General features: G+C 48.1%; 2 protein-coding genes and 1 long non-coding RNA gene across 6 annotated transcripts; all 3 read left to right on the forward strand.

Moving 5' to 3' along the window:
- Window positions 1–2,812: 2,812 nt before the first annotated feature.
- Window positions 2,813–13,018, forward strand: LOC149330911 (uncharacterized). 4 transcript variants are annotated; one of them, XM_089561628.1, is made up of 7 exons: window positions 2,834–4,228; window positions 4,312–4,353; window positions 6,477–6,563; window positions 8,265–8,512; window positions 11,666–11,825; window positions 12,375–12,402; window positions 12,536–12,730. In XM_089561628.1, the coding sequence occupies exons 1-7, from the start codon at window positions 4,003–4,005 to the stop codon at window positions 12,708–12,710; spliced, it is 966 nt and encodes a 321-aa protein (XP_089417754.1). In that variant the 5' UTR covers window positions 2,834–4,002; the 3' UTR covers window positions 12,711–12,730. The 4 variants fall into 4 exon arrangements, with proteins under 4 accessions (XP_089417751.1, XP_089417753.1, XP_089417754.1 ...); XM_089561629.1 differs by having other exon boundaries at window positions 2,842–4,228; window positions 11,666–11,780; XM_089561625.1 differs by having other exon boundaries at window positions 2,813–4,228; window positions 12,375–13,018.
- Window positions 13,019–28,455: 15,437 nt separating this feature from the next.
- Window positions 28,456–30,717, forward strand: LOC149330912 (uncharacterized). Its single transcript, XM_089559511.1, has one exon. The coding sequence runs from the start codon at window positions 28,456–28,458 to the stop codon at window positions 30,715–30,717; it is 2,262 nt and encodes a 753-aa protein (XP_089415637.1).
- A 14,238-nt stretch (window positions 30,718–44,955) lies between these two features.
- On the forward strand, window positions 44,956–50,976 carry LOC149330913 (uncharacterized). The gene is made up of 3 exons (XR_016285525.1): window positions 44,956–45,083; window positions 49,229–49,429; window positions 50,404–50,976. It is a non-coding gene; the product is annotated as an uncharacterized LOC149330913 (long non-coding RNA).
- The last annotated feature ends 12,718 nt before the right edge of the window (window positions 50,977–63,694 follow it).

Below are 63,694 nucleotides of genomic sequence, written 5' to 3' on the forward strand. Positions count from 1 at the left end.
CGCACAAAGGGACAGCAGACAGGCAGTACGACTAACACCTCCACACCACAAAAGAAAAACAAGCGCGAGCACTCGCGGCATGACTCGCGGGCAGGGTTGCCGTTGGGAACATTTTAAAAGGAGCCAAAACTTGAGCTGAAAGTAGTCAAAAGTAGCCATGCCATTCCATCTTAGCTGTCGCGTAAAATACGATGTTTTGCTCATTAATAAATTGAAGTGTAAAAAAATTGATAAAAATTATTCTTGGCGGTGTTGTCAACACTAAGCTTCAAAGAAATTTTCCGAAACTAAACGTGTGTTTATCCACCGCTTTACGCATAAACGTAGGCATCCGCTCACGCTCCCACGTGCGTTCCAAGCCAATCCCAATCCATAGCTTGTGGTCATTTCGTTTGGACGTTTGGCAGCATAGCGCTCGCTTGTGAATTTTTATTTCTTCAAGCTTTTTGAAGTTTGGTGGCGGCACGCGTGAGTCACCGAGGGGAACCAGGGGGCACTGCTTGCGTAAGTATACATTCTGTCCTTTTTTCCCTTTCATGTTAGTTGTCAGCTAATATTTACTTGTGAACTTGTCAAGAGTGAGGACAATGAGCACGCCTCGTGTGTCGCCCCTTTATCTAACTTGTCTGTAGGCATCTGTCAGCAGTTGTCTTTTGATTAACTCAGCGGCGCATTGCAAGGTGTAACTGCGTGTAAGGGTTGGGGTAATATGAAGTAACACACACGTACACGAAGGGAAGCGCTTCTAAATGTCGTGTGTGTTTGTGTGTTCCTTCATCAGGGTGAACGCACTATCCCGGCAAATCTTGTTGGCGCATTGCTTCTGAGAGGGTTTGTTTCTCACGGCACATCGTACATTTATGTACGTGTATAGATATTATGATCATGATCGCAATGACAGTCGTCACGTGGTTACGGCGCTCGGCTGCTGACTCGAAATAGGCGGGTTCGATCCCGGCTGCGGCGGTCGAATTTCGATGGAGGCGAAATTCTAGAGGCCCGTGTACTGTGCGCGATATCGGTGCACTCTAAAGAACCCCAGGTGGTCGAAATTTCCGGAGCCGTTCTCTGCGGCGCCCCCCATGACCAACCAGTTGCCACGTGCGATGCAGTTGAGTGTTTTTCATCGCCAATTTTTGCTTTTGTGAGGCTAATCGCTTGGTTCAGGCATGCATGTCAGACGTCATAGAGTCGCAGCCTGCATGCCTTGTGCTTGATTGACAAATGCTTCCATGGCAGTGTTGACATTGTTGCGTTGCGAGTCTCCGTGCGATGAGAGAAATGTGACAAGAACAGGATGAATGAACACAATTCTTCTGTACTGCCAGAAGTAATGCTGCTCCTGCCAGTGATCGGTTACAGAAAAAAAATTGAGAGTACTTTTTATTTATGTGTGTCCCTTCCCGCTACTGAGAGCCTTGTATTACAAAGTCTAGATCAGTGTGACTCTACATATAGCGAGTGCTAGTTTCGAGCTCGCTAATTGAACGCGCTTGTTTTCTCTCTTCCTCATTTGGTCAATCTTGCGTTTTACTGGTTTCTTTTTTCATCACTATGCTCCTGGTAGACTGCACTCAGTTTGATGTTCAATGCAGTGAAGTTGCACGCCACTATTGCTGGCTGTTATTTGGTTCACATGACAGCAGGCACAGAAATATTGTTTAAATAAGTCCCAAATTGCAGGCGCTCGTGACACTTGTAACTCTCAACTCATGAAAGTTCAGAAGTGCGTTGCGAAGTAGAACGAGATGGTTGTAAGAGTACCTGTCAGTTGTCATGGTAGTGTGAAGTTTTCGGCACCCAAACAGGCAAGTGCCAGTAGAGTATGGCACAGACAGTGTCTGGTAAAAATCTTTGTTTCCCCATTAATCTTTTGTCGTGTTTCCTCTGTGCAGCATGTCAAAACCATTCGCTGTGGTGAAGTTTCCTCTTGAGGACGACTGCCTTGCAGTCATTCCTGTCGGATGGCTCACAGAGACAAAAGAAGAGTGCTACTGGCCTGTGGCCAGGAGCTCGGAGGTGACGCGGCTCGCAAAAGCTGAGGCCGAGCCAGCTCTCGGAGGGGAGTGGATGCGTTGCCCAGTGGTCGTCGTTACCACTTGCCATAAGTAGTCTTATTGCAGACATATTGATGGTAGCTTCATCAGCGATTGTAAAGGCCTCTTTGCTAGATTCTGTGAGTCTGCACCTCTGCATGGCTAAATTACGACTAAGAAGTCATGTTGATAGCCACCGCTTAGCCAGCTGTCAAAAAGAGGAGCCGAATGAACTGTTAGCTATTGCACTTGTAAGCTGATGAACTACTTCTGAAACTCATTAGTGCCTTGTTTTTGAAGACCTGTAGTTCCCAGAATTAGTGCTGCACTCAGTATGCTTAATAATATTTAGTACAGAAAGGTTTAGTATGGTAATTTTTTTTTTTGCATTATGAAACATTTTTTGGCACACAAAAAGCACAGACAAGGAAAGAGCACACAATACAAATGCCAGACATCAATTGATGCTTTGCGTTGTGTGCTCTTTCCTCATCCATGTTTGTTGTGCACTGAGACAGTGTTTCATAATGCAAATTCAGAACCAACTCATCCAGCTGTTTACATTTAGTTCAGTTTGAATTGTTAGCCTGTCGCAGTGGCTGAGTGGTCCATGCTGCTGAGCCGAGGGCCCAGGTTACATCCTGTCTGTGGTGAAATGGAGCAGTGCAGAATGCGCTTGTGCTGTGTAATATCAGTGCATGTTAAACAACCCCATGAGGTCTAAATTAATCTGGAGTCTTCCGCTACGTCATTCTTCATAGCTTAAAGCTGTTAAATCCTAGAAACCAGAATCACACTTTTAATTGTAAATAAAACAATGCCTTTGCCACATGAGTGTTTCACAGGCTTTCAAACTGATAGTCTGTTGGCCTGAGTGTTGCTATACAGGCAGCTGAACGGGCATCAAGTCAGCAAAGCAGCCCTCGGACATATTTTGTAGTGACAATTCTGTTAAGTATGGATACGTGTTTAATTATGAGGAATTATGTGAGTTAGTTTTTGAAACCCATAGTTTGTACGAGATTTTGGTGCATGGTATTGAGGGTGCCTAAGACTGTATGCTGTTTGGGCAATTAAATATGTGCTCTCGAAAGTCTGCCAGTTTCCTTTCATAAGGTTTCTGATATAAACAGCAAGCTTCTTGTGGTAAGCGGCCGTGATGGTTAGCAGTCTATGGTTGAGGAAGGAAGGACCCGTGCTCTCACTGTAATGTAAGTTATCAATCGCTCGTACAGCTCTTTTTTGTAAAGTAAGTACTTTCACAAAATTGGTTGAGGTAGTCGTTCCCCAGATCAACAAACAATATTGTACATGCGAAAAGACTAGAGAGAAATAAATTTGTAGTTTGAATTTTCGAGGCAGTATTGTGCGAAATTTATTTAGGATACCAACAGAGCGAGCCATTTTAGTGCAAATGTAGTTTACACGATCTGTCCAGAGTAAATGTTCTTCAAAAATGACTCCAAGGAACATTGTAGAGCTGACACGAGTTATAGGAGCTTGCTCGAAGTGAATTTGGAAGTTGTTCGGAACTTCCTTATTTTTGGCTCTAAACAGTATGTACTTTGTTTTCCTGACATTAAGTTCTAACCTATTTGATTTTAACCAAACAGACAATTGGGATAACCAACTATTGGAGGCTGCTTGCAAAATATTACTATCTTGCCCTGAAAAAAATACGTTAGTATCGTCTGCATAGATTATAATGTTGTCTGCTGGATGAAGGTTGACGATATCATTAATATATAATAAGAACAACGTTGGTCCTAGAACGGAGCCCTGTGGCACACCAGACACAATCTGACCGATCCCAGATGAAATACCGTTAATGATAGTTGTTTGAGATCGGTTGTCAAGGTAGCTAGCAAATAAGGTTAAAGGAACGCCGCGTATTCCATAACACTGCATTTTTTCAAGCAATATCTTATGGTTAACCGAGTCAAACGCTTTCCTCATATCAAGGAATATGCCAACTGTTAGCAGTTTATTTTCTATGTTTTCAATTAGCTTTTCTTTGATTTCCAGTAAGGCGGCCTCAGTTGTTTTGTTTTTTTTTAAATCCGTACTGTTGCTTGGAGATGACATGGTTTTTGTCGAGATATTGAGAATGTTTGCAGGATCCTACAAGAGCGCCGAAAAAAAGGTGCGGCGCTACGAGTTCACTTCAGCCCTAGAAAGCTCGGCAGTTTCTGGTAATTGAAATTCTCATATTTCTTTATTGATGAGAAATTATTTTGCATACTCAACAAGACGTTCATGTGCAATTCTTTTTTAGGAAATGAGGGCCACAACGATGTTGTACAGCTGCCGTCACCACGTAAGACATGAATTCTCATTTGTTAAGCCGCCGCGGTGGCTCAGTGGTTACGGCGCTCGGCTGCTGACCCGAAAGACGCGGGTTCGATCCCGGCCAAGGCGGTCGAATTTTGATGGAGGCGAAATTCTAGAGGCCCGTGTGCTGTGCGATGTCAGTGCACGTTGAAGAACCCCAGGTGGTCGAAATTTCCGGAGCCCTTCACTACGGCGTCCCTCATAGCCTGAGTCGCCTTTGGATGTTAACCGCCTTAAAACTAAAACACCATTTCTCATTTCTATTTAATGTAAGGTCGACATTGTGTTAGTTTTGATTGGGGATTTATGGTAGTATGCTTGCAAAATCTGGGAAAAAAACTCCACCGTAGCTAATTGCACTTGCAGAGAAATGGAACGTGCTCAGACTTGGCATCAGCTTTTTACATTTGCCATGCTCTCAGATCAGCAGTGAATCTGCCAGTAACCATTTCGTGGCAAACTCTCTTACCCACGTTAACAGTACTGCGAACAGGTTTCTATTCACATGACATATATTCCGCTCTCTGTTTTTGGTTTCGCCATGACAGTTTCTTTTGTGTCCTTAAATGAACCGCATTTTCCAGTGTATAAGACGCACCCGCCATATATGCAGGCTGTAATTGAAAAAGTTGCTATATAAGACGCACCCTTATATAAGACGCACCCCAGTTTTCCCAGTTGGGCTAGTGAGGATCAATTAAACACGCTTGCGCGACCATCACGAAATTCACCGTACTTGTGAGAAATTCTTAAGCAACGCTAAGTGGTCGAAAAAGGCAACACTCACGTCATTCCTGCCCACGTTTTGGAAAAAAAGAAAGAAAAACGAAAAAACTCTCCCACATGTCCATAAGAACATTTTATTTCTACTTAAAACCTTCGAAGTCTTCACCTTCGGATGCGCTATCAAAAAGTTCGCCCATTTCTGGTGGCAACGCGACTGAAATATTCTCTTCGCACTACGTACATGGAGCAAACAAAGTGGCAAAGGGTGGCTGAAAAAAGAACGCCGGCTTGTCCTGGCTTGTCTTGACAATGGCGAGAAGCGTGATTGTCGTCATCTTTTGGCATTTCACATTACTTTTGCTTGGGGCCTCCGAAACGGTGGTGTGTTTGTGATCCTGGAAGTCGTCATCCCCGTCGTTTCATGATAAAGTTCACCTAAAAAAAGTTGCGCACGGTGGTCCCCGTATTGAGGTATTAACCGTGTTACAACCGCTTCATTGCTAGTGATATTTTTTCGGTAAAAAAGGCTTGAACATGAACCTGAGTAATTTCTGAACTCTCTAAAAAAAAACGAAAAATTCGCATATAAGACGCACCCTTGTATAGGACGCACCAGCAAGATTTTTTAAAAAAGCCGCGTCTTATACACCGGAAAATACGGTACCAATGCACCATGCTGGTGCATGAGAAATGTAATTATTGAAGTACTATAGACACATATTTAAAAAATTGAAAACTGATTTTTCAGGAAAGAAAGTGGTGCAGTAATTCTCTCGCATTTCGGTGGACATTCATAAGAGAAGGGATAAAGGAGGGAGTGTGAGAAGGAAGGAAGAAGGAGGTGCCATAGCGCCCTGGGATAATTTCAGCCGACTGGGGATCTTCAACGTGCACTGACATCGCACAGCACACGGGCACCTCTTGCGTTTCGCCTCCATCGAAACGCGCCGCCGCAGTCGGATCACAACGTTCTTTTATGTGTCATAGGTATCTGCATGATGTGACATTGTTTGTCACGTCAACTACTTGTCATGGAGGTGTCGGTTTTGATGGGTTTTGAATTATGAAGTCTTTGTACAGCCTGTGATTGAAACCAAATTAAAATATCTTTTCGGCCAAAGGAAGTGTTACTATTGCCTGGGGGGCATCTCTATATAACCAGGAATTTGTTTCTGAACTTCGTAATTTTGTGTCTATTGTGTTTTAAAAAGATCACCTGTATGCAAAACAGCCTGGCCATGCAACTGTTCTGTCCCTTCTCCAAAAATATCCTGAAGTAGCATTTCTGCATTCAATTAGGATAGAAATGTGACATTGTGGTTGTACACAGTAGTGTGTTCTGTACTTCCTGGATTGCCATCAATGACGCATGTTCATCTCCAGCCCCACTGAATCACGCTGGGGAGAGCGTGAACGAAAACAGTGCGCCACCCAGCAAGCTGGAGGGGTCGACAGCTGGGACTGTTGATGGTGAGATTTTCACTTTGTTTACTTTTGTGCAAAAAGAGAAATGCAAGCCAAACATGGGGACACAGTGAGAGGACAGAACAAATGCTGCTTGTCCCGTCTTTTCACTGTGTTCCTTTCTTTTAATTACACTCCTATTTTGTCTAGTATCAAGTGACACAACAAAATATAGAAGCTAGATCTGCTTTGCCTTAAAGAAAAACAGCAAATTTTAAATTTCTCATTGTACCTGCTGCTGCCGAGCAGCAGTCAACGGGCCCAGAAAGACCTAGAGAATATACTTATTCAGGAAGATATTTGCACGGAGTTCTCCTCAGTGGCTCTTGAAACGGTGCTAGGAGCACATTTCTAGTTTCAAACTATGTGCTTTGAAAGGGGTCACTCTAAAAATCATCACATGTATTTCTCAAAAACGATTGTATTGAACTGAAGTGGTACTGGAATTTACAACCTAGTACTTCCATTGCTTTCTCCTCTTGTGATTCATAGTGGAGTGGTTGTTGTGTGCCCTTCCCAAGAGCTGTATGTTGTGCTTTTGTTGGGTTCTTTTGGATCCTGGCATTTCTGTTGCCTCTCTCGGCCTACATCACCACCAGGAAGCCACTCCTACGAATTGCACTCTACACAGTAGTCCCATGTTCTGTGCATTTGTTTCCTTACCAGCATAATTTGGTCGCTTGGTCGCGGTTGGTCAGCAAGGCCCATATTGTAATTTTTCATTGTCTTTCAAAGTATTTTAAAAGTTTACTGGTTGGAAGTCAATGCAGTGCCTTGGATGCAGCGAAATGTGCTGAAAAAAAATTAATTGCGCTATCACAAAGCTCCCATAAAGGGTGCTGAAGGAGATAAGCAGCCAATAATAGTGGCATGCTCTGAAGGAGGACCTCTTGCTTAGGAAAGAACTGAACAGCCTAACTGCCTTGTGGAGCACATCAGCTGGCTCCTAGTCTTGTCTTGCCTGCAGCAAAATGGATGCGTGGTAAGAGATAAATGTGACCTTGTTTTATGTCTCAACGGTTTGGCACCTCCTGTGCCTAGCAAGAAACATTTGGTCCATCTCTTTGTTGCATTTCGCCTGTCAGCTAAGGGCTATAATTCCATAAGGGCTATCTTTGTTGCAGTTTTAATGCATTGATCCCTGCCAGCACTTGCAGTTAGAACAGATGTCTACCTCCAGCATTTTGGCCAATGTGGGTTTTGCCGTGAGCAATACTTTCCAAATGGTGCAATGCTATATTAAGGGCACAGGCCTGCTCTGCTTTCTCGCTTCTATTAGCACATGCTTCTCATGACACTGGAAGAATCCATTTGCGACTAACTGCTGCCATCTCTGCCATGGTGCAATAGCAGTGGAAATGCCCATGAAGCAATGTAAAAATTGGCGGAGCTCATAGACTGAGAAGTCCTTTACACAACAAGGCTGCAGGTTCTGTGCTAGCTATCACACATAGAGCAGCTCCATTTCACCTAGGGGTTTGTCAGTGCATGGTGACATTTATGGCATTTAAATTAGGCTAGCAAGGAATAGAACATGAATTAGAAGTGTCCTGGAGGATAAAAACTGGTGGAAGTTTAGGAGCATAGTACAGAGTGTGTTGCTGCCTACTGTTAGCCTCATACTGTTCTTTATTGTACCTCAGTGCGCAAATGATATTATTGCGCCCAGGTTAACCCTGCTCTCACTGAAATTGTTGATTGCTTCAGTTTCAGCTACCCTGCTGAAGCTGATGTGCCTGGTGCTGGAGGTCCGACAGCAGCAGCGCGACTTAATGCAGCGGTTACAAAGGCTGGAGGATCATGTGCTGCTGCGGTCGGACCGGCAGCTGGAGCAGAGGACTCGGCCAGTGTCCCCCTCGCCACCGCCTCCCACCCTTGCACTGCCCGCATTCTCCCCCGAGGAGTTGGACACTGTGGAAGCTGCCGTCCAGGACGACAGCGTGGCTGCTGGACTGGTGATTTAATGTTTCTGATAATTCGTGTCTGGAAAAAATGAATGCCTACTAACGATTTGCATGCATAATGTAATTGCGAGGTTTGTGAAGAAATCTTGAGCTCCAAGAGTGTTTGCATGCCGTGCTCTGTGAATAACATGCTCTTCATAGATATAATTCCTACTGTTGTGCTGGAGTGTGCTGTCACAGTGTGTTTTGTTAATGTAAATGTCTTGTTCATGAAAGTTGCTTGCTGATATACACACTGGCTGTTTCAGTGAACATTTTCAGGAATTCCTAAGAATAGGGAGTTCAAAATAGAAGAAATATTTGCAGGTACACACGCACAGTTATGTAGTAAATTATGTCCACCACTGCTGAGAGATCGTTCCTCCAAAAAAAAAAATTGTTTTCCCATATCGAACTTGCGCTTCTTTAGGAATTTTTGAGAGTGTTCACTGGACCGCCCTGTCGATTCCTTGTGTGGTGAGATTTACTGTTGGAAGCAAAAGTGGTACGCAATGCCCAGCCGGTAGCAGAGCTTGCAAAAACTGCATCACGTGTCGGGACAGCTGTTAGGGGACTCTCTTTATCTGCTCTTTGGCTCCTATCAATTTGTTGGGCTCAGTAGCAGTGCTGAACATGTGGCGCTCGCATTATTGCTTACGGCAAGTGCCAGTTGTCACATCATGTTTCAGCCACGCAATGCAAAGAAAATGCCACCTGCGAGACTGCTGTCGCATCAGAGCGTTTAGGCGAGAAGGAGCGCTAAACAGCAAACCAAGCTACTGATGCTGGTTCTGTGCGAAGCATTGCACCTGTCACATCTTGTAGTAGCTTGGTATTTGGCGGTGCAGTCACAGGCTTTTTTGGGGCAGTTGCTCTCAGATGGTGTCACTCAATGTCATTCGATGTAGTTTTCCAGAGCTCTGCCAGTGGCCGGTCGTTGCATAACAGACTTGGTTCCAACAAATTTTTTTTCTCAGTCAAATATTTCTGTGATTACATTATTGTTTTACATCGATCAACAGCAAAAAAAAATCCCCTATGCTTTTGTTGCCTGTGGCTGCCTTTCTTCGTAGGTGTCTCATAACGAGCCCCTCATTTTCCTTACATTTGTCATTTATTGTTGTGCTGTTTTAATTTAGTTCAGCAGTGGACTTTGTAGCTAACATTAAGGATGTTGTAAGGTCTGTTTTACAGGAAGCTGAGCTTTCGGTTAATATACTGTTGCATGAACTGCTGTGAACACAGCTGGAAGTTGGTCCTCTCTCAGCGCGTCTTTAATTTCGGCTAGGTTTCCCAAATAATGGGGCAGCTTTAACCCACCTCTTCCCTGTCTTTTGCTCACATTATGCACATTTCATTACTTAATCTGCTGCCAAAAACAAGCAACATCGTTTAATTAAATGTGGTTGCTAAGCACGCAGCTTTACTCAGGTGCTTGGGGATTTAAATAAGCGCCCTTTGTATAGCATTAATTAGACTGCTCAATTTCAGGGTAGTGAGCCCCGCCATGGTGGCTCAGTGGTTAGGGCACTCGACTGCTGAACCCAAAGACTCAGGTTCAAACCCAGCCGTGATGGCCAGTTTTCCATGGAGGCGAAAAGCAAGGCGCCCGTGTGCAGTGTGATGTCAGTGGCGCATGTTAAAGACCCCACGTGGTCGAAACTTCCGGAGCCCTCCACTATGGTGTCCCTCATCATAGCCTGAGTCACTTTGGAACTTTAAGTTCTACAAACCAAATCAATTTTAGCGTAACGGCTGTGCAGAGAAAACACATCCAGTACATAGATATCTGCAAAAAGCATTATAGTTATAATATAATAATGTCCAAGATGCAAAGCATAATGGGTAGGAGTTGGCCACCTTTGCTTAATCGCTAAAGTTTCCCTGCTCTTAGTAAACTGGGAAAAAAAAGAATGTCCATATTGGTGGTGGTGCTTTCTGCTGGTAGCAACTAGTCAAGCTATTGTATCATACAGAAATTACCGTATTTACTCGCGTAATAGGCGCACTCGCATAATAGGCGCACCCCTAGTTAGGGCGCGAAAAATCAGATTTTTTTATTTCCGCGCATAATAGGCGCACCCCGAACTTGGCACTGTGATCAATACTGTATTTACACGATTGCAAGCCGACGCCTCGCCACCCCCCGCTTCCCAATCTTTATTTTAACAAAGTTTTTGCTGAACTGACTACTAGTCCCTACTAGTGCTTCTGCCGTCGCAGCTGCTGCGGACCCACAGCACATACAACGACATCGCGTAGAACAGCCGCACACAGTTTTCAGGGATGCTCACTTTAAACGTCTGTTTGGAAAGCTTCATTTCCAGTCGGAAACGTTCCCGACTTAGGCCCGCGAAAACCTCGGCGCTTGGAGTCGCGTACGAAAATTTAGGGACGCCGCATTCGCAACTGCCGCACTTCTCGGCCACGTCGTATTTTCCGACCTGCCGCACGCTTGCCGCGTTCGAGAGCAAACTCCCAGCCGTGTAGCTGTTAAGGTGCTTGCCCGTCGAGCTAAAACATCAACGCTCTGCGGCAAAGCCATAAACCACGATAACTATCGCGCTACCGCAAATCCCGGCACTTGACAACAACAACAACAAAAAAAAACGAGCTGGAGATGCTGATGGCGATTAGATAGCGAAAGCTCGCGGCGGAGGAAAACGATGATGATGATGAGATTGGCCTTGGGCGCCCTCCATGGGCGGCGTCTGGAAGCTCCTGTGCGCGTGTGTGGCCTCCGCGATCAAGCGCACGTTGCGCGCAGCCGGAGCCGATCGCGGAGGCCTCGGCGCGTGCATTCGGAAAGTTTCGGTGCGGCCCTTACACGGACTTTTTTTTTTTTTAACATTTTCTTCGCGAAAATGGGGTGCGGCCCGTACACGAGTGCGTTTACGCGGTGTGTTCAATTCTGCGAGTCGAAAAATTTTCCGGAAATTTTACCCCGCGTAATAGGCGCACCCCGAACTTTGAGCCGGATTTTCTGGAAAAAAAGTGCGCCTATTATGCGAGTAAATACGGTATGCATTATGATTGTAGGTACTCGCATGGGCTGTTGACAGGTAGTCACACAATTGTCTTAGCTATTCGATTCTGCTAAACTAAATGAAATTATAATTGATGTTTGTGCCTAATAGCTTGTGCACCTGTGGTGTTTCTTTTCAGCGAAAGCAGCTGGTCCGCCTGGGGGGCAAGGGCCTGAGGGAGGTGGGCTCCAACATAATGACCGCCATCATAGGGGTGGCTGTACAGAGGATGTACAGCCTCCATGGCCGCAAGGGCAAGTGGTCATTTATTGCCCTGAAGTTATGCAAGGTGGCAACAGGTATGTTGTTGCAGTAGCTTTTAACTGAATTTTAAAAGATGAGTGGAAGAACATGCACCAGGTTCTGCTGCGCTTTGTTTTCTTTTCTTCTTTTCAGTTGATACTTTACTAGTTTTCTTTTTCATTACAGGTGAATATTTTGTTACTGTTTTTATGGGGGTAGTCATCTGCAGTTTTCTTCCATGTGCATCTGAAGATATATGAGTCAGCAGATGCCTTTCAAAGAAAGCCCTCCCACCAGTCACATCCATCTCTTGTCATGGATCGTAGTCGTGCCTTGTATCTGCCAGCCATTTGTGCTCCCATATGTTAGTAGTGCAAAGTGGTCGTCTGTGATGTCGCAGCAGCTTTATACAGTTGGTTAGAAGAGCTTTCAGGTGGATTTTCTCAAGTTGTATTTGGATACTGTAGGCCTTTCATTTTGGCACGCACTTTGAGTTAACATGTACTTGTGGCCTTTTCTGTTTTCTCTGTTGCTGAAATAATCTTGATTTCTGTTAACGAGCAAAGTTTTTCTGCTGGCCTAAAATGAACGCTTATCTTATGCAGATGCCATCTGTGAGAAGACGGGCGCGGATGTGGTGGAAGCGCAGGGGTTTATTAGGAAGTGGTTGCCAGGTTCGGTGGACCGTGGCGGCGGACGCAAAAGGCGTTTTGCCGAAGCGTTTCTGCCAAGTACCGCTGCCGGCCTGGCAACCACTGCGAGCCCCTGTGCTTCAGCCCCCAGCACAGTGCCCTCCCTTCCCCAAGCGGCCCCCACCTCCCAGAAATCCTCCTCCCGCGCGGCCCTGGCTCCTTCCCAAGGTCCCGCCTCCTGCGCGGCCCTCGCTGCCTCGCAGGACTCGCGCAACCGCGCGTCCCCAGCCACGGTGCCTAATTATTTAATAAATTGTTTCTCAGTTGGATTCTTTCGTTGCCTCATTTTGTTGTGCATGTGTATAGAAGAGATGATTGCAGCTTTGCAATGCCAAAACCCATGGCTTTCCCAATGCGAACATTAACTGGAATGTGAATATTCGCTGAACTGGAAATGCAATGGCATAAACTTCGGGCAAGCGTTAGCAGAAAGGCTGAACAGTGGCCTAATTGTGGTATGTCAAGCCGGTGTTGGTAGAGCGGCTGAAAGTGGGTACAATAGCGGCATGAATGTCGGTTCAGTGTTGGTAGAGCGGCTGAACAGTGGTCTGATAGTGGCATGAATGTCGGCTCAGTGTTGGTAGAGTGGCTGAAAGTGGGTACAATAGCGGCGTGAATGTCGGTTCAGTGTTGGTAGAGCGGCTGAACAGTGGTCTGAGAGTGGCATGAATGTCGGTTCAGTGTTGGTAGAGCGGCTGAACAGTGGTCTGAGAGTGGCATGAATGTCGGTTCAGTGTTGGTAGAGCGGCTGAACAGTGGTCTGATAGTGGCATGAATGTCGGTTCAGTGTTGGTCCGAACATCAGGCCAAGGTTGGAAAAAGTAACTTTTTGCCCCAATGCCGACGTCGGTACGACTTTCGAGCCGGTTTTGACCAGCATTATGCCAGCGTCGGTCCATTGTTGGTGTGCTGCTTGGGTATTTGGCCAACAAACCTGCATGCACCTAACTGCTCAGCCACCCAACGAAATTAAGCATCTTGCGAAGACGCCCGCGCCAAAAAAAAAGATGGTATTTACCTCGAATTCCACGTCTTAAATGACCTCGTCATTTACGATACACATTTCGCCGTTACGGTACCGGCTTTTTCGTCAACAATCTGCTTCACGTAGTGGGCCTGATCCACTAGCAGTTCATTTTTCAAGTTTGCGCAGCGAAAAAAAAAATCACTGTCCACTATTTCTTTTAACCTACATCTCAGAGCGTACTGCCGCGACAGAAAGAAATGCGAACAGCGCAGTGCCTAGGCGCTCCGCTGTTGGAATTTATTTTCGTCACGCTTATACTTGGCTCGCAACACAAATACGCTAGAGACATCCGTGATACAATAATGTACCACTCTAGCGTCTTTGTTACTACCGAGATAAACACGTATTGAAGATAAATTCCGACTGCGCAGCGCGTGGGCGCCGTGCTGTCCGCATTTTTTTCTAGCGCCCCTGTACATTTTGCTAATCCTCTGAAACTCGTCAGCGTTCAAGCACGAGGGAAAAAGCTCGCGACTGCACAAAGAGATTTGCAGGCTGGCCAACACGTGCAAAGTACGTGCAGAACTGGCTTTTTTTTTTTCAGGAGAAAGCGCGCTGCTCGCGCAGCTACTCAATGGGAGGGAGACCGGTTTGCCCGGACAAAAGTGCGGAGTCGGCCGGAGAGGGCGCTTTTCAGTGGCGCCCGCAGCGCCCCCCTGCGAAGCTGCGGTCCCCTCACCGAACACCAGCCAGCCGCACTGTGGCTAACTGAGGTTCACTCCACGCACAGAGAAATACAGAAAACGGCACGCCGGGTCAACACACTCGTTCACATTTAGCCTGGGAGGTTGAAACGGTGAGGAACATGTGGCTCAACAGTTCAGAGGTGAGCCATAAGGTAGAAAAAACCTTGAAAAAAAAAAAAACACGGCCCGTGGGCCATGACGAACAGAGGGAGTTCGGGAGGGTAACGAAGTGGGGGACGAAAACTGTTGCCAGGTTTAAAGCGAAGTGAAGGGGATGGCTGATGCAAAGGGGAACCATCCAGGTGAAGAAAGGAGAAAAGGGCGAGAGAGGTTACTGCGCAGATAACGAAACGAGCAGAAAAAAACAAAATTCTGTTCACCCGTTGCTAGCTCTTGAGGCCTCATGGTTTTTATTAGCCGTTTAAATTCTTTTGCTAGCTTAATCTCTCAAGCCATTGATAAGAGTTCATTACCACCCTACATATGTTCAATTTCGTGCATATCGGCCTCAATATTGTGAGTGCAGCACTCATTTTTGCAGCGGCTTTAAAAGTAGCTTGCTATACTCATATATATTTGTTTTGTTGCTGTACGCGTGGTGTTTCGTTGCAAAAACGGGAGTTGCGTAGAGTTAATAAACTAACTTCAAGCTTTTTCCACCGCTTGCGAGATCGCATCGTTTTTTTTTTTCTCCGATAAGAGCCCAGTGAACCAAAGCGCAAGCAGACGACTGACGACTTTCACCGCTACTTCGGCATGTCCTACGGACACCACCGAGCAGCGTTTTTTTTTTCGCGCGGAACAAAGAAAAAGACACTGACGTAGAGTCACGTGGGAACAGCGAGCGCCCGCCCAAACTGGTTTGCCGGTGTCCGGCGCCTCTTTCGATTAGAACACAAATCCGTTCGTTGCGGCCGCGGTTCCCGGCTCCGTCGCCGCCGCGCCGGAGAGGAGACCGGCTGTGAGAATCAGGCCTTACTGGTTAGAATCCTAGTTCCGCCACTGTGAGTCAACGCTCTTTCTGTATGAGTATTTAAATACCTCAGCTGCCCACCTGTTATCGTCCAATTTCCTCAGGCGTTCTTCATAAAGTATTTTACTTTGAGCTTCCCGTGCTTGGAACGATGCCCAGCCCATATCGCCCCACACCATAAACACATATGTTTGAGGCGCCCCTCCTCCTTCCTGGGGTCGCTGTACAATACCCCCTCAGTGGGATAACAAAGCAGACCACTGTCAAGATGGGAGCGATTGGCCCCCTCCGCCGCGTGAACTTGGCGAGAAGAGCTTCCCGCCTGACTTGATGTGGTGCATGGAAACAGTGCCGGTAGGGCTCCACGAGATACCCTAAGATCCACGATGCGTCACTGTGGTATTCATGTAAACGCGGCTCCTCATGAGACTTTGGTCCGAGGGTCACTGTCTTTCCTCTAGAATAATTATCCCGCACTGGAATTTCTGGCGCATGTAAAACAATTTAGAGTGAAATTGCAACGAGTAAAAACGCGGTCGACAGAAGTGATTAAATTTGTCTTTTGAACAATAAGAAGTAGACGAGATAGGTGTCTTCTTTCTTGTTTGTTTTAGGATGACATGGCTCCTTGCTCAACCAACAGATAACGCATGGTGGGCCGTAGTGTGCTTGTCACTACAGAAACAAGCAAAAAAAGGAGGGGAGAGACTACAGAATAATCAGTTTGCAGAGCTGGTCCGCGCATGCGCCTGCAGCGGTTATATCAGTGCACGCTATCACGTGATGGGGTCAAGGGGGGACCGACTCTCCATGGCCGGATCATCTGTCGGGCAACTATATTGTATTCACAGTGACGCTACCTGTGAAGCGAACAAGTCTGCATTCTGTAAGCGTCCCTTGAAAACACTGCGAAAAGACCGAGTATGACGCAATTCGTACGCTAAGCCTCGCTGCCGTTACGTTGTTTGTCGATACTTGCAGTTCCTATCTTTCTTTCTTTCTCGATTCGTAAGTTTACCACACCTTCGAAGGCATTTTGAACTTTCGTGCGGCACAAAGTGGTCGCGTGATCAGCTACGGCTCGTGTGCGCGGAAATCCGGCACCCCGGGCTGCGCTGCCCCGCATTTTTCTTTTTCCGAGCTGCAGAAAATGTTGGCCTTTTGAAGGGGTGGGGGTCAAAGTCAGTCTATCACAAAAGGCAACTGTAGTGTCCTTCCTTCGAGGAGTGTGAGGCTAAACGTGTGGGGGAGAGAACGAGCTACAACAAATTTCCACGGCAACCTCCGCTTTGACGTCATCAGAGCCACGGAAGAGGGAAAGAGCGGAGACACTGCGGAGACACCCTGCCTTTTCTCTTCTGTGAGGGGGCTGTCTTCCATGGCAGGTTTCACCCTTGTCAAAGCCATGCGAATGGAATGCGACGACATTGGTTCCGAGCGCGCATTCCCAAAACCCTCAAGTTCTGCAGAGGGTGTTGGCCTTCCCCTGCGAGCCCTCCCCCCAAGTTTACCCACGGGCTTTTCCTTCTCTCCTTCTTGTTACTTTGATCTTCGGGGGTCTATCGGCATATCTGACTTCAGCGGTCAGTCTCTCCTAGTGTCGCGAAGACGTCGCTCTAGCCTAGCAAGCAGATCGGCGACAGCGGACGAGCGCGTACCACAGCGAGGTCCGTCTTCGTCCTACCTTCCAGGCCTTCACGGTAAGTAAAAGCAATTTCTCTACCAAAATCTTCTTTGTCGCGCGGAGTGCTCAAGAGCGTTTCTAGCAACGGCCCCGGGGCCTGACGGACAAAAGATGCCTTTATGCTTGGCAAACAGATAATCTGTGTGTTTGGGCGCGTTTTCCTGAAGATATGTGGTGTCTGTTCGGACGTGAACAGGGAAGCATCGAAAGCGTGAAGCCGTGCGGGCTTTGGTTTTAAGGCATAATGTCCGCACGAATAACCTAGACCGCGCCCCTGGTTAGCTTGATTTCGCGCTTCTGTTTTCTGTTTTCCAACTGTTTTCTTGATAGAACTGAGGCTTGATTAATAATATAGCCACGCTGGTTTGCAGTTGGAGCACAATTTTCGCCAACAGGCGATGCTTTCCTGTCTCAATCTGTTTGTCTCCTTGTAGGGTAATGAGTTCTATAGTGGGATACAACTCAATAACAAAAAAGCAAATGTCCCTCAGAGGAGGCCTGGTCACACTCAGTTTATCCCTGAACTGTGGATTAATCGCGATGCCATTAAAGTCAATCAACGAATGACTGGAGGGTCTTTGTCGAGGGGAATTTACCACTTCACTCTTTCGTTGCATCTGATTATAATGCTATTCTCATAGGTATGATGGACATAGTTGCCCGTGCATGATTGCTGTCGGTTATTTATTTATTTATTTATTTTTGTCGGACAAAAGTGGGTTTTCCGTCATCTCAAGTCAGCTGCGCGGAATGGTTCAGTAGTGGGGCTTACTTGAACTTTCCTGCGATTATACAAGCCTGTAATGAACTATGTTTCCCCAAGGTGACTCATCTGCGCGCTCTCACGCACAAAGGAAGTCATTCGTATCTTAACGTTGCTGTTGTGATTTCCGGGTTATCAGCAAGCACATTCCGCATGCTTTTCTCACCACTGAGGGGAATAGCAACGAGCGTCTTCACTGTTGAACTGCTCCGCGCGCTTTGTTAGCTTCCGGAAAGTAGAAGCTGGCAGTATGCAGAGTATAGCCATGCTGATTATTCTCGAAGAGATTAGATATTCAGCAGCAAAAGTGAGACACAATGTCGCGCTGATTGTCGAGCAGCAACCAAGAGGGTCGCGTTTATGCGTCAGACTGCTTCCCGGCACCAAAAACTTGGCGGCCTTGAAAACAGTTCACCAAGTGTGTCAGGCTAGTTGGCATTATCGGGCAGTGGCGTGCGTCATCTTGCCTTAGATAGTTATATTTTGTTTTATCCCCCCCCCCCCCCACTCCGGTTATCTTTTCTGTGTCTCAGTCCAGTCTTCTGTTGCTAACTTCCAAAGCTGAGGGTTCCAGGGAGGTGTACTTTTCCATGCCGGAGGATCGGTCCGACACTTTCAGAGCCATTTAAAATGTCTTGCACTGTTTCTGAATCCTTTCTTTCAGTGTGTACTTCTGCTCATAGGCTTTTGGTTCTTTAAGCAACCTGCTCGGACCTTGATCCCCTATCATTTCTATTTCGCCGGCCCGGTACGCTGCTAGCGATTCCTTTGTTCTGTCCGCCCATTTAGCTCTCAGTTTTTTTTACCTTCCCTTTGACACGCTTAGTGCTCTCGTTTTCTGCATTGTTGTGTCGACGCTTCTCAGGTATATGTATACTTATCGATCTACTTCCGCACTTCTGTTGCTCCAGGCAGTTTGGCTTCCCCTCAATGCATATTTTATTCCGCTGTTCTGGCTTCTACACCTACCTGATAGCCTCTTTTACATGAACCAGACAGTGGCGGATCGAGTTGAGCAAGTTCAGCCCAACTCGACGACTGCGTGTTTACAAGAATTCGATTTTAGCGAGTCGAGTCCAGTTCAAATGAAGCGACACGAAGCGTCGGGCAGGAGCGGGAAAGGCCAGCCTCCAAGATTGCGACACGGCACCGCTGTCTCGCAGGCGCGACGACGGAGGAGAAAAACAGGTTCGCATTTATCCTCTCCCCTTCCGCAGCCCGACTCTTCGACTCGGTGCTTTTCGAAAGGCGGGTCAAGCGAGTTAACTTTCGAGAATTTCGCGATATTCAAGGATTCAAATCTATGTAGGCTGTAGGTAAAGCATGCCAACTGTTTTTGCACTAGCAGTTAAAATAGTTACGTGATCGACGATTGAATTTTGCGCTTCTCAATGCACCGGAGGAGTGCAGGGAAACAGCGTGATGTCACGGAAGGTATGATTTCAAATTACCGCTGTCGTCCACCACACCCAGCCGTGACGCGTTAGACGCTGCCAAATAACTCTCGTCAGGGTTCGCGTTCGGTGGTGTTGGTTTTTTTCCTCGAAAGCAGGCGTTTGTGCGTTGGAAATGTACCGATACCTTCGATGACGTCATCATGCGCCCCCCACTTGGCGTTGTGCCCTGCGGAGAAGCTTGAAGGGCGTCCGGATTTTAATCGGCGATTACTTCACTATTTCAAGTGCTAGCTCAAAAAGACTTCGCATGCATTACCTGCAAGTTTCACACATTCGACCCTCTTAAAGCTCGTTGGTTTCTAAAACCTATGTAGTTTCCCTTTAACCTATCCCCTGCAGGCGAGTTAACTCGATTCGCTCTGCCGCTTATTTTACTCGACCCGATAAGCAAACTCGACTCAACTCTATCGAGTTCATGTAAACAGGCCTATAGTTTCCTGAAGCGCTAGGCGGCTCGCTGCCCTCTGGTTTGTTTATAGCGGTGACCGGATATCTGCTCCTACTGCGTTAGCAGCCGTATGCAGCGGGGACATTACCTCTTTCTATATTCCGCACACTATTTCATATTTATTGAAGCCCGATAAAATTGTTTTATTACTGCCTCATTCCTTTTGCGTTTTACTCGATAGCGTATACAGCTCGTTCGGTCGAAAAGCCAACGGCGTAGCAGTAGTCGGCACCACGTGACGCAAATAATCGGGGGCTGCGTATAAAAAATCGTATCAAGGTAATTTGTGGTTCGAATGATTGATTGTTGTTTGATAGATGGTGACGAGTTAATGAAATCATTGTAATTAATGGGTTAATTAAATGAACGCAAAATCGCTACAAAATGAACAATTTGGAAATGGGGCTTTCAAAGGTGTCAAATGGCTTAGAATGGAAAGCCACTTTTTGTTGATGCTAAGTATCGGTTAAAAGAATCTTGTGAACAAAATTCTAAACAGTCGCATCAGATGACGCACCAAACGGCGTACTCTATCGCGTCAACTCTTAAGCGCCGCATAGGAGTCCTCCAACGTTTTATTTGCAATAACTCTCCATGACTGCTTAAGGGGTTTACGCCTTCGTTTATCCTCACTCGCTGGTATTTGCGTTGTTCTATATACCATTGGTATTCGTGTATTTAGAGTTACGTACTAGCACGTCCTGTTACCATTAAAGGACATCGCGGCTGATTTTTCTGATCAGAAACGTAACCCAAATTCGTTAATCTCGCTTATCTCGTGACAAACTTGCTAACCTCGCTCGTTGTCAGCTGACAAGACTGTGTCGTCCGGATACATTAGGCGTTATAGTTTCTGTCTTCTGTTTCTGCTATAGCCTAAATTAAAGCCAAAATTACTGTCCCTTAGCTTTATTTATACATGTCAACCAAATAGAGCACGAACTACAGCGGGGACAAAAGGTAGCTCTATCTTGGCGGCGCTTAGCCCTACGCCGTCCCGTGTGGAAGTACTAAGCAATCCGCGTGTGGATGTATGGTAAAGCGGATCAGGCACATGGGCAGGCTTGCAGCGAGCTGAAAGCTGTCACGTGACTGCCGCGGTAGCAAGCGCAGCAGTACGGCCTCTGTGGCCGCGTTCTGCAGCCCGCAAGCGAAGCAGGTCGGCTGTTCCCGAGCCGTGCTTATTAAATAATGCCGTATCTAACAATGATTGGCTAATTCGCTGTCATTTATTGAGCAAACTTTGAGCCAAAGAACTTAAGTTAGATTTCAGGAGGACCCCCCAAAACGAACTGTTGTTCAAATAACACTTCATAAATAATCGATTCTGTATTTCGACGTCCTGTATTTGTACACAGTGCATACTGCCGCCCTACCCCTATCCTTTCTTACTATCGCTGACCCCTTCCTTTCCCTCTCCCTGTCCTTTTATTCCCGCTAGTCGCAGCTCGGGTGCTTCAGGTTTCGATGGCAGATGCCGCGGCGAGCAACATATTTTCCTTCCATTGTTATTTTTATTAATAAATAGCCACGAGCAACTAATGGATTCTACATTCACTGGGCGATGACTAAATAAATAATGCTTACAGTTAATTCACAACGAACCTTTTTCCAGTAGCACACTCCTGTAGCTGCCGCCAGGCGAAATACGTTTGCGACCCGGGTCCCCTAAGCTCCCTCGATGCCTTCTGGGCAAAATTCTTTACAACGATGCGTTGGTCATACCTTGATGGCTTCATCTGACCAGAGCAGAGAGGCGTGACTAAAGGACACTGCTGACTGCGTCTTCTCTCTTGAGGCCGGTGCGTGTGGGGACCATGCGCGCATCTACGAGGACCCTTCTAGCAACGTCCTGCGCATGCGCCAAGCCTGCAGACAAGGGGGTGTGGAGATAGCGTGGACTAAGCCCCTCGTTAATCCCCGTCCATAGCTAATCGTCTCATTCAGCGGCGACGGGAACCTACTGCGGGGGACAGAAGGGGCTCTGCTGCTTCCGCAGAAACTGGCCGCGGCTATGCCAGGTACAGCAGGGCCAGTGCGCGGATAGTCATTTTGGCCCTCAGCAACAGGCTGACATCTACGACGCTCCATGCGAGGAAGGAACGAACGCAGCCCGCGCGCACAGCCATCCATCGGGCGAGGCTAGCCAGACGCGGTGTGCAGCCGTCGCAGTGGCTGCCCGGCTCAAGGAAGGACGGGAAAATTTTTACGGTTTTTCCTGCGGTTTGGGGGCATCTTCAGGGACGTCTTGGTTCTACCCCCAGGAGCCTTTTCTGTCGAAGTCGTCCGCCTCTAATCAGTGGTCGGTTGCACCCAGTCCAGGGCTCCGCTGGCCACTGCCGCCCATTGAGCTCGCTGTACCAGACCTTGTTGGTCTTCACAGCGGTCGCTGGACAGCAGAGTCTGCCACTGCTCCGCACTCGGGTTTTGTATTTTGGGGACCACGTCTATGTTTTGGCAGGCCCATGTGATGTGGTACAGAGTAGGTTTTTCGTCGCACCAGGGACATTTGTCCGCGTATATCGTAGGGTGCATTTTGTTTAGTATATGTAGGTTTGGGAAAGAGCCTGTTTGTAATTGTCTCCAAGTGACAGCTTCCTCTCTGCTGTGAGGTTTGTGCTGTGGGGGATATCGCATTCTTCTGCCTCTATAGTTTTGTAGTATGGCCGAGTATTCCCTGGGTGCTGGCGCGTGTTCCGCGGTCTCGTCGGATGCTCGGAAAGTAATGTATCCTCGAGCTATCCTGTCGGCCTCTTGGTTCCCTGCCACCCCCGTGTGCCCCGGCACCCACACAATTTTGTGTGGCATCTCGGCGCAAAACAATCTGTTACAGGGAGGATCGCGGCAGCGTCTTGCAGCGCTGGAACGCCATCGTCCATTCGGCGCGAAGCCTTGCCCGTTGGACATATCGAAGATTGTTTTTTTTTTTTGAGGAAAGGAAACCACGTAGTAACAGTCTCACTTGTCTTGGTGGACACCCGAACCGCGCATGATACGATTTTTTTTTTACGTAGCCCCCGATTGTAGGTCGCCTGTATAATGTCTATTTTTAATTTCACGGCATGAATTGCTGGCCTGTATATAACAGTTGCTATCGTAATTCGGCTGAAGGATTTTATGTTCGTCCATCTCTTTTCCTTTTATAAGACAAATTCCTCCTACTATGTCGTCGGCTGTCCGAAATTTGCTTATTGGTTATGACTTTTCCAATGATTTTAACAACGTTTCCTTGCTTCTTGGACAGAGTTCATTCCGGTTAAAATTGGAGATTTCTAAGCTTCTTACCATTTTGCTGTCCTGTGCTGCGTCTTCAGATAGAGAAGATGCAGCACAGATAGATAAATTATTACTAGCCTCACCGTTATATCACGGCGGTGACAGGTGTGAAGCCATTAATTCCTAGCGTGCTCAATATCTTCGGATTCACTGTCGATTTTCTTCCCATTTCTAACTACTCTCCTGACCTTCTCCACCAAGCCTCTCGTTCTCTCTTGTTTGTTTCCTTTCCACTTCTTGAAAACTGAGCATGTCCTGGCTGTTCCTAAACCTAGTGCTCTTCGTACTCCTGCGGGGGCATCGTGCACTAAAAGTTGGAGAGTCTTACGCTGGATAAGTGTTTCTATCGTTTCCCTGTCTTGCATGCAGCAACAGTAAACGTCATCTTTGCCAGTAACACTTTGTCCTCATGCACCCAGCCCTAGCCACAAGAGCTAAACCACTCCCTTTAGAATAGTCAATAAAGTTTTCCCTTTTAATTTCAGATTTAGCCGTCTTATAGAGCTCCAACGTCGGCTTATCCAATAATGTCTTGCCAATGAGCATTTTCTGGCGATCGTACTTTCTGTTTCAACGTTGCCTTACAACCGGCTTCTTCCATTTATGAGCAAGCCATCTAGTTATTTGCCTCTATGTAGTACTTGTACTGCATCGGTATAAGCGGCTGCAAATATTTGCCGCCAATCTATTCCCATTAATATGCCTCAATCGTTCTCCATACTGCACCTTACTTTTTGCGTAGCGCGCTTCGAATGTTGATCACCCCATATCACTTTGAACTGCTTCATTAGTGGTGTTTCCATGTGCCCCCAAGGCAAGCCGACCGAAATTCCTCTGCTTTACTTTAATAACCGAATATGTAGCAGACCCTAGGCACATCACAGCGTTTGCAAGCGTCAAGCTCGGTACCATTGCGTCTTTCCAGAATCTCTGAATAACTTCATATTTGTTATATCCCCATAGCGTGTGATTCTTCATGACAGCCGCATTTCGTGTTGCTTTCTTTATGATTTTCTCCCTTTCAGACACGTATCCAGAGAGGGAGCGCCCCCCCCCCCCCGCCCCCCCCCCCCCGCCCTCCCTTTAACCTCCACTCTCGAAACCGAGCTCTGTCGTCCGCCTTACCTGTCTGTTGCCTTTGATCTCGCATGTAGTCCCCTCATGCCATCATTTATCCAGATACCAAGCTACGTGTACGCCTAACCTATAGGAACTATACAGCGTGCTCCCCAATTAAACGCTCGCCACAGAATGCACATCACAGCTTAATCGGTGAATTGTTTAAGCTCAAATTTCGCACAGAAATGCCATTTGGTCTGCAGAATTGTTTTACACCTCATGTGTTCGGGGTAATAGCCTGTGTTAGGAAGAAAAAGTCGCATCTTTTCATCGTCTGCGGCGGCGACGAAACGTATCACGGCGCTTTCTCAGCAATCGCACCAGTGGCGCCATCTCGTTTGTCGGCCGTGAAGTTTCGGGAAAAGAACTGGGGAAGTGTTTTGCGGGAGGTTTAACGATCTGTATCACGAGAGTCTCTAGCCAAACTGCAAACACTGTGGCCAACGTGCTACCTACGATCACATCCTGTGGGACTGCAATATAGAGCCACCTCCGGGTGATCTAGTTACAGCTCCTTCTCTCGAGCGGTGGGAGACCGTGCTGGCTAGCTCTGACCCCAGAACGCAAGTTTTGGCGGTGGAGTGGGCTGACAAAGTCGTCGAGGGCTATGTACTCTCGACCACTTAACGCGACCTCTTGCCAAGCTCTTCCCGGCGAATAAAATGTTTTACAATCAATCAATCAATCAATCAATCAATCAATCAATCAATCAATCAATCAATCAATCAATCCAAACTTATCGCAGTTTTGGCCAAACTAAGCTTTTGTGATCGTAAAGCAGTTGCTGAAGCGTATTTAAACTTCCCGCAATCATTCGCCTAATCTCCACGGCCGAGCAACAGATGGCGCCGCTAGTGCAATCATTGAGAGAGCGGCCTGTCTTGTTTCGTCGTTGCCGTCGTTGCCCCAAAGAAATAGGGTATAACACCATTCTGCCAACCATATGTCATTTCTGTGCAAAATTTCAGCTCGAACGATTCACTTGTTTAGCTGCGACGCGCATTCTAAGGCTTGCGTTTACTCGTGGAACAGTCTGTAGGTGACGTCTTAACTGTAATTGACTGTAGGTAAATCACGCCACGCTGCGGCGCCGACACGAACTTGTAAAAGGAGGATCGCCGTGTGGAACCGCGTAGTTTGCTCCGTTTATTTAGTGCTTCGCCGGTACATTCAGATGTTTCTTGCGAGCGCTGTTTCATAGATGTCTGCAGAGTAGCGAGAGAGAAGAGCCGCTGAGGGTAATTCCGTGATTTTTCTGGCGCCGGCAGTGCATAACTGGCACTGACGTCAGTGTAAGGAATCCTGCGATACCTGCGCGCCATATTCGTGACCCGTCAGCTAACGCAGTGTACCTGCCGCATCGTTTCAGTATGGTTGTGCGCGTGATATTTGATCGCTCCAAGCGTAGCGTTAGGCGCGGAAGGAAACTTCTGACGAACACGAGCTTCTTTCTGCGCGGGCGATCCCAGATGACGAGCGAACGATGGCTCGCTGGACACAAAGAGGCGGAGTTTGCATGTGGCGTATTAAACGTGCCACCTTCGATCGCGAAAACCGCAAGCTTCGAGTCATGGCGGGCACTAAATAATAGGTAACTCGCATTTTCCAATGTGTAACCCATAGAGTTTCTTACTATTACCTAGAGGGAAAGCTGGCAGCCCGTCTATGGGAGTTTGCATGGCGACCCCTCGAGACCACTTCAGCCATCATGGGCGCTCAAAGCATCATGGGGCGGTGAGCTACTTGTTGCGGAACTGCAACTTTTGGCCAAAAAATAATAAAAAATAAAGCTGTTTGATAACTACAAACGTCCTAACATTCAATATCTTGTCTAATGATTGCAACAAACGAGCAGAAAAGCATTTAAGTGCAAAGTTTGCCCAAAATAAGAGACGACTCGCTCTCCTATTGGCCAAGTAGTGAACACTATAAAAACTAATATTTCTTAATTAACAGGCGCACTTTTGAAAGTAAATATGTTTTCAAAAAAGATGTTGTTGCTTAAATACTATAAGAGGTTTTTTAAAGACATTTCGAAAAAGTGAAACCTTTTATTGGCGTCGTGTGTCGTCGCGTTTTCACTACTATGGGTTTTGCCCACTGCGTTCGCGCGAAAGTCGTCTGCGCACACACGAACAGCGTTTTCGGAATGAAACGTCTTAGTAGTGCCACTCCGTGTTCCCGAAAAACTTCGACTGTTCCGCAACAAGTAGCTCACCGCCCCATGATGCTTTGGGCGTCCATGGTGGCTGAAGTGCAGCGCCGCCAGCTTTCGCTCTAGGTAATAGTAAGAAACTCTATGGTGTAACCTGACTGTTTTCGTTGAATGGGGACCGCATTGGGCAGACGAATGTCTACTGGACCTCATCGCTGAGGTCATCTGCCACTTCCTGCGATAGCGGCGCAAGGGGATCAGTCAAGGGGCAGAATCGGTCGACGCCATTGGCAGGAGGGGACCCTTTGAGGGGCATCTGCTGCTTCTTTCGTGAGTTGTATCCGACCATAGAACTGAACATGAGTTAATTGTCGCATCACAGCGCGCGTGAAGAGGCGATTTCATTGGTTTCGCTTTCCACCGGTTCGTATGGTTATAAATATATGCTCATTTAATGTAGGGCGTAGGTAAAACTTTTTGGTTAATTAAAAACCACAAACGGGCGCTCCTTTATCAGTTACAGCCCAAGCGGTAGAGAACTTTTATAGATTGTTTTGTGCGAAGTCGAGAATGGCAAATTAATAGTTAGGTCTTCTTTACTGATACCCTGGTTTACTCATTCACTCCCTGTACAAAATTATTCATTGCCGATGTCACTGATTTCAAAATTGCCTCCTAAGCTCCACCTTCCCGTCGGCTGTTCTCGAACAACAGAACAGTTTGGTTTTGGTTTTATGGGGTTTAACGTACCAAAGCGACTAAGGCTATGAGAGACGCCGTAGTGAAGGGCTCCGGAAATTTCGACCACCTGGGGTTCTTTAACGTGCACTGACAACAACAGAACGTGATTTCTTCGTTGTTCCTTGGTTACACCTTTCACTCTCGGAAAAAAAAAAAACTGATTCGCGCGAGGTTGTTTCCATCAACAAACAAGTGCGAGTTTATCAAGCACGATTCCAGTTAGGCCAACCCCGAGGTCAGCCCTCCGTCGTGCCCTCATATTGGATCAATTGAGGCGCCCACTCTAGGTTGCGAATATCGCCATTATGCCTCCCTACGTGAGCACTGGCAGGGTATGTAGATTGTGGGCACTGTGTCTGACGTGTCATACCGCTTTTATTCAATGTTTCATAAACATTTTATGAAATACGTAACTGATTGATTGAAAGTCCTTTATTTTTGTAGAAGAAGGCACAAGGCCACTGTTGGGGGAAATGGGAAAAGAACTTTAATCACACTATTGTCACATTTAGTCACTATTGTTCATTTTGCTGTGGGGTGGCCCGGACAAGAAGGGCTTTAGACGACACTGAAGAGTACGTAGCCCTTCATATGGGCTAGTTCCTACTAAATATCATTACATATTTTTTTATTACGATGCGCAAGGCACTAGTAAATATAGATCACCTCGCGGTATTCACCTTCGCCAATAGGCCAACTTGTTCTAGAATTTATTCTTTCATATTAGTTTCGGTTTCAACAGCCGAATCATGACTGTGACGTCAAGTTAGACTTTGTAGGTAAAGCATAAAAAAATGCGGCAGTATAATTGTTTGTTTATTTGTTATTTCAGGGGCAATAGAATTCGACGAAGCACCTCTAATATTACTCTTTTCTTGTTCCTAAAGTGCCCTGAAGTTAAATTTGACGTCGCTGCCTCCGTTCAGTGGTCAAAATCGCAAGACAGCAGCTAAAAGCAACATAGGAAAAAAATAAATACAAATTGTTTAAGAACTGAGAAATAAGTCACTAGCGAATTCCACTTGTGGATCCTTCTTTACTAATACTTTGCTCATCATAACAAAGAAAGAACGCAAACAAATTTTGTTTTGAGTTTTTCGACCCTGCAACCGGAATTTTTCATTAATTTGAGGTATTTTCTCTATAATCAGCTTTTTATTTTCATGATCCTGTCCACTAGGTATGTTCTGTTCGTGCCTAGTTTTATGCTTCCAGTTGCATGCTAACTGCTTCTCCCATTTGGCCTTATAAGTGTGCTGTGGCCCATGGGGCAAGCGAACCCTCGATACGTGTTAGCACATAGCTTTGCAAGCAACGCAAGGGTTTTAAGCTTATGTTCTTGAGCGTCTCCTGCACCTTCTGTCTGCAAAGAGGGTGACAGTGAGGTACGTTAATCAAGAACGTATATCTAATTAGGTCCGTTGCAGGAATAAAGACCTCTGCCACTTATCTTCAATAAACCCTTTCCTACTCCAGCTGAGAACATCCATCATCCTGAAACTTGCTTATCTAATCTAGCCGCCTGATTTTTTGTGGCTCCTGACTTCCATTAACTTATGTACGAATTCATTCTTTTAGATTCAGGAAGCATGCTTCGCGTCATTTGCATTGCAACACCCATTCCTTTTCTCGCAGGCCTGTCTTCGGTGTGCCGGAGATACCGCAATGCCCAAGAGAAGGCACGAAGGAGACGACTGTGCCGTCGAGCGTGGCCCTGCGGAGGTTGAAGAGGTCACGGCGGCATCGCCACTGTCGCTGGGAAACATGGCCGGAGACCATAGCCGGTTCGCTGGACTGACCGTCGACCACCACCGGTCATGCACGAGTCAGGAAGGCCGCCTGTGCCACGTCTTCGGAAGCTTGAAAGCTTGGAATAGCTTACTCTGGATGGTCGGGGTGGAACTGCAGGAGAAATCCCCCTCAGAGCTCTCCCTCGTGACAGCCAGCGACGGCACGTACCTCATGCGCGAGGCCACGGCTTACGAGAAGTTGAAGGTGGGGTTATACTTGTACCGACTACTGGCCGGCCATCACTGTGTCGTTGAAGCGACCATCAACGACGAAATCCCCGACGAGCTTCAAGACATCATGTGCACAGCGATTCGCGATAGCCGAGGGCTAAAGAGGATCACGCTGTCATTAACGCCACACAGGCAGCGGATTTCACTGAAACGCACTGCAGAGGCCATTGCTTCTCTGACACGGCTGGAGTCGCTCTCCTTGCACGGTGATATACAAGGCTCCTTCCTGGCCGATCTAGCACCTATGTTGGCCGGCACTGCTTCCTTGACAGTCTTCCGAGCTTCCGACATGCATGTGCGCAGTCCGCCCGACAATATCTTCAAGGAAGGGCTGTTCGAGAACACGAGCATCACTGAGCTATCACTCCACACAAAGGTTCTTGACGGCGGTAGCCGGTACTACGGCCCAGACAACCTGGATCTGACCCTTGCTGCATACCTACGGACAAATACGTCTCTGACGTCACTGAAGATAACGGATCCACGGGGTAGCTCGGAGGTCGACGTCTGGACTATCTGCCACGGCCTCTCGGAGAACACGGTGCTGACAAGGCTAGACTTACACGTGTACACGCTCAAGTTAGCCTACGCCACACCAATCAAGGCCCTTCTAAGCAGCAGCAAGACGCTGAAGTACTTCAGCCTTACGTACAGCTTCATCGAACACGACATAGAGGTCGCCACCGAAGACCCAGACTCTGTGAACGTTCAGCCTCCAAATCAGTACTGCGAACGATGCAACCAAACCCACTCCGAAGTAACGGAGCACGTGACGCGCTGGATAACGGCACTGCTGACCGACGGAACGTCCCTGAAAGAACTCACATTCTCAATGTGGGGCTTTTGTCTGTTGGAATGCAAGGGATTTCTGAAAGCAATGGCCAGGAACAAGACTCTGGAGAAGCTCACCTTCACAGAACTCCATGGGAACACCCTGGGCGTGTGCAGCGCTCTCTCTGAAAGTGGCGCGCAGGAAAGGGTCTTGGTCGACAGTCGCTGCATCGTGTACTACCCAGACGGTGACGACCAGCCTTGGAGAGGCGCCGCTGTTCCCGTAGCCTTCGGCATCCTCCAGGCCGCTGCGAATCGGGTGGACACGACAGGTAACTTAACGGAAATCACCCTGCAAGTCTTCTCCATTCTCTGCGCCACCGGGGCGACGGATCCAGCATCAACGGCCATCGTGCAGCTGATCGAGAGGGCGCCCTGTATCAAAGCTCTGGTACTTGTTTTGAAAAACGGGTGCTGTAGCAGGTGCTGGAATCGATGCGCACCCGCTATATGTGATGCTGTGTGCCGAAATCCAACCATCACGACCCTGAGCGTCCGTTTCTCGAGACGCTTTCCCCTGGACATGGCGCCGTTGGCTGGCTTGTTGCACCGGAGCCAGACCCTGCGCGAATTCAGATTAGAACCTCCGTGCCGCGACGCTTTCACAGAGTTCGTCTCGAAGCTGTTGAAACCCGAGTTTGAAAACAACTACACCCTGCACAGGCTGAAGTTTTCTTATGAGGGCGGCGAGATGATGAACGAGCGTCTGACCATACAAGACCTTGTGCACAGGAACAGGGTCTTGTCAAAGCGTGCTGCTGCCTACGTCACTGGCACCAGTGCCAAGTACACAGCAGAGGCATTTGAGAAGGCCCTCGAGTCCCCCGCACTGATGGAGGAACTTCAATCCGTGGCGCTCATCGAGGAAGCTCGAGCAAAGCGACTGGTTGCTGAGAGCGCCCTCCGACTGGCCAACTTCAGCGAGTTCATGCGCCTCGCAGGCGTGGTGTTCGATTCGGTGGAGTGCAATCCCAGCGAGGACGGGAAAAAGCAGCTGGATGACCTGCCCGAACTCTGCCTCCGTCACATACGGCAGTACTTGCGCCTGAGCGACGTTCTCGATCCACAGCAGTAAGCATAGCAGCCCGGTCACCGTCCCATCAAAATCACCACACGAAGTTTTTGTTTTATTCTTTTCCACGTGTTTTTTAGTTTGTTTCCTGTGCATAGACAGGACCATATAGTCAATACGTAAACAAGCGTGGGGTTTGACAAAAAGGGTTCGACTTGATCTGACGACAACACAGCGAACTATGAGAGGGAAAATGATCGGCCTAACAGCAAGAGATAGGATCAGGGCAGAGTAGGTCAGGCAACAAATGCGAGTTACCCAATGTTGAAATCAAGAAGAAACGTTATAATCCGAAGGTGAGATAACTCTTGGTCGTTTAGTTTTAACTGGAGAGATACGATAGCAGCCTTTGTCCTGCAGTAGTCGCAGTTTTGATCATGATGATGATGATGCCATAGTCAAGGAGATCCGGTGATTAATTTCCCATTTGTGATAGAGAAGACATGATCAAATTTATTTAAATGCGAAGTTATAACCTCCCCAAGAGCTCGAGGTGGGTCGGATGGCGGAGTAAATAGGCGGTACGCAGAATGGGCTTAGCATTCGCATTATCAGGAGGGTGAAGTGGTTCGCCACAGGTCGTACACTGCAGCGCTCGTTTGAGTGTGAGCGCATGTATGTGTGTTGGGAACGCCATCCACTCGTTTGTAAGGTTTCCCTCAAGCTCAGGGCCCTATAAAATGATTTGTGGCGGTGGTGCTAGTATTCTGGACCGTATGTGGACGCGTTGCCTCTACGGGAGACTCCGAATGCTGTGTGAGAACGTTGTTATGTAATCCCAGCCGTAGCAGTTTCGTGCTATATACAGTGTCAGGGTAGGCGTAGCTGTGCCTTGACATCTATTTCGTGTTTTCTTATATGCGTCTGAGATGCGTAGGGTACATTCTTTACTTGAGTTGTGATCGCTTGGAGACACCTGTGATAAGATGCGTTGTTTGTTTTCTTTGTACGCCGCCTTTATGCCTTTGCAGGCGCAGACCAAGATGCATTTTTTTTTTTACTGTGCATGTGGGCTTGCTGTAAAGGATTCTTTGTATGGAATGGGCTTGAATGGAAGTTTTAATTAGAAGTAGTTTGGATTTAGTGGGCGCTCAGGTGAGGCCTATGGATTGCGTGTATATTTTTATAGTGTTGATTGCCGTTTAAACACTACCCTGTCCGTGCCCAGGAGTTCCGGCGGTGGACAAGAGTGTGTTAACATTGTGATATATTCCGTGTTGAAGGTTGGAGATATTTTGAAGTGGCATAGGTAGTGGAGTTTCGGCGATGTTCAATAGAGGGAGTTATAAAACTGATCCTTCTGGGGCGCTGTGATTGGTTAACTGGATTGTAAGTGTCGTAAGGGCTCAGTCGTGCGAGGGAATAGGAATCCTTGCACGTACATCCATGTACATGCGCCACGGTTTGTTGTTCATATAGTAGTACACGACTCCGGAACGCAGCGGCAAGCGCCTCCCAAGGCAGGCCGTCCAAGCAAACATTGGTGTAGACACGATTTTCAAGGCATCGCGGTAAATCCATCTTAGGCCCCGTTACGCTAGCTTGACAGGGGATAGGTTATATGTGAAAGATCGCACCATATAACCGCGATGTCATGTAAATCAGCCGACACCATTGATTGAAGAGTCTGCTCTGAGAGGCATTAGTCGCTTCTGTCTTTAGTTGCATCCGAATACAGTGTCGATGGCATATGGTCCTGGCTGACGTTGTCAAAGGCTAACTGTATGTCTAGCGCGAGCATTGCTTTGGCTGTGTGTTTGTGTATCTGATTGTTTAGCACGGTTTCTCTTATGTAAAGTTTTATGTTGTGCTTCAAAAGGCGCTGTGATAGCCCCAATAAATCGCTTACTCATATTCGTCTCCCGCTTGGTGTTGATTCTGTCAGCAACAATTTTTTCAGCAGAGATTTGATCATACTGTGCTCTTCCTGGTATTGTGGCTTCATGAGCACCTCACTGATCTAGCTGCATGCGCCCCTGGCGTCATTTGCCGAAAGAGACAGGTTGAGGAGGTAGGAGGGGCTTCCCAGCATTGTGTTTCCTGACGACATAATCCTGTTAGCTGGTAGCGTGCGAGACGCACAGACATAATCAGGCATGTGTAGGGGAGAGCCGTGCGGTTTATAGATAGAAAGATCAGGCTTTGTGTAGTACAGTAAATGGTCTCGCGGAAATACCAAAAGGCAGACAACCATCAATATCTGGGAGTGTGCATCAGTGAATATAAGGAAAAAAGTTCAATGACAATGCACAGGAGGACCTGAAGAGCTTGAGATACTCTGAATAACAAAACATGCCGGCAGCATATGCAGCAGGATCAGCCGCGTATTCGGTGCGCGGAAAAGCACCGCAGATGGTTGAACATATTATGACCGCATGCGAAATTATCCGACCGTTCCTCGAGCGAGAGTGCCAAATCAGGCTAGTTGGATATTGATGGCAGAAATTGCAAATTATTAGACAAGCACAGAACACCACCGCGCTGGGTTCAACACTGACTTCCTTGAATTCAAAGCGCCGACTTCAAGAGAGTTAGTGTTAGCCTTTCCTGTGTGCTTCTCTAAAAAGTGGCGCTGTTTTCTGTTTTTCGCTGCCGTTCCTCTATGATGACCCAGTCCAACATTCTGAAGGTCTGTGGATGAAAATAACGGAATATTCACATGACGTCACCAGCGCCATTTTGTTCAGCGGGTAACTACAGCAGTGAAGGCCGGAAGAGGGGGCGACAGGCCCAGACACGCCCATGGCTTGTTTCCACGATACATGTACAACAAGGTGGCCTCTGTTGAACTGTGAATACAGCTGAGCTGTTTGATGTGCTTTTTAACTAAGACAGCGATGTGCAAAATAAAAGTTGAAAATAAAGTGCAAAGAAAAATGGTGAAGCGGTGACAATCAGCAAGAGTAGACTGATTTATTCGTTGAAGATATTTCTAGAAATGGTTAAGGCAATTGGAATCTCAAGAAAACTATACGCACTAATGATATGCCGTGATAAGCGAAAAGGCTTTAAAAATGCTTAAAAATGCTCTACAGTTGCATTACGTTAAAAAAAAAAACAGCGGAGAACGCCCTTGAAGGAGGCCTTCCAACCAATGGCGTCGACCGATTGTCATGACGTCACGCCTGTCGTAAGGGAATTTACCAGGGATTAAAGCCCCGCCGCAGTGGCTGTGGTTACGGCGCTCGGCTGCTGACCCGAAAGACGCGGGGCCGATCCCGGCCGCGGCGGCCGAATTTCGATGGAGGCGAAATTCTAGAGGCCCGTGTACTGTGCGATGTCAGTGCACGTTAAAGAACCCCAAGTGGTCTAAATTATTCCGGGGCCTCCCGCCACGGCGTCCCTCATAGCCTGAGTAGCTTTGGGACGCTAAACCCCAATTAACCAGGCCAAACCAGGGACTAAACGCGATGACATGAGCTTCGGTGGACACCATTGGCTGGTGGGCTTTCTTTGACATATGAATTTACCTTTGCGCTCTTGAGTTGTACGGACTATCGGATTAACTATAGCACGCTAAGAAACAGTGGGAGCCTCATACCTCTATCCATGCATCCGTGTTTAGGTTGTAGCAGATTGTCACAGTTCGCTTGTAATGAAGCGTGTCTTGCATATAAAGGGAACGCACGCTGGAAGATGCTTGAATATAGGAATTTCAGCGCATCCCATGCACACAACTGCTTCTGGAGCAAGGCTTCACAAGCATCGCAATCGTAAAAAGAAACAAACGAAAATGTCGCTGAGTGTAATTAACATCCTGTGCCACTAACTGCGAATGGTGTACAATGCGCGCGGCATCATTTTAATTTGGAATGCTTTCATTTTGTATTGAATATAATGTACAGATTAATAAAAACTGGTCTTCCCAAGTCCTTTAATAAGAAATGATCAGCGCTACACGGATGCCGTTTTCAAGATGGGTTATGCGACCAGGCGAACAGCTACAAATCTTTCCTTCAGATATATAAAACAATCAAATAAAGTGAAGGTTTTTCCTCTTTCGGCGATATAAAGGGCGTGATAGCGAGCAAGACGTTTGCAGACGATAACGAGAAACTAATCACTATCATGACGGACAGTGTGTATTATGCTCAAGACAGGTCCCACTGCTCTAATCTTATTTTCTTCAATCTAAAGGATGTCACATTGTTATCCTACGCAGGCAAGAGCTAGAGACTGCCTCGTGCTAAAAAATATTCTAAAGACCCGAAATGTTTTACCAAAAATCAGGTCGAATACGTAGTTTTAATGATGCCACCGAATGTAATATAGTGATGTGAACTGAAACTTGGTTAAATCCTTCCGTTACTGTCTCCATATTATTTGCTGCTGCTTGCATCAACTGATTTCTTCAGGCACAATCGCGAGAACAGGTGTGGCAGCGTCGTCCTGAATGCCATTCGTCAAAGGTTGTTCCCTACACTACCATGTCAACGTCACCTCAAGTTTTGAGATCACATTTGTCCGTTCTTAAACCTTTAGAAGCTTAGAAATTCACGCTCTTCAGGCGTCTAAAAGCAAGCAACCTTTTCCCAGAGTCCGTCCAAGGTATGAAGGAAAGTTCTCTCTATTCTGATGAGCCATATCATACAAGTGTTACAGCATTGATAACAAAAGACAACCTGCCCAGCATTGAATCCGGCCGCAAAATAACCGGAGTTTGCCTCTTACACAGTCCCGAGCATCCACTTCTGCGCATGTCAAATCAATCTTCACCCAGACTGCGAGGTATACTGGAACAACTTCCGTCGAAGCCGTTATCCATCCTGCTTCTGGGTGCTTCAAGACATTGAGGACAGCGCATCCCTCATTTATGCCCCTGGATAGTCTTTGAGGTACTAGGAAATAGATAAATATGAGAAGGCAGTTTTTATCGTCCCTTTACTAATCATTAAAATCAGTAAACTTCTTAACCACTGAAGCTGGAGTGCATGTCTGTGGCAGTCGTATTTATAGAAAATTTCGTTTGGTGCAGTACACAAAGGATGCCCGTGTTTCGAGATATTCGCCTGCATATTTCCATCTCAACTCGCGTTCTGGTTAGTGCTCGGCTGCTGGCCCTAAAGACGTGGGTTCGATACCGGACGCAGGGGTTGGAATTCGGTGGAGGCGAAATGCAGAGGCCTGTGTACTAGCTGTGCGATGTCAGTGTACGTTGAAGAACCATAGGTGGTATAAATTATGAGCAGCCTGTCGCTATAAGGAGTCCCTTATAGCCTGGCTCGCTTTGGGATGTTAAATACCATGAACCAAATCAAGCCGACAGCCTGCGAAATTAAACAGTCGAGTCGATTTGCAACGAACCTTGCGGTAACACGGACTGGGTTCGTTGTATATGATGTTCGTAGTAAATGGCCGCACTGCATTACATCCAAAATTACTAAGTCCACCAAAAATGGCGTTTGCTCCTTGTTGCGAGGTACGGGCTGTGGACTCGGTGAAGGCTGGGAAATGGGTCTTTATTAAAAGATTTTCACCCATTTCACAGCCTTCACCGAGTCCACAGCCCGTACCTCGCAACAAACTGGTTGGCAGCGGTGGGGTAAGGACAAGGCTGGTGTACAGCTGCTGACGAGAGAGTGTCTTCGAGGATCTGGGATCAACGGAGCTCCGCTACGTGGCTCAGGGAGTCACGTTCGTCGCAGCGCAGCGTGAAGGCCTGGAGAGAAGACAACCGCTTAAGGCAACCTCGACGATCTGGGATCGACCAGGCTGCAGGATGGTGTAGCTTCTTTGGCGGTGGGATAACGACAACGCTGGTGGACAGCTGCAAACGAGAGAGTCGTCCTCCAGCAGCGGAAGAGAGCAGCTGCTCGGGGCGCCAGACTGTACCTTCCAAGGGCCTGGGGCCCTCTTTTCTTTTGGGTCACATTTTCTTAATAAAGACCCATTTCCCAGCCTTCACCGAGTCCACAGCCCGTACATCCTCAAGAACTGCACCATGTGCGTCTGTTTCTTCAAAGTATAGACCCTACCACTGCGCTTTCCAGTATCTTCAGTGCGGTTAATGTTCTCCTCGACGAGATCTTTACTGCCAACAGTCTTCTTTAAGGACGGGATAAAACTGATCGTGTCTGAAGCAGCCACGGCGGCTAGTGGCAGGTCGGCCTCATTAATCCGATTTCTCAAAGTAAGGCAGTGTTCGTCCTTTGCGTACAACGGCGTCGTCAAGACACAGCTCTGCAATGTAGTCTGCACGAACGAAGTTATCCGAGGACACATCCGGCGAACTATGCATCAACGGCGCGTTGCCACAAATCTGCATGCGTCTGATCATGTCTAGGGCAGCGTTATCTAGTTTCTGGGCCCATGCAGCAACGCAAGTAGCGCAGGGAACGTGCGTAAAGAATATATCAGATCCAGCCTGCTATCTGTCTCCACCTGCAGCAGCGGCGTCAAAGGTGAAGCCGCCTAGGCCGGCGACGCATACCACGTGACCAGCGTGGCCAGCAAGGCACTCCAACTTTTCAAATCGCAGCCGCTAGTTAATCAACGACAATGCACATTAGCTTCACTTTCGACGCTGGCAATGTGTCGCACTCACTTTCAATTTGAGATGCGTCCCCACTATAGGCGGCACTCAAGCAGACGATGATGGCGAGCGTCCGGCCTGCAGTTACCTGCAATTTCAGTGCAGTATTTTGTAGCGAAAGCTACACTGGCCCCAAACTTGCGATTTCGCTGTGGCGGTGCTCCGAGGCCGCCGCGCCGCTCCGGAAAGTGCTGACGCACTATCAAGCCGCTGAAGAGCGGCGGCCGTTCACTTCGCCACGGTCAGCGGGCACGCTCCGTTTGCTCGAAACGCCGTTGAGAGCGCTGCAATTTGGTAGCGCACGAGCGTAGTTGCGTGGTATTTTTTCATATTTCACGGGCTTTCTTTAAATGCCGAAAAAAGGACCCCGTAGGAGATACGATGCTGCAATAAACTGGATCGGTTGTTTATAAGCCTGCTTTGCAATCTAACGTAACCGTCTTGGCACTAAAATGAATATTTGAAAATTTGCATAATTTATCTCAGTTAATTAAATAATTAAGCGAAATAAAAAAATGGCTGAGGCTGAACTTGGTTAAGCCTGGAGAATGCGAAGCATCATCGTGTCGCGTAATTTGGAGGCGCACAACCACAGCGGCGGCGCGAGGTGGGCCCCCGTTTCTCCACTGTCGTGACGTCATCGTGTCACGTGGTGTGACGTCATGTATCCCGTGATTTGGAGGCGCACAACCACAGCGACGGCGCGAGGTGGGCCCCCGTTTCTCCACTGCCGTGACGTCATCGTGTCACGTGTGTGACGTCATGTATCACGTGATTTGGAGGCGCATAACCACGGTGAAGGGCTGAAGTGGTAGCTAAAGTAGTATGCTTCGCATAAAATATTCTGAGGAGCGCCACATGATGGCGGTCTGCGGTTTACCGCTTTTTTTTAAACCCTTGGTTCAAGTTACGTGAAACACCCTGCATATGCGGCCGTTATAAGCGGGTTCGGATGAATACGCATGCCAGACGACGACTACTGGCAGAAAACTTCTCCCGGTGGGACGTAGGTGTTTTGTATCGCATTTCGTCGAATCAAATGCTGCAGCTGATCACAGTGTCCCCCTTCCACTTACGGCCAGATATGTGGCAGAAACGCCTTTCGCAACAGCTTCACATCAGGGCTTCACATGAAGCGCAGCTTGAGTGAGTAGTGGACGTTAGTGCGGCATTAGCGGACTGTTTTTGTATTTATACTGTTTCGTCGCTGTTTACGTATGAGTTTGCCGTTTTGCTCTCGTTGTTGTTTTTTTCCCTCTCTTGTGCATCCGGCCAGAACACTTTTTTTTTACATGCCCACCCGTTTATTTATTTATTTATTCAAGGTACCTACAGCGCCTTGAGAGGCATTATCAAATGGAATGCCGCACTACCATCATCATCACGAAACGAATGGCTAGGACCTTGGTGTAATGTCCGCCCGTTATAAAGGGATAATCTCCACATCTAATCCAATCCAGTCCAATCTTGGAAGCCGAAGAACTGCGACAATTATGCGTACTTATTTAGGAGGTTCACTACGGCAATCGCTTTTTGCACTTTGTGTACACCTTGTCACATAACCTAATTGTAGAACGACTTCTGTGTATACTGCTAACCCAGTCTTCTTTAGTGTACTTCAAGTAAAACCGGCACCGACAGGTGTGTGTCTTGCGGCGAAGAGCGCGTCTGCTGCTCCACTTCAGGAAAAGCTCGCCACCACACAACCTGCAATCCGATCGCCGCAGTCGATGCTACCATGCTCTAAATTTTTGAACATTGTACGCTTCAACGTTGCATGCTGAATCAGGCTAAGGACGAAAATACCTGAGGCGGCTGCATTCATCGTCTGCTACAACATCTCCCACCTGAATTCATCCACAGAAAACGTGACTAAGACCGCATGCAAGAGCACTCAAATCGGTACTGAAGTGTTGCCTCCTAATTTGCCCTCTGCTGTGTGCGTCGACTGTTATTGAGGGGCTGGTGCGATTTGTAAAATCCGCTGCTTTACTCCTATGGAACAAGAAGAAATACATTTGCTGCACAGAGTGAAGTCGCGTGAGGGCAGAGTAAAAAACATGAAGTCAATAAATCACCAACTATCGAAATGCACCAGAGATAAAGAAGCTCAATTATGAACATGTCTATACGACGCATGGTAAACCGTACGGAACAAAAAAATCGTGCGACAAAACGACTGACAAATAAAGGCGCTGATGCGACAGCAACTGGGCTGCGCTTACTCTGTCGAATCGAGCACGTCACCGAACCGCAGGAACTGCCGGATGTGACGTAGCACTGGTGCATGTCATCAAACTGTTTCGTCTCGTCATTTCCGGGACTGCACACAAGGCAATCGTGGACCACGCTTGTGAGGCACACGAACTCTGTGACGTCTGTCATTCGGAACGCGCTCTCAGTAACCAGTGCAAAGCAATCCAAACCATTGCTTGAGTTTCCTGCACGGACTCCGGGAGCCGAACCGAACCCGGCAGGACAGGAGAGTCAAGGACGTTCTTATATGCCTCCGCTGTATACTTGACGCAGATCCTGGTTGTGTAGGCAGCAGCGCACATAACCAAAGCCCGCTTCTTGTGCACGATGTTTTCAGTGGCGAGCCGTTGGTTCATCACCACGCAGCAAAAGTTAAAAAAACACCTCAGGTGCTGCGCTGTGTAGTTGTCGACAAGTCCCCTTTTCGGCAGCTCCGTGATGAACTTGATGAAAGCCTTTGGGCCGGGAGTTTAACAATGCCCGCATTACAGTACGAGTTCGATGCACAAAGCTGACCAAGGGGCCATGCCAACGCCACACCACTTCGAGAACACGATGGTCACAGTCTTCACGCTGCGATAGCGGCACACAGCATCGCATACAGCGTGGGGCAAGACATATCGTATGCACAGTAAAAACAAGTTGCACTATAAGAGCGAAAAAAGGGAGTAAATGGTCGTGTAGCGTACTCAGTAACAGCGGCAAAGGTATATGCTGCTCAAATCATGGTGCACACTTCCTTCTCAGAAAATACGGAGCTACTCACAGTTGCCACCAGAAACAAGCTACACTAAAAAATATGCGGATTTATTGTATTCATCAAGATTTTAAGCATGTCTTCAGTCTCCTCTAACTGCTTACTTCAATACCTCCGGTGCTGTGTTTAGAAGCCTCCTTGCAATGCTAACTTTATAAAACTATTTTGAGATGAGACCATGCTTCCTTTGCCAACCGTAAGCATTCCGTATATTTAGTGATCGGAATATACCCAAGAACATGGGCGCATACCCTGCCCCTAAAAAAATAGTCCACTGGAGAACTATTCACTCCATTGTTTAAGCCCTTGCAGGGGCATTCATGTTCACAATGTAGCACCGGTTACTGCACTAGGTTACCACCGGCACCTCCAGGTATCTGATGCGAGTCATCACTGCATGGTTCGGCTGAATGATCGGTGTTGAGCCTGCATGGCTCCGTTGCACCAGTAACGCATATAATTGCACTCGATGCGTGACGTGTGTGCGGTTACTGGTCCGCGCCGGTCGCACTCGGTCCACAACGGTTGAGGGGGGGGGGGGGGGGGGTGCAGAATGTCTCAGCGACAGCTGGGCAGCCAATCCCAGGGATTCCTGCGTTCTGCTACTACACCACGGAGTGCCTTCTCGCCACGCTTGTGTTGCGAGCCATATTCGCCAAGGATGCTGCAGATATCCGATTTCTCGCCACTGACATCTTTAAGAATGACCTTTCTCAGCGACTTGTTCGTGGTCACCGCTTTACAAAATTCCCGGCACTCCACGATGCTAAACCCAAACATTGAGAATCTCAGTTCAGTGATGGACGTATCGTTCTCGAGTAGAGCAGAGATCCAGAGCTTTAGGTGGTCGGTGTCCTCGAAGTGGGGAATGCAGCACCTTGGGCATTCCTGCACAGGTAAACCCGCCGAGCCTTCAGCAGCGCTTTCGACTTCACTGCCACGGTTGGTGTTACTGCACGTGAAGCTGAAATGCCTGAGCGTCTTGTTGCTGTACAGAAGCCACTTTATCGCTGTGGAGTATTCCAACTTGAGTGTGCTCACCTCTAGCTCGAGCCTATTGAGCACCTTGTTAGTCGTCAGTGCATCACAGATAGTCCACACGTCGATTTCCGGACCGTATTTTGGGGCCGTTATCTTCACTGACGTCAGTGATGGGCTCAGCTTTAGGTACGTGCCAAGGGCGATATGCGGCTTCCTTGGGCCAAAGGGCGGAGTGCCCACGTTAAGGATCCTTGTCGTGAGCGACAGGTCTGCGATGGTCCGGTTTTGGAACAGCGTTGCCAGAAAGGTATCGGCGGCAGCATGCGGCACGCGTACTACGTCGACTGCGTGGAGGGCCGTCAAGGAAGCAGTTTTCGCAAGCAGAGATTCAAAATGGGAAAGCAAGTGTCCGTGTATGTGCATGGTCAGGTCGAGCGACTCCAACCGTGTCAGGGAAGCTACAGCCGCGACAAAGGGGCCGGAGATCGCCACCCTAGGCGACGATAGCCGCAGCGAAAGCCTCTTCAGCCCCACACTGTTGCGAATCGCGTGGCGCAGTACTTGTTCATAACCTGGGAGGATTTCGTCGTGTATGGTTGCCCCTACAACGCACCGGTGCACCGTCAGCAGTTGGTAGAGATGTATCGCCGCCTGCTGCCGCTCTTCAATCGCGGTCACGTGGTGGACAGGCGTTCCATGAGTCGCCGGAACGAGGACTAGCTCGGAGGCGGACTTCTCCTGCAGTTCTAGCCCGACAGCCATTAAGATACCGTTCCAAGCTGTCAGGTTGGCGAAGATATAGCAAAGGCGGTCCTCCCAGCTCGTGCAAGGGAGGACGCGGCTGGATATTTGTTCGACATACCAGCTGCTGGATCCGCGCATGTGATCCAGTGCTGCTGGTGCTGTCTCGGGCACTTCGACATCTTCGGGTGTCTCAACGACGCCCTCGGGGGTATCTGCGACGACTTCGGGTGCCTCAACGGAGACTTCGGGTGCCTCAATGATGATTTCGAGTGGATAAGCGGCTTCTACCGCCTCAGTGTCTTCGGGCTTTTCGACGACTTCTGTCCCCTGAGCGTCTACGAATACCGCATCCTTTTTGGGCACCTCGACTTCCTCCGGGAAGCCCTCGTCCCATTCCGGCTTCTGCGGAAGCATCGCTGCAGCGTCTGCACGTGAGAGACTGGCCTGCAAGAAAATCATGAGGTAATGTGTGTAAGGCCCCTGGAGTAAAGCGTAAATGGCGCATCAGGCTTCCTGAGGTTCTCGCCCTGTCTGTTGTATGGCATTGCGCTTGTTTTATCGTAACGCTTCCACCTCGCAGTTGTAGCACTTTGCAAAGGAAGGTTCTCTCGTTAACCTGAATATTCAAGTTGGTGTGCGCCCCATGAACATACGAGATTGCCTGGCAGACATGCTGGCATAATATTCCTAATCATGAGTCAAGCTAAGAATATTCATTAATGCGATAGCATTTTCAATTCAATTCAATTCCTTATTTCCTTTTTCAGAGGAGGAGGCAGGACAAAAAGCCGTGGGTAATTTGAGGTAATAATCCACAAAAATAACGGCGTGTCTCACGAAGTTAGCCTATTGGTCGAGGAAGGTCACATGGCCTTGTGACGTCATGATAACCTGTCCACCGCTGCAGCTTGAAACCGGCCCACTAGACTGACCGCGTGACGTCATTGCAACCTGCCCTCCGGGGTAGATTGCAAACGGCCCACCTGATTGTGGGCAACCTGCCCCATTGTGGCAGGTGGGAATTCAGTGCACGGGTTTAGGATGAGTGCCTGAGGAGGAATCCCGTATCGCAAAAACAATTACAAATGAGAAAGAAAATCCGGTTTCATCTACCCGTCCCTGCTTTGTCACACTAGCGTGGTCACGACAATCGGCCGACGCCATTGACTGGAGTGGGTCTTTCGACGGAGAAATGCCGCTACGTTCTTGAGTTGTATCTGAATATAGTTTGATTGCCTGATGCAGTTGCAATAAAAGTCGCCTGCGTGTGTTAGCAAACTAGACTGAAAGGCAGTACGCGCAGGATTTCATTGAGCTAAAATTCTAGTTGGTTTTCACGTTACGATTCCAATGCTGCCCTTTCAGCGGCTAGCCGCGTGCTTACGCCTGACCACGAAGACCTGTTTATCTCGAATAACGCGGTAAAACGCAAACTTTTAGCCGCCTTTTCTTCCAGTACAGAAACATATGCTTCAACCGTCAGACGCACCCTGGTTGCTACAAGACAATCTCTGCAAATTGTTTGAAGACTATTTTTGAAACGCGAAAATTGCTTCCGCTTACCGTGTAGGTAGAACAGGCACGAAGAAGGATGATGCCCTAAATTGCGCTTGTCCAAGGTGTTGACACGGCGACGTCCGTATCACTGCGCTCGACGCTACCCTCGGACCGACCGTTCACGCATATCTGCCAATTGACCTCGTATCCGCTGCCGGGACTGCCGTTGAGCAGTGAAGTAAAGCAGCCACAACAGTGTTCAAAATTAGCCAAGAGCAGCCAATCTCTTCATCTCGGCTTGAGATTTGTCGCCCTTACCAAAAATAGAACAAAAAGCGTAATAAACATAACTTTAGCTCGTCCGTAATTATCTACAATACACTTATGGCCTCCAAGAACTTTTGTGCACGCAGCAATAAAATCCATGCAAATCTGGCGTCACCATGAGCTGATAGTCTGCCCTGACATCGCTAGTAGCGATGACGAGCTGTCGCCATTCCTTTTGTGAAGATGGAATGAAGGGAGAATTCATGGCGCTTCTTTGCGGCTGCATGTGTAAAGGAGCAGTGACAGGAAAATTTTCCGCAGTTTTTTTTTTGTTCTTTGCTATGGTGCCCAATATGATAGCACACACGAGTGACGACACCGAATTCGCCTACGCTAGTTGAATGACCTGCAGTTCACTTCTAAACTGAATGTTACAGTTTATGTTTCAGCTGCCGAAGGAAGGCTGTGACGTAAAACATGAATTTAAGTCACGTGGTGCGTAGGTAGCCTGCAGTGCTTTTTTTTATCCGAACTTGTGAACGCATCAAATAATATATCTCAAAACAGTGAGCGGGCTAGGACGTACTCCGGCATTTTCTCGTAGACAGAGTGTGCCACCACCACTGCTACTGAATTTTTTTTCCGAATTTCCAGCGCCATGTCTTTGAAAAATTAAACGATTCCACGATGTCTGGGGTGTTAATTTCACATCCGGCTTTTTTTTTATGCAATCTAGTTCGCATCTATACTGGCTGGATGTAATAAATTTTGTATATGCGCTTAAAAAAATGAACCACTGCCGTGTGTACCATTGGAAAATGACCCAATCGGCTTTCTTGAGGCCTGGGTGTGTTCTCGGCATAAAAATGATTGCTTTGAATGGAAATGATAACTGGAGCCTTAAATGGCTAGGCAAGGAATCTTATCATGCGAAAGCGTTCCTCTAATCGTTCCGAATGTGGTACGCCGTTTCACAAGGTTCGAGAGGCTGACGGCAGCAGTTTTTAGGCGCGAAGCAGAGCGATTGCACCACCGCCCGGGAACTGCAGTCTGGCGATAAGGTGGGCTTCGCCCTCGCCAAAGCCATGAAGATGCAGGGATCCCTCTCACCCCCTCTGTCCTCCTCTCTTTTGTACTTAGACATTTGGAGGCATCTTGCAGCACCCCATTCCACTGTGCGCAGTTGGTGGCAGGTGTGCGTGGTCGGTTGGTCGGTCGGTCGGTGGCGAGTGTCGTCCGCAGTAACGCGAAGAAGTCTCTGTAGACAACGCCACGCCGAACGCATCGATGCCGGACAACGGACGTGTAGCACAGCCTGCCGTCTGCACCCTGAAGGTAAGCTGCAAGCAATTTCTTTAAGACAGTTTCATTTTTTGGTCATAGTGGATAGCAAATTTTCTTGCGAGGCATTGCAGAGCGCTTTTTTAGCGGTGAGTTTGTGTTAAGTGGCCAAGAATGTTTTTGTACGGTACAGACAGGTTATCTGTTTTTGGCCGCGCTTTTGTTAACGCCGAAGAGGCGTGGTGTGAAAAGCTACTGACATTTTCCCTGAATGCGGTCGTGAATACTGTACCTGCAATTCATGTTTACGCTGAAACACGTTGACCGTATACGCTGTGCATCTCGTTTCCCTGTTTTTCATTTCCCCCCCCCCCCCTTATGTCAGATACAAGGGTGTGCTCGTAACTCAGGAAACAGCTTCAGGTTATTAAGTAACAGGGTGGTGGCCGGTGCTGCTGGTAGCTTTTAGCTTATTGGTTCCTTTTTGTCAGGACGGAGCTTTCCAGTGTACTTCGGCTATGTGATGCTATGTGTTTTCGGCTATGTGATGGCAGATGCTTTCTCCCCCCGCGATGCGACGCGTGTCATAAGCTTAGAAGAGGCTGGGCCATGCTTATTTGAAATAGTATATAGCCCCCAAACGGCTAAACGGCGGGGCTGTGTGGTGGCGTTTAAGGGGGCCGGGTCCGCTCACCTCACCCCGAATTCGCCGTCGCCGTTTAGCCGTTTCGCGTTCGCGGCAGCGAAAAGTGCACCGAGCTTTTCATTTGTCAAAAGATAGCAGCACCACCACGTCCTAGCGCTAAAACTCCGCGAATTTTGAGACTGCTTTTGGATTTGGACCGCTGCTTTAGTAAGCGCCCTTTTTGGTAGCTGACGCCAAAAAGCGCGGGTTGTTTAAACAGCAAAAAGGTTAATATTGCGCGACCGGTACAGGACAGAAATAGGAGGAACACAAACAAGTCTGGTGTTGACGTTAAACAAAAGAACTTGAATTTTGCATGATACGCTGTTCCAGGAAAAAGTGGATATTAAATTGGCGTGGTGTACTTTTTCCGTTTCACTTCCCAACCGAGGTGGCGCTGTGATCTACAAATTCTAAAGTTCACACCAGTACGCACCGGAAGGCCCGACTTGCGCCCAACGAGTATTAAGGCGCAGGCCTTTCATGGCTCATACTGTCGTCCATTAGCAGCGGGTGCCGCACCTTTGACAGCGTGTTCACACGTGAACTATAAAAGTTTGCAGAGAACGAATGGTTTCTGCAGATAGAAGACAAGAAAATGAACCGATAGAAGCCACGTTTGATCACAAGAACGGTGTGCCGTAACGCCCCCCCGGAAGTCGTCACGGCATGTGAAAATTCTGACAGAATGGCTGCAAACAACCGGATTGTGTCATATTAGGTGGAAAAATTTCTTTAAGCGCACTTTGCACTTACGATCCCCGAAAGATGTGTATTTTAGGTATCGATATAGCTACGCGAACGGTGTGACGTGACATCCACCGGAAGTCGTCACGGCATAGTGTCCTCGGCTCTCCCCTCTCAACGCTTTAGTTGCCAAAGTGTCCTTGCAATTTTTTGGCCTCTTCGATCTGTCCCTGCTTGTTCAGAACTTCTGGCCTGCATGATAGACCATGGCTTTACCGAATGCTTGCTGACTTTGCATAGTGGCTTCGTTTTCCTACGACTATTTTCTTCTTTTAGAGCGCAGCTCTTTGGCGTCCGTTCCTGGGTTTCGCGTTGTCGTCGGCCTCGTAACCAGCTCCGCCCCCCTTTCATCCCCCCAGCGCTATCGGCGTCAGCGGCATCAGTCAGTCGCTGCTATCTCTTCCCTCCTCCCTTTATCGTGTTGTCCGCTTGCTGCGCGCACTTCTGCCCCCATCGTTTGCCGCTGGGTGTACACGCCGCCCCCCTCCCCCCTCTTCCTGCGAGTCTCCGGTTGTCAAAGCGCCGGCTCGAACTTAATTCCTTTCTTCGCTCCTCCTCCAATGCAACCCCTGTGCGGTGGCAATCAGAGCCAGATCGGTGGCGGCGGATCTGTATATGTGCACCGCCCGAGCCGAAATTGCGAATACGTGTGAAAAGTAAAAAAAAAAATTCTGTGATAGCGCATACATGTGTTGCTCGATTTCTTTGCCTCAATCTATCGAAAAGGTGAAACAGCTTATTTGCTGCGCTCAAATTTCGCATTAGGAAGTAACGTAATCCTCGGTAATTTTTAAATAATGAACTTTTTAACTAGTAGAGTTAGGCGCCTAGTTGCAATTAGAGATTTGTAGCCGGTCGTTAGTTATACCCTCTGTGGACCGACAAAATTTGGGCGCACCGTTTGAAAATACATGCGCTTTGGAAAGCATGCAGGCAAAGCAACCCCTCTAGTGCACGTAACTGGTCGAAAGAGACAAAATTTGTCGAGCCACAGCGCCAAGTGTAATTGCGTTTTTCAAATTCTAAAAACTGATATGGCTATTAATAACGATCGGCTACAAATATTCATTTGCAACTAGGTACCGAAGTTTACTAGTTAAAAAGTTAATTATTAAAATTAGTTAACCAGATTACAACTTAAGACGATTCACCGGTTTTATGGTGCCCGCCAACACTGATGTTTATTCTTCCGGTCATTGCCTTTCCCTCTCCTCCTAGGGTCTGTTCAACACATCTATAACTCTCTCTGTCAGGGCAGCCATGCCGTTCGTCTGACTTGAGCGTCTTTTGCTTATTGGGTGGAGGGAAGGGTGGTACCACCCGTATTGTCCGCAGATGCAGTACTTTCCAGTTTCCAATATCTGTTCCATTCGCTCCGCCTGAGCGCCGCTGTAGGAGAGCTAAAGCCGGTCGATCCGCCTTTCCACACCCTTGCTTTCCAGTCGGTTCGGTGCTGCCGCATAGCATGCCCGCTGTGAACGGCTTCCGGGTGACGTCACTGACGTCGTTATTCTGAGCCACACAAGGTTTCTACGCTGGGAGGGCAATAGTCAGGTTGGCATACGGTATTTTTTCTAGTCCGTGGTTGGGCACGCCGGGACCAACTGCTGAAAGCAAACACGGACGTCGAGGGTACAGGGCACGTGCTGACTTTGCGCATTTCTGACGCCTGTTTTATTACAGCTGCAACGTAACAATCATTGCATACAATTCACCCCTTTCTTGCTTTCACGGCATTCACCCTCCGGTTGGTTCTCGTGACAACTGCTCGCTGTTGCACCTTCTTACGCTCTCGCCATGCCCTTCTCCGTCCCCGGTACCGATCCTCCGGTTGTGGGTGGTTGCCACGGTAACCACATTTCGGTTATGCATTCCTACCTCTCGCCCTCCTTCGATGGTAACTCTCCTCCGCCCGGGAATCGTATCCAAAAATCCTGCCAGTAAATCGGCGAGGCTGATCGGTCCAGGACCGATTTCCGCCGCGGCAAACATGGCGGCGCCCTTCGAAGCAGGGCCCCTCGTTTCGGCCTAAATTCGTCCCTGTTCCTGCCTTTTCCTTTGCCTTCATTGGCCATCGATAGGGCATCGGTCTTCCACTTCATCTCACTTTCACCTATAACAAAACGTTTCAGTGGTATTTTTTAGACTGCCGCTACTAGGCTTAGCGTCGGACGCTTAAGTCTGAGGAATGAACAGCGATTCATATCAACCTCGTACAGTCCCTTCATTTTATTCTTTTGAGATCTTGCATTGACTGAGTAGTGTGCAGGAATGATCGGGTTCGTTTGCAGTGTGCGCGGCTAGGCGTCTTCGCGTCCCGCGTTAGACATCTCATGTGCTCCCGCAATCGCTCGTTGGTGCATGCATATTACCGTCCTATAATAACCCGGACCTGGGTAACAAAAATGTCTTGCCGCCGCGGTGGCTCAGTGGTTACGGTGCTCAGTTTCTGGCCGGAAAGACGCGGTTTCGATCCCGGTCGCGGCGGTGTCTTTTCGATGGAGTCGAAAGGCTAGAAGACTGTGTACTGCGAGATTCAGTCGCGTTAAAAATCCCCGGATGGTCGAAATTATCCGGAGCCCTCCACTATGGCGTCCCTGCTGAGTCGCTTCATGATGTTAAACCGGTTCGTAAAACTAAACCAAAGGAAATTCGTTCTACTGTATTGTATAACGGATCCTCAGGCGTGGCAGGCCTGTGCTTATATCTCCTTTATCTATCTACCCTTATATAAAAACGTTTACTATCACTGCTGCTTTTCTCGCAGGCCAGTTCCCGACATGCCAGTGCAGTCGCTGCTGTTGAGGGCGGCCTCGTTGAGGCTGCGGCGTTCGATGCGGCCGACGGACCCGCAGAAGCTGTGCCCATATCGGGTCAAGGTGTCCGAGACATTGACACTGGAGGAGACGGACCTAATCTGTAGACGGTATGCCGGACTCTACGCCGACAACCACGGGCTATGCATGAGGTGCGCGAAAACATGGCGATAACCAACGGCATAAAGGTGCCCGAGGCGCCGTCACTGTCACAGGTGAAAATGTTTGAAGCCTGCAGCCGTACTCCGAGCTGAAAGCCGACCGCTATCGACCATGCACAAGCCAGGAAGGCCATCTGTGTCACATCTTAACCAATACGCTAGCAGCGGCAGGGTCGTGAAAATAACATTTATTGCCAACATAAAGCTTGTCAAAAGCAAGTTTAAACGTGCACTTTTGTGGCCGGATGAACTGAAGTAGCTTTGAGCGGGCATGGCGAGCAGGAAATTGTCTTCTCTGATGGCGTAGTTTGTCCCCTTAAGTTTTCGCCCTCAGGACAGTATGTTCTCTTTGGTTTGGAACTGTGCGAATTTTACAACGATGGGGCGTTTCTTGTCGTCGGAGTGACTTCCAATTCGGTGAGCACGTTCAATGCTGTTCCCGTCGAGATGACGATCGCGGTGATCAGCACACAGGGTCAAAATTTTCTTGTCAGATTCTGCCCTTGATCCGTTGTTTGCGTCATCGAGGCCTAAAAAAAGCAAGTTGTTGCGGCGCATTCAGTTCTTGGAGTCAATGTTTGCAGCTTTCAAGACGGTGATTTCGCGGTGCATTTTGTCTGTTTCGTCTCAGGGTTTGAGAGGGTTCGGATGATTCAAGTTTCTCTGGACCGTTACTTAAAGAGGCTATTTGTTTTTCGTGCAAGGCTAGAGTGACCTTGAGATGATCAACTACAGAGCGGATTGCTTCAAAACTTTCTTCTAGCTGTTGCATGCGAGTGTCAACGGATAAGGGGTCGTTATTTGAGCCAGGACCGGGGTTTAGTTCGAAGTCACCGGATAGTAACAGCATCAATTGGGACAGGCAATTGCACCAGCCTGGGCGACATCAGTAGTAAACGTGTTTAGTGATTTGAGCTGCGCCAACGGCCTTATATTCATCCTGCGATGCTTTTCGTGCAGTTCAGTTCCGTCCGGACGGGGCTGCCATCATGCCCAAGTGGCAGCGCCAAGATGAAAGCGCTGCCGTCAAAGCTGACCAAGAGGAGGTTCCGTAGTCCGAAGAGGTTCACGTTCCCGTGGAGGCTGGTGTTCTCAAACACAAAGACGTACCCGAAGACGAGCAGGTGCCCGCCGACGACGAGGCGCCTGCCGAAGTCGAGGAACACCCAGGCACCGAGTAGCCCGCAGGCGTCGACGAGCGCGAAAACGATGAAGCGCTCGAAAGCTTTGAGGTACCCGAAGACGTTCACGCGACGAAGGCCCCATCACTGCCATTGGAACAGATGGGCGGAGTCTGCTGCCGGTGCGCCGGTCTAAAAGTCGACCATCGTCGACAATGCACGAGCCGGGAAGGGGCACCTGTGCCACATCGTCACCAATGTGAAAACATGGAACAGCTTCTGGGCCGTGGGGCTGGAACTAGAAGAGGACGCGGCCTCTAAGCTCATCCTCGTTCAGGCGAGTGACGGCGCATGCACGAGAAGCATAGCGAAAGACGGGCACCAAGCCGCGACACTTCTGTACCACCTGCTGACTAAGCACCGGTGCGTTGGGGAAGTCACAATCAACGGCGATATCCTCACCGGCCATGAAAAAAAATTACCGACGATTACGTTACTTCCTAATGCGAAATTTGAGCGCAGCAAAAAGCTGTTTCACCTTTTCGATAGATTGAGGCAAAGAAATCGAGCAACACATGTATGCGCTATCAGAGTGTTTTTTTTATTTTTCACACGTATTCCTTTAACAAAGATTCCACTAACAGTTCTTGACAGTCATGAAGGAAGCTTTGTGGTCGGAGAAATAGACTGATATATGTTCGACTTGGTACACCAATGCTTGATTCTCAAAGACGAGATCTATACAAGTGCCTCGCGAGGTTGTCACAGCCGTGGGACGCGTTACGAGCGAGAGGAACGGGATGTTCTCCCGCATAAGTGTTAGGAAATTGCTGTTTGTCTTTATGTCAACATTAAAGTCCCCCACTACTAACATCGGTGTGGATCGATGGACGGTTAATGCGAGTTGCAGGAAGTGCACGAGGTCTTTCGTGAGTGCGGTAGGGGCGAAGTAGGCAGCTACTACCAGCAAGCCGTTGGGCAACTTTGCGGCGCACAGTTCGCCAAGTTCATGTGACGTGCCAGACATTTCGACTGGTATTGCAGAGAGACCTGTGCGCAAGTAGATAGCGACTTCCGCCGCTGTGTTGTGGTCTCTGCGAGCACCACAGCAGTATAGGAAATCTATGATTTCGAGAGGCTCTTCGGGATCCATCCAGGTTTCAGCAAAGCAAAGTACAGAGGAATGGCGCAGAATGTGATCGTGGTGTACGTCCTTGGCATGTGCGGCAAGGGAGCGTACGTTAAGAATGTGGTTGTGAATGATGAATCAAGTGCTGCCAGCGAATGACGCGTCCATTGGCTGTCTGCGTGTGTTACTGATGTGTGGTTAACATGTTAAGCTTCGCCTGTAAGAGTGGAACGCGACAGCGTCTTGCAACGCTGCCAGGGAGTCCACAGAACGCCATCGCCAATTGGGCTGTACGCCTTGCTGGACGGTAAATTTATTTTTTGAGGAAAGGAAATGTATCTCTCTCGCATATCTGGGTGGACACCTGCACCTCGCCGTAAGGGGAAGGGGGAAGATGGGAGTGAACGAAGACGCCGTATTAGCTAGACGCGCCTTTGTTCATTCCAAACCATTCAGCTGGCATTACGGAGTGGCTAGCGTGCTCGTATCGCACTCCGGAGACCCTGGTTCGATTCCCCAACTCGACCAATTTCGTTCTCGGTTTTATAGATTTATGCGGTCTAACTAGAAAGGTTAATTAGGCTATTTCATATTTACATTATTGCATTTCTATCCATCGTGTTCTGTCATTAACCTGTCAATTGTTGGAACTGTCTAGGATGTTCGACACAACGTATATGAAACGAGCAACGTCTTACTGAGTGGGGAAGTGCGTGGTGGTGGAGGGAACGCGGCTTCGTACTTATCTGTTTTTTTTTTTCAGCAGCGTCTCCTTCCGCGGACGCTGTTGTCGCTGCGGCGCGCGTCTTTTCTTTTCTTCTGACCTCTTCATTGTCCTCTATATTAATTAGGCTAATTGATTAATTAAGCAATTAACTAAACTCAGTCCAACTTAGTTGCAGCATCACTATACGATCCCTTTGATTGGTTGCATGGTTACTAGCCAAAGTACAATTGGCCCCATTTGAAATTCGCGCACTGTGACGTCACGAGCATTTCGACCAATTGAAAAGCATGACATTGGGGGCGGAGCTGGTTACGAGGCCGACGCCGACGCGAAACCCAGGAACGGACGCCAAAGAGCTGCGCTCTAAAATTATCTGCTCCGCAGTTCGCGACGCGCTGGCGCCCTTGCAGCGACTGTAATTTGCTTGACACGGTTGAAGTCGCTCAACCTGTCCGTGAAGTTGCACGGGAACTTGATTGCCGACCTTGCGGCTCTTCTCTCCGAAACAGCTACCTTGGAGACGCTTCCAGCTTTGGAGGTCTGTGTGTACCCTGAGGACGCCAGCACCTTCCCCAGAGTATCGCGCACCTGTCACTCGCGAAAAAAATTCTTGGCCGAGGCAGCCCGCTCTCTGGCTCACGGATATCTAATTTTCATCGCAGACATGGTAATTTAATATAAATCGTACACATCTCATTCTTAGTACTGTAATGATCCATTTTCATTTTCATACGTTGCCCTCCTGTGGTGCACTCTTGCTGCTTTTATACCAATAAAGAGGTGCTTTCCATCCTTATTCAGCTGTTTTTTCCTTCTGTAACAGTAGAACCACATCCCTGGTAGCTGGTAATCAGCTTCGCTGGCCACTGCATGAGCACTATGCTGTCTCAGATTTTTATGCGGAGCATAACTACTGTTCATTAGTATGGGGTACTGCTACAAAAACCAGTCTGAAAAAACTTGCCGTTCTTGAAAATAGGGCCCTCAGAATTGTTCATAACCTGCCATATAGATACTCAACTAAAAACTTATTTTCCAAGCACAAGATTATTAACGTTTTCAACCTTTATGCATATAAACTATTGCGCACCTATAAAATAGAAAAAGGCGATGCATTCCAAACATATCTGACTTAGCCCCAATTCAGTTATTTCAGTGCGCATACCCACGCCGTCGCAAACCACAGTGTGTAGTTCCTTTAGTCAGAACAAACTATGGACGCCAAATGGTAACATTCCAACTTCCCTCACTCCTCAATAGATTAATTACTGCAAACATTGCCATAGGAAACATTAGCTGCTCTGACCTTCTCAACTATATTTCCGAAGCCACATTTTTCTAGCTTTCACACTTTGAACTTGTATTTGATGTATTGGTTGCTGTTATAATCTTTATAACAGGTTTTTTTGTTATTGTTGTTGCTTTTGTTATTTCTTAAAGCCGCATTAATTTTCTGCACACGCTGGTGATTGTGTATCTGTCTGTTGTCTTTTTTTTTTCTCTCTCTCTCTTTTATTTTCTCAGAAGTGCCGTCGCATGCCACTGCCTCCTTGCTGTACAGGGGGTGGGAACCTTGTCAAGCGATAACCGCTTTTATTCCCATCCCCTCCAACACTGTATGGTGATGGAAATAAATCATTATTATTATTATTATTATATTGCTAGAGCTATGCCCCACGCCGTCACCGTGGCTGTACGCGTCCAACCACGTGACACGATGACGTCATGACAGATGAGAAACAGGTCCACCACCTCGCGCCGTCGCTCGGAGCTGTACGCGACCAACCACGTGACACGATGACGTCACGACAGATCGCCGTCACGCGCTGGGAGAGGGAGAACGATGCCATCGCACAGACGCCGGAATGTCCTCGAGCGGCATTCCCGCGCATTTCGAACGCGCGTTCACACTCGGTGTAGGTGAAACGCTCGCACCACCGGGCAGGCGGACGCGGCTTCCGTGGCAATCCAGGCGCCCACCCAACGCGCGTCTCGGGGTCAGTCGGCGTTCCGCTGTAGCCATGCCGTTGTCTTCCCCACGACGAAGGCTTCTAGTGGTTGTATTAAAATGACCTAGTATTCAACCAAGGAAAGCCATGTATTACCAAGCCTAGCCATCAATATGCTTCGCATCTGACAAGGCTTAACCTTAGCTAAGCCTCAGCCATTTTTTTTTATGGTATTTATTCTACATGGGTATTGTTCATGGCTATGAACTATTCGATCTCCGCAGCCGATCACGCCTCGTGTTGAACTGCAACGCCCTCTCGCGCTGTGCGTTGCACATCGTCATCAGCCTCCATCTACGGCGTGAACAGGCCATCACCCAGCAAAGCAAATCCTTGAGGCTAAAGACATGGTTTCGCAAATCTACTCGCTTTGACTATGATAAAGTTATCATGTTTAAAGCAAATAATACGCTCCAAAAACGAGACATGGCCAACAAATGATGGCACCCACCGGTGGCAGGAAAAAATTCAGGGCGCACTTGGGCTCTCTCAAGTGCTGCAAAGCGAAAACGTTTCCTGGCCCACTGTGTTTTTCATTTTTTATTGGCCATCTTTCATTTTCTTGAGTTATTTTTAATTCTTGTTACTTTTATTATTTTTTTTCTTCCCTTATTTTTAATTTTTATTTTATTTCTAAAACCCATACATTCACTAGATGCGCCTTAATTGATGTCCAAACCCTGAGCCTTCGTGGCAGAGTGCTGGCGTCTCCACTTCAAATGCCGAAGACCCTGGTTCGATTCCCAGCCTCGACATTTTAGAGCGCAGCTCTTTGACGTCCGTTCCTGGGTTTCGCGTCGGCGTTGTCGTCGGCCTCGTAACCAGCACCGCCCCCCTTTCATCCCCCCAGCGCTAGCAGCGACCGACTGATACCGCTGGATGCCGCTGACGCCGCTAGAGAGTCAAGATAACGTGACTGCATAGAACACCGTCGCCGCCATGCAGATAGAGGAGGAAAGGGTCCCCCCCCCCCCCCCTGTTCTTGTGTGGCGGATAGGGTGCTCTTCAGTTGCCGACGCGCCGGTTATTTCACGTAGGTCCCGGCACGTCGACGAATACGTGACCACCTTCCCACGGCTAGACCTGGTTCTTAGCGCTGCGGAAGCGAGGGTATCATATTGTTTGTGTCGGCATCGGTGGCGTTGTCCCTGAAACCAACTCCACATCTGGGGTTGACTCACTATCGAAAAGGTGAAACAGCTTATTTGCTGCGCTCGAATTTCGCATTAGGAAGTAACGTAATCGTCGGTAATTTTTTTTAAGCAGTGACTCCGAAACTCGGACACATTGGCTAACATTCCTTGGTCACAACAGTATGAGGCCTTAAAGGCTTTCGCCTTAATATTCAGACACATATGCAGGCATATCAAAAATATTTGGCCACATATGCAGGCATATCAAGCACGTTTCTGGATGGCAACGGACAGGTAGGCTTTGGAACATCTCATCATAATAACGGCGGATCTAAATCGATTGAGACAAAATTTATATTGCTGACAAAGGATAGTTTCCATGGGCGTAAGAAGATGCCTTCAACCAAAGTTCCAGTTGCAGGCGTTAAGTTGAACCTATTTGAATGTTCTCCGAGGAATCGTTCGGCATTTCCACCCACTCGAGTGACGTCAAGGTGCACTCCAGTCATTGCGACGTCACCAAAACCAGTTATCAGGAACAGCCAGTGCTTGCCGGCGACGCTGACGTCGTCAGTATTGTGGTAGGCCAGCCGCCCGTGGCGTCACGGTACACTTCCGTGCTGGCGTCGACAGTCCGAAACTGCCTGCGCAAAATCGTTCCCAGCGTACTGGTGTTTTGGGCTCGTCTTCATAATTAATATGCGCTTAGGCTAATTTTAAGGCAAACAAACTGACACCCAAAATGTTTATTTGTACTCCTTTTGAAATAATTCGGGGGCACTTTGGCTCTGTAAAGTGCTGCAAGGCGAAAGCGTTTCCTGGCGCACTGTTTGTTTTTATTTGTTTATAGTTTTTCATATTTTGTTTCTTTTGCGCTTTGTCTGTTTTTATTGTTTTTATTTTTATTTTCATTTCTTATTTTGTTTTTATTTTTGTTTAATCTCTTATTTTTATTTTTCCTTTCCTTCACTTTATTCTTTTTATTTTCTTTATGAAACCAATGCATTCACTTGATGCGCCTTTATTCATGCTCGAACCTTGAGCCTTCGTGGCGGAGTGGTAGTGTCTCCGTTTCAAATGCCAAAGGCTCTGGTTTGATTCCCGCCCTCGGCGCAGTTCCTTTTTAAGCAGCGACGCCGAAAGGCGGACAAATCTGCCGACGCGTCTGTCGACACGGTTGCCGACAGCGTCTGCTAACGACAGTATGAGGCATTAAAGGCGTTCGCCTTAAAATATCGCTCCAGCTACGGAATATCCACTTGCGACTAAGAGCGCTTTCAGTTGCTTTGCGGGCTTTTGCTCATTACAAACGGATGCGGTGCTGCAGTCTAAATGTGCATAAGGTAATGGTAACTCGCCTCGTACGCAACGAACAACTATGGCCGCTCTACTCGGTTGGTTTAGCCTGGAGACCGAAGAGCTTATCGCAGCCACCGCGACGCCACCTGAAAAGAACATGCCCACCCAGAAAAGCAATAAAAAGGGGACATTGAAGTAGCAGGTAACCGCCGGGCAAGCGAGCGCCGATGGCGTATGAGGTCAATCATCGCTGCGTGTGCGCCGGCTGGGGAAGCATCTGAATTGGAAGCAGAGGCGCGACACAGTGGCAACGCCGAAAGCGAAGTTAATGTGCATAGCCGTGGATCGACTGACGGCAGCGATTTGAAAAGTCGGAATGCAGTGCTGGCGCGCTGGTCACGTGGTATGAGTCGTCTGCCCCGGCAGCTTCACTTTTTATGTTCCTACCGCGTGCAGGTGCAACCAGATGGACTGTTCGGCTGAAACAATCTTTTCGAACGTGCGCTACGCTGCCTTCATAGCTGCATGGGACCAGGAACTTTAGGTGACGAGATCATTGAGGCCATAATCCGACACATGTAGGTTTGTGGCAACGCGTCGTTGATGCAAGGCTGGCCGGATGTTGCCTCGTACGACTTCGTTCGTGCGGACTACATCGCAGAGCCGTGCTTTGACGAAGCCGTTTCACGTATAACGGACGAGCACTCCTTTAAGGTCAGGAATTCGGTTAATGTGGCCGACCTGCCACCAGCTACCGTAGCTGCTTCCATGTGATCAGTTTTTTCCTGTCCCTAAAGCAGATTGTTGGGAGTTAGGATATCGGCGAGGAGGACATTACCTGCTTTGAAGAAATCGACGCGCATGATGCAGTTTTTGGGAACCAAACACTATAGGTGGATTTCGCATTTCTGTCTGTAATGCAGGCAGTCCGCTTACTGCGAACGTCGCATGACGAACGCAATCCCAGTGACCGCCCGGTTCGTAGCAAGGGGGCTCGAATGTATAACTGCGCGGATTGGTTTTATTGTTTAACGTCACAAAGCGACTTTGGTTAAACACTGGGTAAACTGGTATAGGCGGTGTTGCAGAGGTGGTTCATGGGTCAGTGGACCCCAATCGCGCTTTCAGATACGTGGCGGTGGTGTACACCAGAAAAAAAACTGCTTTCGCAGAATATGTCGTGCTTACCAATGCTAAACTTTCATCCATTTTTTTTTTCAAACCTCATTTTCTTTTATTTTTCCGGCTCGCGCGCAGTCCAGCACCCTTCCGATACAAAGAGAACAGTCAATGGCGTCGACCGAAGTTCAAGGCATCGCGGTTATCATTCGTTGTAATCCGATTTAACCTGGCAGTCCCCCTTGTTAAAAAGAAGGTTAATTACCTCATCATAATCAATTGACGCAATTTGCTGGAAGGCCTCCTTTGAAGAATGTTCTCCGCTGTTTTCTTGAGCGTTATCCGACCATAAAGCATTTTTTAAACGTTTTCGCTTATCACGCGTCTAATTTATTAGTGGACCTAGTTTTGCTCTAGTTCCAGTTACCTTTATCATTTATAGAATCATTTTGCACTAGTAATCAAGTCTACTCTTGCTGATTTTTCACTGCTTCCCTTTTTTTTTCACTGCAGTTCATTTTGAGCTTTTTGCATACTGCTGCAGTATTTAAAAATGCACGAACTTGCTCCAACTCAAACCGAGTATTCAGAGTTCACAGAAGCCACCATTTTGTTGTTGGTGAATCGTTGCGAAAGGCCTTGAGCGTGACTGGCCCTGTCGCTTCCTCCTCCGGCCTTCAGCGCTGAAGTTACGCGCTGAACAACAAAAGGCAGTCAGTGACGGCACTTGAATATCCTTTATTATTTCCATCCACGCGGCTTCAGAATGTTGGACTGAACCATCCTCGAGGAACGGCAGCGTAAAAAGATAGAGCGCAATTTTTAGAAGAGCACACAAGAAAAAGGAACACGGTGGCGCAGGCTTCAACTCTTCTGAAATCGGCGCGTTCAAGTCTGGAAGTCGGCGCGTTCAAGTCTGGAAGTCGGTGTTGAAGCCAGCACGGTGGGGTCCTGTGCTTGTCTAAATAGTTCCGTCTTTCTTAGTGCGAAAGCATTACTTTACGAGGTCTAACTTGCGCACAGATTTTGCGTGATGCCTGATCTTAAAGGTGCACTGAAGAGGAATCTGAACTTGTCTTTTTGCCGCGGGAACTCGATCTACACGTTCCGAGCTTTCTTAGAAACTTCGACTTATTGCCCTGTGTGGACGATTCCTGTAATTAAACCGAATTAACGTCCGGCTCCCGCCCATTTTTTTTAATTCTCCCGCGTACGGTGGGCGGAGTCGACCAACGCGTGGAGCGCCTTTCACCCAGTCCCGTGGCGGCTTGCCGCTCTGCCATCGGCGGAGTAGTACGTAGTAATCCGTGGAAGCAAATAGACCGCGCGTTTTTATTTCTGCGGGCTTATTTTGCGGCTATATTATCTGCGAATGAAACTATTTATTCATGCAAACCTAAAAAACAAAATAAAGCAAAAGCAAAGCCTCCACGGAGCTGGCTGAAAGGCACTTCACGCGTTCGTCGACTCCGCCCACAGTACGCGGGATAATTAAAAAAAAGGTGGGAGCCGGACGTTAATTCGATTTAATTAGGGAAATTGGCCACAGAGGGCAATAAGTCGCATTTTCTAAGAATGCTAGGAACGTGTAGATTGAGTTCCCGCGGCAAAAAGACAAGTTCAGAATCCTCTTCAGTGCACCTTTAAAGGTAACTTTGGACAAACCATAAATGAAGAAATAATGTCGTGACTATAGGATTCGAACCCCCGGTGGGGCGCGAACAAGTCAGTTTCGCTCGCCACTGCACCATGCTATCGCCGCAGCCAACCACGCCTAGTGTTAAGCTGCAACACTCTCGCGTTGTGCATAGCACGTCGTCGGGTTCATCGGCTAATGCTGCTATCGAACTGATGTCGCCGCCAGATGTGCCGAAGACCCAGCAAAGTAAAACCATGAACCAACCAGGCTAAACACATGCCATCGCACATCTACTCCGTTTAACTACATTAAGACCCTACCACTTTTCTTTTTATCTCTGCCTTGATCTGGCACGTTCACTTGAGGAACGGCTGTATAATTTCTCACTCCTTTGTAATATAACCAATCGCTTGCGGTTGTTTTTCCGTAGGGCGATTACGTACCTCATCCTCGTGCTTATGCTGTCTGCAGGTTTTGTTCTTCAGGATATCTCAGGTTCTTCAGGTTCTCCATTGCACTGTCATAGAACTTCTTCCTTTGCGTTCACTGATCCGCACTGCCAGATGTTTATGGCTATCTACATTTGGTATTTCTGCAAGCTTTATGAACACATTCTAGCAGTTCGCTTGTCGTGGTGGCTGGAATCGAATGATTGTTATCCAGAACCTCACACTGGGTTCTGCCCTCATTGGAACAGAAGACTGTCTTGCTGTTTTGGCTGCGGACGTACTTAACTATTCTCCCCATAGTCTTCTTGTTCGTACGGTGATCGCTACTGACATCACAAATGCATATGACAACGTCCTTCATTCCGCAGTTATTGGCACCCTTCAAGATCTGGATCTCGCGCATCGCTTTCTCCTTTCAATTCACTAATTTTTAACAAACAGAACCTTCAGTGTACGTGTCCATGGGAAGCCTTTTAGTCACTTTACCTCCAACCGCGGTGTACCCCAGGGCTCCGTCCTCGCCCCCACATTATTTAACGTAACTTTTATACCTCTTGTCCTAACCCTGAAGCAAATTCCTTTTGTACGCGTCCCTGCTTATGCCGACGACATAACCTTGTGGTCTTGTCATCCATATGCGTCTGTGCAACAGTCGGCGCTCCAGCCAGCGCTGTATGCCTTAACATCACGACTACCCTATTTGGGTCTGACCCTCTCGTGTAATAAATCATGTTTCATTCGCATTGGAAACAGAAGTGGCTTACGGAAAGCAGCCCTTTTTACCTTGCCTGTAGATAATTCTCAAATTGCTCAAGTAGAAAGTGTGCGTGTTCTAGGTCTTCTACTTCCTACATCTGGGACTGGGATTCCGCGGCTAAACGCAGCCCGTAAATCGGATCACGCCACTGTCGATCTGATTCGACGCATAGCTATGCGCTCTGGCGGAGCGCGTTTTGATACGACCCGTAAGCTCGTGCGCTCCATCCTCCACCCGCGGATAGTGTACCAGACCCAATTTCATCGCCTCACACGACGACAGTGGGACTCCCTTGAATCAGTCAATCGGAAGGCTATGCGCGCCATAACTTATCTTCCTCGTATCACACCCATACCCATTTTGCAAGAGCACGCTCAACTTAATACAGTAAGCGAAATCATCGACCAGCGTGAGGCAAACAGAGCACGCAAGATGTTGCTTCAGCTTCATCGTTTACAGACTCTTCCTCCGTGGTCATACTGTCAACTCAGACCATCGCTCCTCTGTTTCGACGCCGATATCAGCCACGCATCTGCCTTCAGGGTGCATAATATACACCGATGCATCACAAACAGAACTGCAGGGAGTTACCGCAGTTTACAGTCCCTCCCATCCTCATATTAACTCCCGCGCTACATATAGCGCGGATACTAGCTCCTCCTTGCCTTGGAGCTTCAAGTGATACACAATGCCATTGCTTCCCTTCCACTCGTACCCACTTTCGATATTGTTCAAATTAACACCAACTCCCTTGCCGCCCTTAAGCAGTTTAAGGCTGTCCGGCGCACATTCCAAGTTACAAAATCCATTCACCAACTTTGCACAAAATACCCCTGTCCTGTGCGTATACACTGGATTCGCGGCCATGCCCAAGATGCGCATAATATTCATGTGGATGCATTGACGCACCTTGACACATCAAACATCCCGCCGCCTTCCCCTCTTCCCCCAGATCCTTCCTGTCCCATGTTTCCGAGAAACAGGCTTTGCGTCAGCGAACACGCGCTCTAATTCCTCCGTGTTAGTACCCTCTCCCCCGGAGCCTCACTCGAGAGGAGGCATGTGTGCGCCGGATTCGGGCAGGAGCGGCCCTGACTACTTCTGTGCGTCACCGGTGGCGTGACAAACGTTTCGAAGTGACTGACAAGAGCCCCATTGTGGTGCTGCGCCCGACCAGTGTGACGAAAAAACACTTGCTGTGGACATGCCCGGCTACAGCCTCCGTGAGACGACGCTTCCTAAGGAAGGTAGGCCTGCGATGGGACGTTGCAGGCGACTATCGCAAGTGAACTCATGATCATCGCTTTAACGAGAACTTACTTTTGCCACTTTTTAAGAGACGCTTGTTTACACTCCTTCTTATAACTTTCTTTCCCTTTTGCATTATGCCTAATGGCAAACATCTCGAATAAAAAAAATTCCGCCAGACCATTTACCGAAGACGTAAAGCCTGATTTTTGTATCTATAAACAGCAATTCAAGCTTGTCAGCCTCTGTCTTCTCTATACCTGATTATCACTGTACATCTCGCACGCTACCAGCTAACAGGTTCCACCTAATCTGTTCTGTTCCGCAAATGACGCTAGGGGCGCATGCAGCTGCAGTAGTCTGGTGCACCTGAAGTGAAAAATCTCAGGAAGAGCACAGTGGGATGAAATCTCTGCTGGAAAAAAGTTGTTGCTGAGAAAAAAACACCACGCAGGAGACAAGTGCAAATAAGCGATTTATTGGGGCTATCAACCCACCTTTTGAAGCATAACAAAACTTAACATATGAGAAACGGTGCTAAACAGTCGGATACACAAACACACCACCAAAACAATACTCGCGCTAGGCATACAAAAAGCCATTGAAAACGTCAGCCAAGACCACATTCGATCGGCTCTGTATTAGGGTTCAAGTCAAGGAAGAATCGACTAACCCCTCGCAAAGCATACTCTCCAGCCAAAGCTGTCGACCGATCTACATGACATCGCGGTCAGATGACCCGATCTCTTTCGCATATCGGCTATCCCCTGTCCCGCAGGCCCTTTTAGAGTTAACAAGGATTTACCGCGATGTCATGAGAATCCGTCCACAGGTTGCACAGCCTCAGTTGTATCTGACTACAGGAACAACAGAACACGGCACACGTGCATGGATGTACGTACAGGGATTCCTATTCCCTCGCCCAGCGACAGGGACGTTGGGAGCCCTTACAACAACCACCGTCCATTTCACCAACCACGGCGCTCTAGAAGGATCAGTTTTATAGCTCCCTCCACTGAACATCGCCGTCACTCTGCTACCAATACTATTTGATATTACCTCCAATTTTCAACACTGAATGTATATCTCGATGATATCACACTCTTGTCCACCACTGGAACTCCTGGGCACGGACAGGGTAGTGTACAAACAGCAAACAACAGCATACAAACACAGACGCAAACCGTAGGCCTCACCAGAGCGCCCACTAGATCCGAGATGCTTCTAATCGAAACTACCAACCAGGCTCCTTCCATGCAAATAATCCTTTCCAGCAAACCCCTACGCACAGTACAAAAATTTCATTTTGGCCAACACCTGCAGCAAGTCATGAAGGCAGTGCACAGCATACACCTTCGGCAAACTCTAAACAATACATCTCATCAGAGGCGTCTCCAAACAGTCACAGACACAAGGGAAGAATATAGGACACTCAACTTAGAGGCATATTATAGCCTCACTAAAACACATCTAAACTCTGAACAAAAAACGCTGATAAATGTAAAGGCAAAGCTACGTCTACGTCGACAAGGTAAAAACACCAAACTTCTATTGCTGGGATTACATAACAACGTGGAGGAAATTCTCAAATAGCATACAGAGTTCCCCGCAAAGGCATCGCATCCA

The sequence above is a fragment of the Amblyomma mixtum genome, chromosome 9 (assembly GCF_055824585.1).
Source record: "Amblyomma mixtum isolate Tamu chromosome 9, ASM5582458v1, whole genome shotgun sequence".
Lineage (NCBI taxonomy): Eukaryota > Metazoa > Arthropoda > Arachnida > Ixodida > Ixodidae > Amblyomma > Amblyomma mixtum.

Excerpts from the sequence above, each read along its gene's own strand:
- LOC149330911 (XM_089561625.1), top strand. The coding sequence starts at position 4,003 with ATGCCAACTGTTAGCAGTTTATTTTCTATGTTTTCAATTAGCTTTTCT. Across the intron at positions 4,229-4,311 it reads AGAAAGCTCGGCAGTTTCTG|GAAATGAGGGCCACAACGAT; the intron begins GTAATTGAAATT and ends ATTCTTTTTTAG. Across the intron at positions 11,826-12,374 it reads GTTATGCAAGGTGGCAACAG|ATGCCATCTGTGAGAAGACG; the intron begins GTATGTTGTTGC and ends TATCTTATGCAG.
- LOC149330912 (XM_089559511.1), top strand. The coding sequence starts at position 28,456 with ATGCCCAAGAGAAGGCACGAAGGAGACGACTGTGCCGTCGAGCGTGGC.